Raw genomic sequence first — 70,840 nt, forward strand, 5'->3', positions numbered from 1 at the left:
AAAGTGCCTTGGGCTGCTCCTGTGCTGCTGAGCTGGGCTGGGCTCCTGGGACAGAGGGAGCTCCTGGCAAGCGGCAGCGCTGCAGAGAGACAGCTCTGCCCAGGAGCAGCTCCTCTGCACACGCAGCAGGGCTGAGGACTCTGCCTGCAGCACCGAGGGCACAGGAGCCAGGCACAGAGAGTGGAAAGGCAATGTGGTTCGTTGCTGAGCACTCAATGAGAGAAAAATCTTCACAGTTCTAACATGGTAAGTCTGTGACTATAGGACAATGAAGGTGCAGTTCCTGGAGGGATCTCCTGAAGTTGGCACATCCTGCAGTAGATAGGATCTGGCAGCATGGCACTGTCAGTTTCTTCATTGTGGAAGAATATGGGCTCCTTCTAGAGGGAGATTCCTTCTACACCGTCACAGACCCAGGACAAGACAGCTCCTTTCTCCTGGATTAGTTGCAGGTGTGTGAAGCCGGGTGAGCACTCAAGGGTGTCCAGGGCTGTCCTGCAGTGCAGGGTCCCTGCACCCCAGGGCTGTGCCAGGGCAGGGACTCTGCCGCCTGCCAGGGTCAGCGCTCAGCCTGCCCGGGGAGATCCCCACGGTGCTGTGGGGAGAAGCTGTGGGTGGAAGGAACAACCTCTTGTTGGACAGGGTCCTGCTATGGAGAGGGTGCTGCCTGGGTCTGGGCTGCTCTCAGCTCCAGATCGCTTTAGGACACGCCCAGGAGGCTTTTAATGAAGCACAACAAGACAGGGGCTCTGTGAAAGGGAAGGATCCTGTTCTATCGGTCTCATACTCTGGGTTGTCTATGTTACCAAAGGGACACAGAAACTAATGTCTCAGTTCAGCAGGAGGCACTGAAATTCCTAATCTGTTACTCTTAGAGGTGAATAAACCTGTGAGTATCAGAAATGGACACACCCTGGCTTACAGACAGCATCAGGATCACTTTTCCTGGCTCATTATTGTTAATCTGCTGTTCCCATCAGAACCACCCACACAGAGCTGCCGCTGGGCAGTACTGGCTGCTGGGAGGGGTCTGCAGGGCAGAGCAGAGCACACAGCGGGTGGGATGGGGTCTGTGACACTGACAGGAGGAGACCTGGGGACACAGACACAGCTGCAGGCAGGGACAGCTCCAGGCAGCAGAGCAGGGGGTGCTCAGCAGCTCTTTTGGTCCTTCTCTGCAGATGGTGCTGGGTGTTGTCTGCTGGGCAATGACCTGACTGTCCCTTGAGCACATCCCATCTTCAGCAGCCCTGGCTCTGCTCTGCCTGTCCTGCTGGGCTCACAAGCTGCCCCAGAAAGGCCCAGCTCTGCTGTAGGATCCCAGGAGTGCTGAGCCTTTCCTTGGGGTCCACACTCTCCTCTCAGAGTCTTTTGCTTCTCTTGGTGAGGGGTCGTGTCCTGCTGTCCCCATCACATCTCCACCTCTGGGCTGGGGCAGAGAAGAGTTTGCAGATCTGCCCTTTCAAACAGGGCTCCCCTGCTCCAGTATGAGTCCGGTTTTGTTTATGAAATTTGTTTTCAAGGCAGCACAAGTGAAAGCACAGGGCAAACGGGTAAAAGCTGCTCTCCTAACTCTGCAGTGAGCCACAGAGAGATGAGCACTTTTGCCTTCCCTGTCTCAAGACTCTTCACATTTTCAGTCCTATCTTTGAGGAATTCAACCCCTACCAAAATCCACTCATGAGATGCGATGATGGAAAATTAAAAACAGACAAAATCATAATAATGACATGCTAAGCCTCTGCTCTGCAGCCCACGCTCTTATGTGTCATGAATACTGATATTGAACTTTTCCATTAATGGTGCATAAAATCTGACACTGCTTGTGAACACCAGAGCTCTCACAAACCAGCTCCCATGGCCCCACTGCAGAAGAGCAAAGCTGGATGCTTGGCCCCAGACGGGCAGAGGTCCTGCTGCTCACAGCACACTCAGCCAGCACAGACCAGAATATGGAAATGCATTTCAGTTGGGGTTATTTATCTGAAAAATGAAGTAGCTTTCTCAGAGGAGTGTGTGCTGACTTTAGGTTGTCATTTCCTTTTTAGAAAAGAGACCCCATGGCAAGAAACAACAAATGTCCAACAGCAGCTCCATCACCCAGTTCCTGCTCCTGCCGTTCACAGACACACGGGAGCTGCAGCTCTTGCACTTCTGGCTCTTCCTGGGCATCTACCTGGCTGCCCTCCTGGGCAACGGCCGCATCATCACGACCGTAGCCTGGGACCAGCACCTCCACACCCCCTTATACTTCTTCCTGCTCAACCTCTCTCTCCTGGACCTGGGCTGCATTTCCACCATTGTCCCCAAATCCATGGCAAATTCCCTCTGGGACAACAGGGCCATTTCCTATGCAGGATGTGCTGCCCAGGTCTTCTTTGTCTTTTTTTTGTTTGGTGCAGAGTATTATCTTCTCACCATCATGTCCTACGACCGCTACGTTGCCATCTGCAAACCCCTGCACTACGGGACCCTCCTGGGCAGCAGAGCTTGTGTCCACATGGCAGCAGCTGCCTGGGCCACTGGGTTTCTCAGTGCTCTGCTGCATACGGCCAATACATTTTCACTGCCCCTGTGCAAGGGCAATGCTGTGGACCAGTTCTTCTGTGAAATCCCCCAGATCCTCAAGCTCTCATGCTCCAGCACCTACTTCAGGGAAGCTGGGCTTGTTGTGGTTAGTGTCTGTTTAGGATTTGGGTGTGTTGTGTTCATCATCGTGTCCTATGTGCAGATCTTCAGGGCCGTGCTGAGGATCCCCTCTGAGCAGGGACGGCACAAAGCCTTTTCCACCTGCCTCCCTCACCTGGCTGTGCTCTCCCTGTTTGTCAGCACTGGTATGTTTGCCTACCTGAAGCCCCCCTCCACCTCCTCCCCATCCCAGGATCTGGTGGTTTCTGTTTTGTACTCACTGGTGGCTCCAACTGTGAACCCCCTCATCTACATCATGAGGAATAAGGAACTCAGGGAGTCTATAAGGAAACTATTGACTTTTTGCTTTTCAAAAGCACTAATGAACTGACCTCCTTCTTCTGCATGTCACTTGCAATAATGTATTACTTGTTCAACCTGAGTTCTGTAGGTGGTTGGTTGTTTGTTTGGTTTTGTTTGTTTCTTTGTTTGTTTGTTATCTTTGGTGTTTGCTTTTCTTGGTTGTATTAATGCTATCCACAAGAAAAATTATTTGTCATCTTAAGGCTGTGTCCATGTCTACCTGTCTGGTGTGTCTCGTTGTCTTTGTGTAAATAAGGACCCATTCTCTCTATGTGTATAAAATGAAATAAAGGACCCCACAGTGACTTGTTTGCCCAGAATCCTCTCTCTGAGATCTCTGGAGCTGCATAAGCCATGTCTCTGTGCTGAGGGGGAGTGAGTAGGAGCCACCCTGAGCTGGGTCTTCCTCCCATCCTGACCAACATGAATCTGCGGACTCACCCCATGGCCCTGGCCACCACAGCCCACTTGCTCTGCAGTGCAGCACTGTCAGGTTGGGGCTATGTGGAGCATGGAAAGAGGGTGCAGGAACAACCAGACAGGTCAGCATAGCTCAGCTCTCTTGGCAAAGGGCTCTGTGGTGAGATGGGATGTTCCACGAGAAGCGTGTGGCACAGAATGTGTGCAGAAAAGACGTGGAAAGAGAAACCCTTTGCTGCAGGTGGCAGCTTAGGGCAGGTGGCCCTGGCACTGTGGCAACAGGACCTTCCTGAAGATCTCCGAGGCCAAATGTCTCATGCTGTCCTGGGGAGCAAGTCTGGACCTGGGTCTTCCAGCTGCCTGGGCTGGAGATCTGCTCAGCATGCTGACTGGATGAACATTCTCGGTGTCCTTCATTCTCACTGGTCCCCACTGCTGTGGCACCAGTTCCAGCATGGCTGCTCTGCTGGGCTCAACCGGCAAGAGGGCGGGGGGGCATGATTCAGGAAGGGGTGGGAGGGGTGAACTGGGAAATGCCCCAGAGAAGAAAACACCAGTGAACAGCTGAAGTGTGTGAGTGTGCAGGGCTGGCACACAGCAGTGTCCTCTCCCAGCCAGGCCTCCTGGGAGAGCCCTGAAGGACCAGCAGAGCAGGGTCTGGTGTGTGGCCATGTTCATGGGACAAACTGGGGAAGTTGCCCCAGGACAGTCATCACAGACCAGCCCCTCAAAACCACCATTTCCTTCACTGGCTCTTCTCTCCACCTGAGAGAGGTTGTTCATCTCTCAACACAAGGACACTGAATGAGTAGGTCAGAAGTCAATGTTTCCATTGTACAGATAAGGTATGAGTGGCTGGGAAGTGCCTGGAGGAAAGGGATCTGCGGGTGTTGACTGACAGTTGCTGAACATAAGCCAGAATGTTCCCAGGTGGCCAAAAAGGCCACCAGCATCCTGGCTTGTAAAAGGAATAGGGTGGCCAGCAGGACTAGAGAAGTGATTGTGCCTCAGTGATTGTGTTCTGAGTGCTAGTGAGGCTGCAGCTTGAATCCTGTGTTCAGTTTTGGGCCCCTCCCCATAAGAAGGACATCGAGGCACTAGAGAGAGCGTAGAGGAGGTGACGAAGCTGCTGAGGGGCTGGAGCACAAGTGTGATGAGGAGCATTTGAGGGAGCTGAGGCTGTTCAGCCTGGAGAACAGGAGGCTGAGGGGAGACCTTCTCATTCTCTGCAACTGCCTGAAAGGAGGTTGGAGCATGGAGGGTGTTGGTCTCTTCTCCCAAGTAGCAAGTGACCGGGCAAGAGGAAATGGCTGCAATTTGCACCAGGGGAGGTTTAGATTGGATACTAGGAAAAAATTCTTGCCGGACAGGGTTGTCTGGTGGCAGAACAGACTGCCCAGGGCAGTGCAGGAGTCACCCACCCTAGAGGGGTGTAAAAGACATTTAAATGAGGTTCTTAGGGACATGGTTTAGTGTGAGAGCTGGCTTATCGATGGACTCAATGATCCCAAGGGTCTCTTCCAGTCGAAGTATTCTATGATTCCATGATTCTACCTCACGTGAGAGTCCACAAAGCCAACTCAGTTGTGGACGCTGACAGAACCCTGACATTTCTGTGTGTGACTCTGGGAACAAACCCCACTGACCCTGTGAGATTCATCTCAACTGCCCTGGACAGGCTCATTGCAAGTGCTCCTGTCTGTTACGCCACCCTGGCCTGTGATTCTGGATTGCACTTTCAAAATGACAGTGCAGCTGAGGAGGATCTGGCATCTGTCAAACCCATCTTCAAGAAAGGCAGGAAGGAGAATTGGAAGAATCACAGGCTGGTCAGCCTGCCTCTGTCCCTGGGAAGGTGATGGGACAAGTCCTCCTGCAACCATCTGCAGGCACTTGAAGGACAAGAAAGGGACTTGTGTACCAAAATGGGCAGGGGAAAGAAAGACATGTTATGTGTATGAATTTGTGCCAGGTCTTGGACATGGTCCCCCATGGTGTCCTTATAGCCAAATTGGTGCTGTCTGGGCTGAAGAACTGGATGCTTGGTGGGAAGTTCACTGAAATATCAAGCCCAAATATAATCTGTGATGCAGTGTCCTCTGCGCAGTTACTTGTGTCATCCCTCAGTGACCAGCATTTGGGCCGAAACTGCTGAAAATCTTTATTCTCCTTTCTATGATGTGATGGAGATGACACAAAACTGAGTGGAGACCTTGAACAACCTCAGTTGGTCACCATGCTTTGAGAAAGAGAGTGAAACAAGAAGATGTTCAGGGATCTCTTCAAATCTGACCTACTCTATGATTCAATGAATCTTTCCCCTGGACAAATTTTTGAAGATGAAAAAAGAAAAAAAAAAGGCAGAGGAGGAGATGGTATCAACATAAAAACAGTAGTTACTGAAGAGAATTTTCTCCACTCAAATAGTTAGAAGGAAATATATTTGTTTAATCCGGTCAGGTCCTGTGTTATGCCTGGATTATGAGGAGGGTGATGGGTGGGTATGGTATTATGAGGTCACTTGTGTCTCAGGAACTCTTAACTGAGTTGGAAGGGTACGGCTGTGAAGGGGACAGTAGGGTCAGTTCTGTGTCTGGAGGGGACAGGCCAGCAGCAGGGACATGGCTGGGAAAGAACCTCTGTCAACATGCCCACAGGTCCTACCCAGGAAGAGGGCTTGGAGCTGGGTTCTCAAGGCTGACAAGGCTGGAAGGCACTCAAAGAACCCAGGTCTCTGTCCCCTTGGCCATGGCAGTTGTCTCTGTCACAAAGGCCCAGGAGAAGCCATGTTGTCCTCATGGCACTGGGGCCTCTCTGCCTCCTTGCAGCCCCATGGGGAAGCTGGAAGTTGTTGTACCAGTGTTGTCCTTCCCTCAGCCTTGCACTCCCAGGGTCCCAGGAAGAGCCCTGAGCCGTGTGTGCTTACATCTCATGTGTACAATGAAAACAAGAACTTTTGACCTAGTATTTCATAGAATCATAGAATGTCTTCAGTAGGAAGGGACCCACAGGATCATAGAGTCCAACTCCGTCCCTGCGCAGGACAACGACGACAGTTCACACCGTGTGTGTGAGGAGATTGTCCACTCTCTTCTTGGCCGTGGCACTCCATCGACTCCTTGCACCCCCAGAGAGTGTCACACCATTGCCCTGCACTGGGCATCGCGCTCCCCACATCCCCAGGAAGAGCCCTGAGCCACGTGTGAGGGACAGGATCTCCCTTCCTAGGGGCAGGGGCTCAAGGCTTGGCCATTGTCCTTCATCAAACAAACCAAGGGTTTTCTCAGCATCAGAACTGCTGCACTTTGCCTTTGCCTGATGCAATCACAGCCTCCAATTATCTGCTCTAACAAGTCCCTGGGGAAGCTTTGTCAGTAACAGCCCTCGGTGGGGCCCATTAATGCTTCAAGGTACTTTGGAGTTTTCTCTGACTTGGACTTCTTGAGCAGATTCTTCAGTCTGTGCTTGGTATCTGAGGTTCATGGACTCAACACCAAATACGCCGTGGGGCTCATTGAAACACAGAAAGCCCTAACGAGCTGTGTTTCTTTCAGTAATTTCATTCCAATCTTCAAGACTTGTAGAACTAACTGGAGAGGTTTCAATGGGACACTTAATGATGAAGATTTCAAAGATTTCATAAAGGAGGGTTTTTTCTTTCCAGGGTATTTTCTGTCATTTTTCAGTGTATAGAAGTGACAGCAGCATTCTACACTGGACATTGATCCAGAGGGTCTCCTGAAGACATCTGGACAGGCAGGAGAACAGTCCCTGGAGGCTGGACACTGTATGGACAACCTCGCTCCTCACCCCCCACCCCCAGTCTGCCGGTTCTCTCATTGGCCACCAGAGACTGCATCACTTTTCCTCACATCAGACTTCTCCACTGAGCTCTGCAGGAGATGCTGCAGCTCCTGTGCACCAGCTCCACCTGCTCTCCTGTGCAAACACTGCACAGTTTAATAAACAGTAAAACACTTTCCTCAGCTGTGTGTGTAAGCTGGATCTGATGAGGTCCACCATCCACAAGGGACATCCACACAAGAACTCGTTTTAGACGGAGACATAGGAAAGGATAGAAATAAACCAAATGAACGTGTTGACTGCCATGTGAATTAGAGCTCTGAAGAATGGGGCAAGTTTGTAACTCCCTGAAGCTTGAAGCAGAAACCAGACAGTTGAGAGGAACTGAATGACCAAAGAGCAAGTGGAGGAGAAACCTGAGAGCACAGGGAAGGGAAATGTCCAGACAGTCTGCTGGAAAGTTGTCCTTTGACAGGGACATTTAATCAGGAGAGGTGGAAACTCCCGAATGATGGGGGAGATGAAATAATAGAGTACTGGTAATAGAAGTACAGGGGAAGACCAGTATATCTTCTCCTATCCTTAGTACACTTCCCGGTAATTCACTTTTGTGGCTTTTCTTTTTTCCTTTGCTTGTTTTAAGAAGTAAAAAAAAAAAACAAAAACAAACAAAATAAAACAAGACAAGAAATCGCACCAAAAAAACACAGACCAAAGAAACCAAAAAACCACAGCAAACACAAAAAACACACACAGAAAAACAAACAAAGAAAGCCACACAAAAAACCCACAAAACCAAAAAACAACAACAAAGCAGTGTACCTTTCCAGGCAGACATCAGTCATCAGTTGTGTCACCATGAACAGCCAGTGCCATTTTAGGGCCCCACTGTACCTGAGGTGCTGGCCTGGGATTGGCATCTATCACAGAGGACCTGGGGAGACCAGAGCACCTTGCAATGCAGGTGGAAGTTAGGCAAGGGTTCCCAGGGCATCTACACTGGCACCAGGTGTTTGTGTCCCTGGAGCTGAAGACATTTGTGTCCTAAATCCATGCCCAGTTCTGCAAAACTCTTAGTTTTTCAAAGAAATAAATACCCCAAAATACTTAAAAAGAAAATAAATAAATGTTTAATATGTAAGAATGTAATATGTGCCATATGAAAAATCAATATGTAAAAAGCTATCCATGTAGCTGAGGACATGTGTGTCTTATATCCATTTCTAGTTGTGGAAAACACTTTCCTTTTTGAAGAAAATAACCCCCCAAAGACCTAAAAAAAAAGGAAAAGTACGTTGAAACCTTCCTTGGCTTTGAAACTTTGTCTTCAGTTCATATTTTAACTTTCATTGACATTAACTGACATCGGATGGGCCTGCAGGCATTACACCAAGATCATTTTGTGTCTTGCATAGCGCCTCATGCCCTCTAAACCTTCCCTGCCCAGGACTCCTCACACTTGGCTTAGAGCGAGTCACACTGAGGTGTTGGCTGGGTTTAGATGTTGGTTTAGATGGTTACCTACAGCACAGGTGCGTTCATGCCCCTTAATCATCTCCTCTGCTCCCATTAGAAACAGAGCCCAGCATCACAATGGGATCATAAGAGAACTGAGGTTGAAGGGACCTCAGGAGTCTGCAGTCCAACCTGTCAGAAACTGGGTCAGAACAAGGTGTTCAAGCCTTCATTCAATCAAAGATTGAAAACTCACAAGGACAGAGGCTGCTCAGCCTCTCTGGGTGACCTGCGACAGCACTTGGCTGAGCTCCCAGGGCAGGGGTGTCAAATTCATTTTCACCGGGGGTCACATCAGCCTCACGGTTGCCTTCAAAGGGCCAAATGTATAAATGTAGGCGTAGTTAAATTTATACAGTCCTAAAATCACATTCGGCCATTTGAAGGCAACCGTGAGGCTGATGTGACCCCGAATGAAAATGAATTTGACACTCACCTCCTAGGGAAAAAGCTTTTCCTTATGTCTTGGCTGAACCTCTCCTCTTTCACCTGCCACCCATTCTCTTTTGTTCTTCTGCCACACACCATGGTGAAGAGCTTGGCTGTGTGTTCTCCATGATCTCCTTGTTGGTACTGACAGGCTCTGATGAGGTCCTTGTCAGCCTTCCCTTCTCTGGGCTGGACAAGCCCGGCTCCCTCAGCCTCTCCCCACAGGCCAAGTGCTCCAGTTTCTGGCTGTCCTGAGGCCCTCTGCTCAACCCACTCCAGCTTGCCAATATCTTTCCTGAATTGGGATCTGAGATCTGGATGGACTATTCCAGAGAATCCCTTCCCTCCACCTCCTGGCCGTGCTCCTGGTGGCACAGCCCAGGGTGCTCCTGGCCTCCCTTGCACCAGGGCACACGCTGCCTCCTGTCCAGCTCCCTACCCATGCAGACCTTTCCCACAGAGCTGCTCCCAACCAGACATCCCCAGCCTGTGCCATTGCCAGGTGAGTCCCCTGCAGGGGCAGACACTGGTGTTTGTCCTGCTGGGGTTTCCTGAGGGTCCTCCAAAGACTTGCTCTCCTCCTTGAAGCCCTTCATTGAGCATAGAGGCCTGGGAGATGGTTTCAGTAAAGACCCAGGTAAAGAAGGCATTGAGTCCCTCAGTGTCAGTGTCTGCTGTTACTAAATTTCCCTCTTCACTCAGCAGCAGCTCTGTTTTCCCTTTCTTCAGCCGTGGTCTCTAACACAGCTGTTGAAGCTCTTAGTTTGCTCTTGACTTTTCTTGCAGTCGCCAACTCCAGGTGAGCTTTGCCTTTCCCGAAGCCATCCCTGCACAGTAAAGCCAATGTACATGTACTCTTGTCTTTACTGTCCTTGCTGTCACCCCTGGCAGCTGCTTTGTGGCCCCTGTCTGCACCTTGTGCTGTGACAGCCCAGCCCTGCTGCCCCACACGTGGTCCCACAGCCCCATGGTGCAGGTTCAGCACAGGACAGGGTGCATTCGGGGTGGGGAACGGTCTCCTGACTTGATAGCCAGAGCAGTCCTTGGTGCTTTGTCACCCCATGGCCTTCCTGTTGGGCAGCCTCTCCAAGCTCCTGGAGAGGCCGTGTCACCTGTGGGGTCACAGGCAGCCCTGCTCCAGGGTCTGCCAGGGTCTGGGCCAGGAGAGAGTCTGGGCAGGGCTGTCCATTCCCTGAGACAGGCCCTGAGCCCAGCAGGAGGATGGACATGGCCTCACAGGGAACCTTACCCGTAAACCTGGGGTGCGCGGCCAGTGCTAGAAATGGCCCATGAGAGATGGCCAGTGACTGGGGGGTGATGAAGGCCCTGGGCCACCTTCCTGGTCTGTCCATGTCACCAAGGGCATAGAGCAGTCTCCTCTCTCCTGCACCTGCATGTCTTTGATCCCTTCCAGAAGCCCTGGCTCTCCACCACAACCCCTGGTGTGAGTCTTCACCCTGCATGGTCATGCACCACGAGATACACGCTGATATTTTTCACTCCCAGGTACTTTCCAGCCCAGTCCAGTTCTCTCAAGGTTCTGCCACCTCCCCTGCCCTCTCTCCACCACCAGCACCCTCTCCCCAGCGAAGCCCAGTCAGGGCTGGTCCCACAGCAGTGCCCATTGCAGGTGCTCTGGGCAGTCACCCCACAGCCTCTGCCACTCTGAAGGGCAAAGCAGCTCCTGCAGCTCAGAGAGGAGTCACCCCAGAGGTGGGCGAACACACATGGCAAAAGGAAAAGGAGGCACCTGTGTCATTTGCTCTCCTCTCCAGCACATCCTGAGAGGTCTGCAGCCCCTCCATGCCATCCCCTCTCCCCAGGCCAGCAGAAAAGCCCTGGCCCTTGAGGACCTCAAGAGCTCTTACTGCTCCAGGCACAGAGCAGCCTTCCCAAAGCTGGTACAGTCAGGAAGGTGTTTTCATTTCACATTTGTTCTAACTATGCTGAGGATGGATCTCGGACTGAAAACAAACAAAAAAAGCTGTTGTAGGTTCATTTATTTCACTTAAATACAATGAGAAACTCCCCATTTACACAAAGTGCCTCAGTCACACAAAATGTGAGGATACTTAATGGGATGAATAGTGACATAACTTTGAAGATAACATCATGTGTAGAAAAGGGAAGTAGAGAAAGAAAAACAAACTTAGCCTGTCATGATGTACACTGGAGCCCACTGCAGAGAAAGTAGGCCGTCTATGGCTGCTGAAAACATCCAGTAATCAGCTTCCTCAGAGCATTCTTGAGCTCCTGGTTCCTCATGCTGTAAACGAGGGGGTTCAATGTCGGAGGTACCAGCGAGTACAGAACAGACATCAGTAGGTCCAGGAATGGAGAGGAGACAGAGTGGGGCTTCAGGTAGGCAAATGCACCAATGCTGATAAACAAGGAGACCACGGCCAGGTGAGGGAGGCAGGTGGAAAAGGCTTTGTGCCGTCCCTGCTCAGAGGGGATCCTCAGCACGGCCCTGAAGATCTGCACATAGGACACCACAATGAACACAAAACATCCCAAAACCAGAAAAACACTGAAAGCGAGAAGCCAAATTTCCCTGAGGTAGGAGTGTGAGCAGGAGAGCTTGAGGATCTGGGGGATTTCACAGAAGAACTGGTCCAGGGCATTGCCCTTGCACAGGGGCAGTGAAAATGTATTGGCCGTGTGCAGCAGAGCATAGAGAAACCCAGTGACCCAGGCAGCTGCTGCCATGTGGACACAAGCTCTGCTGCCCAGGAGGGTCCCGTAGTGCAGGGGTTTGCAGATGGCAACGTAGCGGTCGTAGGACATGATGGTGAGAAGAGAATACTCTGCTGAAAGGAAAAAGACAAAGAGAAAGAGCTGGGCAGCACATCCCATATAAGAAATGGCTGTGGTGTTCCAGAGGGAGTTTGCCATGGACTTGGGGACAATGGTGGAAATGCAGCCCAGGTCCAGGAGAGAGAGGTTGAGCAGGAAGAAGTACATGGGGGTGTGGAGGTGCTGGTCCCAGGCTATGGTGGTGATGATGAGGCCGTTGCCCAGGAGGGCAGCCAGGTAGGTGCCCAGGAAGAGCCAGAAGTGCAAGAGCTGCAGTTCCCGTGTGTCTGTGAAAGGCAGGAGGAGGAACTGGGTGATGGAGCTGCTGTTGGACATCTGCTGTTTCTGGACATGGGGCACTGACTCAAGAAGTAAAGACAGTGACAAGTTAGGGGAGACTTCTCTGGGGAAAATCAAAGCCATTTCTCACACACCCTCCCCTGCTCCAGACCCTCTTGTCCTTTTCCAGACCTTCTTCCAGCTCCGTGTCTGAGCCCTGGCTGGTGCTGGCTGGAGGTGCCGTGAGCAGAAGGGCCTGTGTCCACTGGCTGTTGGGAAGCCAGCCCTGCTCTGCAGCAGGGGTCATGGGAACGGGGCGCAGGAGACAGACCTGGGGCTCGAAGTTGTCATCTGAAACTGCTGCTGGTGCAGAAGGGCCTGTCAGCATCTGCACTCTCAGAAAGAATGACAAAGGATGGCAGAATGAAGCTTGAGACATTTGGGTCTTTTACAGCTTTCTGCATATTCCCAGGAGAGTGTTCTTATATCCCAGAAACCCTCAGCATTTCTGACTCATTCACCGTGAACAGAGCGAGACCTGTGAGACCAGAGGATGCCTGTGGGTCAGTGCAGAGTGAGGGCAGCTGCTCTGTCCCTCTGTCTTGCTCCAACTGCCCTGGGTTGGCACCTTTCTGAGATGGAGCCTGATCACACTCCCATGTTACCCTGAAAAGCCACCAGGCACTGCTGAGAGCAGAGGGATCCACCTCACACCATGACTTGTCTCAGCCTTTCCCAAGGTCTCAGCACCCCACGTTTAACCCAAGAAACACAACGCTCATTCCCCAGCCCCACAGACTGCATTGCCCACACCCCACAGGTCAGAGCAAAGCTGGGACACGTGTTCCCATGGACACACCTGCAGGAAAGGACCCGCAAGATCAGGCTGTGAATCTGCAGCTAAAACTCCCATCCCCTGAGAGCCTGAAAGCAAGAACAAGATCCCAACAGCAGTGACCCAGAGCAGGGGAGCAAGAAGGACAATGCGGTGAGGGTGGGTGTGAGAGAGGCCAGGGCAGAGGCAGCCGGGCACTCAGAGAGCGTCACCCTTCCCCAGCTGTGCAGCCACCTCCCAGACACCAACATTGCCGGGCAGCTGCTCTCAGCCCCTGTGCTCTGCAGAGGAACTGGAGCTCTGGCTGCACAGGAGCTGCTTCATGCCTTGGAGCCCCCGGCCCTGAGGGCAGAGGCTTTGCTGGGTGGGAGAGGAGGCCAGGGGGCTGCTCACAGGAGGGATCTGCACTGCAGGGGATCACGGGGACTTTTCTCTGTGCTCCCTTTCATAACAATTCCGGGTTTAGTTTCCTCTCATTTCTGATCATTTCCCTGCTGCCTGGAGATTCTCCCCCTGGGAGGTGTTTCCCTGTCCATGTCTCTTCCCTGTCAGTGCTCACAGACCCCTTCCCACCCTCTGTGCCCTCCCCCTGGCCCTACAGATCCTGCCTGTTCACAGGGCACTGCCTGGGGGCATCTTCCTGTTTGCAGGCTGGAAAACAGGACAGGTCAGACTAGGCTGAGGGGTCCAGCAAAGGTGATGCAGGTGCTGTGCACAGGCAGAGGGGTGGTGAAGGGATGTTATGAGCCTTCTGGCAGATGTACTGATCACTCAGAGTTGCGGCTCAGGAGTCTCAGTGACTTGTTTAAGCATGAGAGCTCATTTTCATTTTATCCTTTCCTGCACCCCTCACCCCTTGGGAGAGGAAACTGAAAAGACAGGCTCAGGAAAGTTCCTTATCTGTCTGGTAATCCTTGCAAGGATCTTCTCCTTGAGGCATCCCCCTGGAAAAGTCCTGGGGGTGATCTGGAGCTGTGAGCAGCACTGACTCATACAGCACCCTCTCCACAGCAGAAGCACCTTTACTGCCCTAATAGGGTTTGCTCCTTCTACCTACATCTTCTCCCCTCGGTGTTGTTGGGATCTCCCCGGGCAGGCTGAGCGCTGACCCTGGCAGGCGGCAGAGTCCCTGCCCTGGCACAGCCCTGGGGTGCAGGGACCCTGCTCTGCAGGACAGCCCTGGGCACCCCTGGGTGCTCACCCGGCTTCACAGCTGTTCAACATTGCCTGAGAGAGCCCCCTCCTTACAGATCCCACCAGCTGTGCCTGTACCAGTTTTAGGAGATGGCTCCAGGAGCTACAGCTGCATTGCCCTGCACCCAGAGACTTACCACGGCAAGGGCTGCAAAGGTTTCTCCTCCAGTGAGCTCTCAGTCATCCTCCCAGTCCTGACCACCTTTAATCTCTCTCTGCCTTGCTCGTCTCCCTGAGATCCCCAGGCAGAGCCCTCAGCCCTGCTGCGCTGTGCAGAGGAGCTGCTCCTGGGCAGAGCTGTCTCTCTGCAGCGCTGCCGCTTGCCAGGAGCTCCCTCTGTCCCAGGAGCCCAGCCCAGCTCAGCAGCACAGGAGCAGCCCAAGGCGCTTTAATGACCCCTCTGGTGGCTTTGGTGCTGAGTCCATGGACCTCAAGCCCTGGAGGAAGCTGAAGAAACCTCTCAAGAAGTCAAAGTCAGATTCAAACTCCAAAGTTTCTTGTTAAGTCAATGGATCCCATTGGGGAACACTACTGAGGAAATGTCCCCAGGGTTGGTTAGAGCAGAAAAATGGAGGTAGTGATGACTAGTCAGGAAAAGCAAAGTAAAGGTGGCTCTGATGCTGAGTAAACCTGGTTGTCTTTCATTAACCAAAGGGCCAAGCCCTGACCCCCAGCCCTGGGAAGGCAGATCCTGTCCCTCCCACATTGCCGAGGGCCCTTCCTGGACAGTGTGATGTGGGGCTGTGCAAGGCCAAGGGCAGGACTATGGTCCCACAACTCCCAGGTTCCTGGCTGGGGACAAGGAGGCCATGAGGCCCCTGTGCTGGAAGGACAAGGTGTCTCCTCACAGGCATCAGAGGTGCAGACAACAGCCATAGCTAAGGGGAGAAGGAGCTCATGTCTGGTGGGGCTTTCAGCCTCTTTACGTCCCTTGATCATCTCCACCACAGCCTGTCCTGTGCTGTGGCATCCCCTGCACCTCTTTCCCTGCAGGCTGCAGACATCCCCCCTGCTGCCCCACCTTGCTCTTGTCTGAGCATCTTCCTTCCTTTGCTGAGATCTCTCCATCCTCCCCAGCTGTTCCTTGAAGCACAAAGCCTTGGGCTGATGCTGACTCCCTCTGCTGACCTGCTCCACCACAGCACTGCCCTTCCAGTCACATTCCTTGCTGCTCATGTCCAGCCTGGACCTCCCCAGCTGCACTTTGGGCCATTATTTCTTTCTCAAACTCTTTCCCACTATGCAGAAAACCTCCACCACCTCTGAAACCACCCTTCAAGCACTCTCAGGCTACTCCTGCACTGCTGCAGCCTCCCCAGCGCTGCTGGGCCAAAGCAGCCCAGGTCCCTCAGCATCGCACACCATGTGCACAAGGTGCTGAACCTGCCTTGGCTGAGCCCTGCACTCTCCAGTTCCTCCCTGCTTCTCCAAACTGGGAAGCCGCACACTGGCACACCCCCGTGTGTGTGGGGTCACACCAGTGCTGAACCGAATGGGATGAGAACTCCAGGTGTCTGGGTCCCCACGCTCCTCCTCATGCAGCCCCGTGTGCAGCTGCCTTGTTCATGGTGAGCGTGCACCATGGGCTGGTGTGGGGACTTTGAAGTGCCCAGGCCCTTCTCCTCAGGGTCACTGCTCAGCGTGTTGGGTCTTGCTCTGTCGTGATGGATGGGGTTATTGTCCCACCCTGATACAGCACTGCTCAGTTCCTGGGATCAGCAGACTGAAGCCAGCTCAGCTGGAGCTGCGAGTGAAATGTCAAAGTTACAGAGGTCGAAGAGGGTAAAGAGAGGGGCTTCTGGTTGCATTTTCGATTTCGCTGCTCGGAAGTCCCCGGCAGCCCTTGTGGAGGCAGCTGACGTTACCACGGCGATGGTGATCACATCCCCTCCCCTTTGCCTTGAAAAAGCTTCTAGGAGGGCAGAGACGCACCAGGCACTGGGAGGTGAACCAGGTTGTGCAGCAGGTGAGCACGACCCACGCTGTGCTGCAGCAGTGACCGTGGTAGCTCGTGCAGTAGGGCGCAGAGGTTCTGTCCCTCCTTGCTGTTAGACCTCTCACCTGTTGCTGGTGACACACACTGGGGAGTGGCAGGGCCAGCAGACAGGACACAACCAGCTCTTGTAGGTCAGATTATCAGGGGTTTCGTCCGGCTGTGGTTTTTTTCCCCGGTTTAACTAAAGGCAGCAGTGGTTTCTAGAAAAGGAAAGCTGTTGCTGCTGTTAACACAAAGAGTGTGTCTACACAGACACTGCCCTCCAAGGAGGATGCAGCCACCCAGGTTTCTGGCTGTGCAGTGTCTGTGCCTGGCATTGGTACCAGAGGATGGTAAGGGAGGCACCTGTGTACGATGTGACCAGGTCAATGACTTACTGTGTCTAGTGGCAGAGCTTAAGGAAGAGGTGGAGAGACTAAGGTGCATTAGGGAGAGTGAAGAGGAAATTGACTGGTGGAGTCAAAAGGGTTTGGGTGGGCAACAGGAGATGACGAAGCCTTGTCCCTCCTGCCATAAGGCAGATAGAGCAGACCTAATTGATGGGGAGGAATGGGAATAGGTCCCTGATCGGAGAGGTAAAAGAACCCTCTCTTGAACCCCATCACCACCCCTGGTGCCCTTAACAAATAGATATGAGGCCCTGGACCCAGAAAATCAGGCAGGGAACAGCCAAGAAGATGTGCCTGGATGGACCATCCTCCTGGATGGACCTCATCTACAAAACGGATTACAACTGCAGCTGTAAGAAAAAAACAAACAAGGGTGGTTGTAGTCGGCGACTCCTCCTGAGGGGAACAGAGGGCCCTGTATGTCGCCCAGACCCATCCCACAGGGATGTCTGCTGCCTTCCTGGGGTCGGGCTGAGGGACATTAATAGAAGACTTGCGGAACTAATTCAGCCCTCAGACTATTATACCCTGTTAGCAGTCCAAGCTGGCAGCGAGGACATTAATAGAAGAAGTGCCAAGATAATTAAAAAAGACTTTAAAGCACTGGGTCGGTCAGTTCATGGAACAGGAGCACAGGCGATATTTGCCTCAGTTCCTGTGCTGTCTGGGATAGATGAGGAGATAAATAATGAGAGGAGTAGAAAAGCCCATCTCATTAACAGGTGGCCAAAGGATTGGTGTCACCATCAACATTTTGGGTTTTTTGACCATGGGGCAAACTCCATGGTATTTGGTCTCCTCATATGAGATGGGCTTCATCCTTCTAGGAAGAACAAGAGGACTATAGCCCAGAAGTTGTCGGGGCTGATCAGGAGGGCTTTAAACTGGGTTTGAAGGGGGAAGGGATTGAAACTGGGCTCTCCAAAGATCAGCCTAAGGATGGAAAGCCTGAATTAAGAGTGAAATCAGCAGCCTACTTGAAGTGCATGTACACTAATGCACGCAGTATGGGCAACAAGCAAGAGGAGCTGGAAGCCATCGTGCAGCAGGAAAGCTGTGACATAGTTCCATCACAGAAACATGGTGGGATGACTCATACGACTGCAGGGCTGCTATGTGTGGCCACCAAGCTCTTCAGAAGACACAGGCAGGGTAGGAGAGGTGGAGGGGTGGCTTTATATGTTAGAGAGTCTCTTGACTCTGTTAAACTTGAGGTCAGCAGTGACAAGGTTGAGTGTCTGTGGACCAGAATGAGGGGGAAGTCCAACAAGGCCGACATCCTTGTGAGTGTCTGTTCTAGACTGCCCAACCAGGATGATGGAGGAGGTGAATTATTCTACAAGCAGCTGTCTAAAAATCAACAGTCCTTGTTCTTATGGGTGACTTTAACCTGCTGGATATCTGCTGGGAGCTCAATATGGCACAGAAGAGGCAACCTAGGAATTTCCTAGAGTGTATAGAGGACAATTTCCCTCATTAGCTGGTAAATGAGCCGACCAGGAGTAAGGCCCCGCTAGACCTACTGTTCACAATCAGAGAAGGGTTGGTGGGTGATGTAGTGGTTGGAGGCCACCTGGGCATAGCGACCATGAAATAATAGAATTTTCAATACTCAGAGATGCAAGGAGAGCCGTTAATAAAACCTCTACACTGGACTTCCGAAGGGCGGATTTTTGCCTATTCTGAAGTCTAGTTCAGAGCATACCCTGGGAAACAATGCTGAAACCACCTTGGGGTTCACTTCTGCGGGGTCACAGCCCAGGGCTGACCCTGATTGGCAGCTCTGTCATGGGCTCTGCACTGTGGGACCAGCGTGACCCAGGCAGTTGGGAGATCTCGGGATGAAGAAATGGGCACTGGGGAGCATCATGGGATCTGTTAGAGAGTCATTTTGACTAGAAACTGCCTGTGGCAAAGCAGGAGGGAAGCGTCTCTGTCAGCAGGATTATTCCACAGGGACCACGGGCGCTGGCAGCACCACAACCTGACCCCAAGCCTGTTGTCCCTGAGACAAACCCCTTCCGCACCGCCATGTCTTTGTTCTCTGCTGCCCCTGTTAACACTCGGGAAGATTTCCTGGCACCTGGGCAGACACAAACCAGCTCCGGGCCAAACCCCCTGAGACTTTTAATAAGCACAAATATGATGTACAATGTAAAAATGGAAAACAACTGGAGGAAACTCTGGACTGTTGGTGCTGCCCATGGGCAAAGGGAGGCGGTTCCTGATGCTCACAGCTCTCCCAGCTTCAATGACAGCAGGGATGGGCTCTCCTGGCTGGGGGCTCAGGGGTTGCTGTGCACCCAGCTCTGTCACAGCCTTTGTGTGTCACAGATGTGCCAGAGACATCTCTTCAGCGTCATCGTAGCCCATGCTCCCCGGGGACAGGGACGTGGTGCCTCCTTCAGCTCCAGGGACCCCAGCACTTCTCTGGGAGCACAGGCTGCCCCCTGCAAGGAGCAATGCGGGACATTGCAGCTCACCCCATGGGGCCTGTGCATCACGTTCCCCCCTGCTCCTCACCACACTCAGCTGCTTCTCCCACCCTTCAGTCCCTCCATGGGAAACTCCTGGGGCAGGTGCCCCCTTCCCAGGAGGTTTAGGTCTCAGTGCAGCAGCAACCAGGGTGGCAGTGGGGGTGGCAGTGGGGGTGGCACCCCAGGAACCAGCAGCGCTGAGTTTCCCTCTCACCTCTGGGTGCATCGCTGGGTTCTGCTTCCTCCTCTGGCACCCTGGGCATTTCCCAAGCTCCCTGTCCAGGGGCATCGCCCTCCCCAGGGAGAGAAACCTCCCTGGCATCATCATAGCCATCCACTGGGTCACCCTCAGGCAGAACAGAAACATCTGAAAAGAGAGGGGAGCTGGTGACAACGAGAAGATCCATCGTGCAGAGCAGAGGATGGGAGGCACTGGTGTTGGCAGCAGCACAGGAGACCCTCAGGTCCTCCTCATCTCTGACGGTGACACCCAGTGACACCTCTGTCCTTCACTTGTCTGCAGGCAGATCAGCCCCTTCCTGCTTCATTACCTGGTGCTGATCCCAGACCATCCTCCTCCTCTCGGTGCCCAGGGTAGGGCTGCAGCTGGGTCAGGGACTGCTCCGAAGAGGAGCCTGGAGAGATGCGCAGTGGGTGTTATGGGATGAGACCACTGACCTGGTTTGTGGCCAGTGCTGCTGGGGAAGGGGGACCCACAGAGCTGGGGCTTCATGGGGAGGAGGGCTGGGAATTCACCCTGCTCCCCTGGGACAAGCCCTGTCTCAAAGGTGCTCCCAGAGCTGCCCCAGGACAGCTCTTCCCTCACTCGTCAAGTGGCTGTAAGGGCAGGAAGAGAGGGGCTGTCCAGCTGCGACGGGCAAAGCTGGTTGGGAGGCAGCTCCTCTCCCGGGTCCAGGGCTGGGGTGCTCTCCCCACAGACCACACAGCCCCAGCACTGCAGGGACCACGAGCTGGGGGCTTCAGGGCATCAGCCCTGGGGTGGGGTGGGGAGAAAGGGTCCTGCAGATGTGCCCACACCCACCTAAGTGACCAAACCTCGCCTGCTTCTCCCACGCTGGGCTGTGACCGATCTCCTCGTACACGGCCTCGGGGAAGAGCTCCTGGGCTGTCCTGGAGCCTGGGAACAGAGGCAGAGCTGGCATGGGGACAGGCAGAGGGGCAATGGGACCCCACTCTCCTCCCCAAACCTGTTCCTTGGCCCAGCCCAGGACTGCTCCAACAGCACAGCCCCACTGTGCTGTCCAGGAACAGCTGCCACATTCCCAGCGAGGGCCACATCACTGTGGAGATGATCTAGGGCAGCATCACCCTCACATCAGCCACTTGGAGACAGCGCTCAAGCCCCTCTGGCCCCTGGGTCATCCCCCTTGTCTGACCCCAGAGCAGCTCCCGTGCTTCCCCTCCACCTGGAGCCAACCCCTGTCTGCCCCACAAGTCCATAGCAGGGCCCCTGCCCTACCAAGGGCACGCAGGGCTGGGCAGAGGGTCAGCCTGGGGCATGAATCCATGGAGATGGGCCCTGCTGCCCTATGTTCCTCTCGTCTTCTCCTTGCCCCAGAGTGCCCTCCAGCACTACCCAGAGCACTGCCAGCCTTGACCATCTCCTCCAGGATAACATTTCCCCCAGGATAACATCTACGGGATAACATCTCCCCCAGGATAACGTCTCCTACAGGATAACATCTCCCCTGGTCCTGCTCTGCCCTGTCTCCCCTTGCTCCATCTCTTGCTCCAATCATCTCTGGGCTCTCTCCACCCCTTCCTGCTGGTGCCCTATGGCCAGACAGTCAAAGGGGTGTGTGGGACAGGTGGCAGCACACAGTCTCCTCCCCTCAGCTCTGATTGTACCCCTTACTGACCCCCCACAGCACCCCCAGCCCTTCCAGGAGGCATCACTGGGAGCTCTGTGGAAGGACCCACCTCTGCACCCAGCCCTGGCACTGAACGCTTGCCAGGCCAGCAGGGCCAGGAGCAGGCAGAGAAGGGCCCCCAGGATGATGCAGATGATGACGGGCACTGAGGTTCTCCCGCTGACAGTCGGACGGCCCCGGGTGGGATCTACACGGGCAAGAACATGGAAGAACAGCACCAGCCCTGGGAGAGATGGAGGCAGCACCAGCCCTGACCCCCATCACACAAGGCAGCAGAGAGGGGAGGACCCCAGGGGGAATGATGGAGAAGCTTCCACCCTGCTGACTGAATTTCACCCCCTCCTCAACCCCCACATAATCACCCCAGTGCCACCTCCTGGGAGTTTCACGCTCCAGCAAGAAGCCCCTTCCACCCAACTGTGGGTCAGAGCCTGGCCCTGGGATACCCAGCCCTGGGGAGGATGAGTTACCTGCTCGGGGTGGGGATGCTGCTGTCCTGGGTGCAGCTGCAGGGGAGGAAAAGGAGAGCTGGGCTGAGAGGGTGGGAGTGCATGTACCAGGGAGCCTCCCCTGTAACACACAGCGTGTGTCTGTAGGGTCCCTGACACATCCCACCCCAATTGCCCCTCCCGTAGTGCTAGAAAGGAACCCAGGACAGGGCTGGGGGCCTCTGCCCTGGGCGGCGGGCAGGGTGGCACAGGTAGCCCAGGGGATGGATGGTCCTGGAGCTGCAGGGCTCCATGGGCATTGACCCAAGGACACAGTTCCACTGAGGCTGCTCCCTGCTTGGCACCAGGCTGCTGCATCCCACAGGAACGTTCCTGCTCTCGGGAGTTCAGGGGCCATGCCAGGACCAAGCGGGTGAAAGGCCTTCCCCAGCTCCCTGCTGATACCTGAGCAAGGGGTCCCAGCCCCCCGCTCACCCAAGCAGCGCACGGCAGCGTCTTCCTTATGCCGGCAAGCACGTCCGTCCCTAGGCTGGGCCCAGCAGTCCTGCAGAGACAACTCCGTTCCCCGGCACTCCACCCGCTCCAGCCAGATGGGGCCTTGGCCCACCCCAAAAGCAGCCTCATGCAGGGCAGACACCGCGGGGCCACAGCCCAGCTGCCTGCACGCCACCTGGGCGTCCTGCATGTCCCAGGAGTCATCGCACACTGTCCCCCAGGAGCCGCGATGCCAGAGCTCCACTCTGCCTGAGCACCCGTCCTCACCTCCCACGGCACGGATCTTCTCCCTGTCTGGAGAAGGCAAAGAGCTCCCACGGCACTCAGACAGCAGAGGAGCCAGGCAAGAGGAGCACGCGGAGGAGCAGCTCCCTACCTGTGCAGCTGCTGGAGTTGGGGCACAGGGCCAAAGGCTCTGGGGGCATTTCTGGGCGTCCCCTGAAGAAGGAAACACTGTGGTGAAGGGACTTGCTCGGGGGATTGTGCAGAAGAGAACGGGGCTGAGCTCTGCTTGTGCCCTTGTGTGCCATCTTGGTTGCAGAGCAGCAGGAGGGTGGCCATGGAGGGGAGGCTCCTCTGAATCCTCTCTGGTCTCTGCTGAGACCCCACTTGCAGATGTCGCTGCCTCCCCGAGGCACTGCCGGGTGGCAACGGCTCCCAGACATGTGGGACACTGAGAACTGTGGTCACATCTGTACCACCAGCAGCAGAAGAGTCTGACATGGCAATGAAAACCCCTCCAAGCTCTTTCTCTGCATTTGGCCGTGCCCAGAGGGGAGCAGAAGCTGGGGTGACACCAGTGCCCGAGTGGCTCAGAGTTACCATTGCAGGTGATGTGGGTCTCATCTCGCAGGTCATCGCAAGACTGTGGGTCCCAGGGGGCGGATGGACACTGCCAGAAGGAGCTGGTTCCCTTCTCACATTGCATGTAATCCAGCCAGGCAGGGCCAGACACCCTGCCATAGGGCAGGCCTGTTTCCAGGGATCCTCCGTCCCCACAGCCCAGCTCCTTGCACACCAGTGACACCGTGTCAGGAGTCATCGAGCTGGAGCAAACGCTCCCCCACGTCCCGTTGTAGAAAACCTGGAGGTGCCCAGAGCAGCCATCACTGTTCCCCAGCCTCAGGTCCATGAAGTCTGGGAGGAAAGGCAGCAAGAGAACAGGCTGGTGTGGGGCTGTGGGAGCCAGGACACCCCTGCGCTCCCCAGGCCCCCAGCCAGGTAGGGCAGGGCCAGCAAGTCCCCCTTGCACCCAAGGCAGAGAGAAGTCCCTGATGGACACAGCCCCTGCTCTCCCCGCTCACCCTGGGGGACAGCTGAGCTCCCCAGGGACCCCGGCGAACTGAGGGCACCCGTGCATGGGTGTCCCTAGGCCAGGCTCAGGCAGGGGCTCAGCCAGGGACAGCCCTGCATCCCGGCCTCCGGGGAAGCATCCCGGCACAGCTCCCGGCACACACCTGAGCAGATAACACCCGCATCCTCTTTGTGCCCACAGTCGTGCTGCCCCCAGGGCCCGGCAGCGCAGTCCCAGAGAGCAGCTTCGGCCCCAGAGCAGTTCACACCGTCCAGCCAGATCTGCCCGGAGCCTTCCCCGAAGCGAGCGGAGCCAGCCGCCTCCACCGCCCCTCCACAGCCCAGCTGGTGGCAAACGACGGCGGCATCAGACAGGTCCCAGCCATCGTCACAGACGGTCCCCCAGCTGCCCTGGTAGTAGATCTCCACTCTCCCTGCGCAGCGCCCGGGTCCGTTCACCAGCCGGACCCGCAGTGGGGAGGAACCCCAGGTGTTGTCAGGGGGTGGCCGCCCCCCCACCCCATCATCTGGGGACCCGTTCAGCGCCGCTCACCCCAGCAAATGACTCCCATGTCCTCCACAACCCCTCCCAACAGGGCACTCCTGGGCAGGGAGCTGTTGCAGCGGGTCAGGCTGGCCTCGTGCCCTGCGCACCGGACCCCTCGCAGCCCCATGGGGCCCGTCCCTCGCTCAGGCTTCGGGGGGTTGTAGGCTTTTTCTGCCTCTCCACACCGCAGCTGCCGGCACACCACGCTGGCCTCCCGCACGTCCCACTGGTCGTCCAGGACTCTGCCCCACATCCTGTGCTGAAAGATCTCCACTCGCCCGTCGCACCGGCTCCCGCCGCCGACCAGTCGCAGGGACGTAGGGTCGGCTGGGCCTGGGGACAGTAGAGGAGCCACAGCCATCAGCGGCACCGGGCAGCACGGCAGCCTCCAGGGAAGAGGGCAAGGGGGGGTTGTCTGACCAAACAGGGCGAGAGTGAGCCCTGTGCTGACAAGAAGCGAGGGCAAAGCCCAGGCCCTGTCTGCAGCTCACACCCGGGTCTGCTTCTGCTGGGTGATGGGATGAGGCTCTGCAGGGCTCTCTGTGGGGATGGGATGTGTTTGTCTGCAGCTGCAGGATGGAGCAGAGCCCCACCAGCCTGTTCTGGGCTCATCATATGGAACCCGGGCCGGGCAGTGGTACCAGGGTCTAAGGCGCTGCCCTGGGGACAGGTGTCTGTCTCTGTTCAGACCTCAGCTCTCCCAGAGCAGAGCGATCAGTCTGAGCAAGGAAAGCCCCCCAGGGATCCTCCAGGGAGAAATTTAGCCTGGTGCTGCCATGGGACCCCTGCTTTGGGTGGCCATGTCTCACACAAAGGGAAACGGAGCTAATGCACTATTTTCCCAGCACTCACCTGAGCAAATGACAGCAGCGTTGTTCCCGTGGGAGCACGGGGGGGCCCCCAGGGTGACCACTGGGCACTGTCCCAGGTGGGCTTCAGTCCCGTCACAGTGGAATGAGTCTCTCCAGACAGGGCCAGTCTCTCTCCCAAAATGCTCTCCTCCAGGAATGGACTCAGCAAACCCACAGTTGAGTTGATGACACAGAACATGGGCATCCAAGAGATCCCAGTGGGAGGCACAGAGAGTTCCCCAGCTCCCCAGCATCTGGACCTCCACCCCCCCCCGCACACGCTGTGCTGCCATTCACCAGCCTGAACCCTGTGTACTCTGGGGACAGAGGAGGAGAGAATCACAGAATCACACGTTAGGGATTGGAAGGGACCTCAAAGCTCATCCAGTGCAGTCCCCCCATGGAACAGGAACACCCAGATGAGGTTACACAGGAAGGTGTCCAGGTGAGTTTGAATGTCTGCAGAGAAGGAGACTCCACAACCTCCCTGAGCAGCCTGGGCCAGGCTCTGGAACCCTTACTGCAGACTGCACTCACTCAGTTCAGCTGTGAGGATGCTGTGGGAGATGGTGTCAAATGCTTTACTGAAGTCAAGATAGATCACGTCCACTGCTCTGCCATCACCCATCCACCTCATTATGTCCTCATAAAAGTCGATGAGGTTGGTCAAGCACAACTTCCCTTTGGTGAAGCCGTGTTGACTGTCCCTAATGACCCTCTTATCCCTGATATGCCTTGAGATGGCACCAAGGAGAAGTTGTTCCATCAGTTTCCCAGGGATGGAGGTGAGGCTGACCGGTCTATAGTTACGTGGATCCTCCTTCTTGCCCTTTTTGAAGACTGGAGTGACATTTGCTTTCCTCCAGTCCTCAGGCAACTCTCCCGTTTCCCAAGACTTGGCAAAGATGATGGAGAGCAGCCCAGCAATGACCTCAGCCAGCTCCCTCAGCACCCACGGGTGCATCCCATCCGGACCCATGGATTATGGATGTCCAGATGGCCTAACTGCTCCCTAACCCAGTCCTCATCAACCCAGGCAAACTCCTCCATTGTGCTGCCTTCCTCTGGGGCCTCAGTAGTACGGGGCTCCTCAGGACAGCCCCCGGCAGAGTAGGCAGAGACAAAGAAGGCGTTCAGAAAGGGTGGGTTGGTGCTTTTGTACCCTCCGTAGCTGGTGGAAAGGCCAGAGGGACAAAGGCCTTTCTTCTTCTGCATGGTTTTCATGCTGCAGACAGTCCCATTACCCCTTCTGTCCTACACTCACCCAGCCTGGTCCTTGCTCTGTTCCCAACCCCCCACAGAGCCCCAGTGTTCAACACCCCACCCCGAGTCCTCACGTGTGCAGCTGACAGCAGCGCTGTTCATCTGGGTGCAGGCCTGGTCCCTGGAGGACCCCGTGGGGCAGGAGGACAGGAGGGACTCATTCCCCACACACTGCAGCTCTCCATCCCACACGGGACCAGCCCCTTCTCCAAAGTGACCTCCTGCAGACACAGGCAGGGCCACGCCGCACTGCAGCTCCCTGCAGACCACCTCAGCAGCCTGGGGGCCAAAGTGGGAATCACAAACACTTTTCCACTGGTCCCCGTCATGGATCTCCACACGTCCTGAGCAGTGGCTCTTCCCGTCCACCAGACGGACAAATCCTGGAGGAGGCGGGGAAAGCAAAGCAAAAGAAAACAAGAAAACAAACAAAACCACAATAAAACCTAACCAAACAAAAAAACAAAAAAGTAACCAAACATACAAATCCAACGCCACACCTGGGAGCTCCCCAGAACTCTCTGGCAGTTACATGTCCACATCCCACATCACCCCCAAGCAAGCCATGGCCAAACTGCCATTGCACATCCTAGGGGAAGCTGTTGGGGTCGTGATGATGACACAAACACATCCAGGACCCCTCCGGCCCTTCTCTACACCATCAGAGCACTCGAGGTATGTGGCTGCCATACGTCTCCCATGTCTCTGAGGGGGAACAACCCAGCATGACCAGCCATCTCATGCTCTTCCTCCAAGGTGTGGGTGCCGAACAAGTTGCCCTGTCGTGTTTCCAGCACAGGGATCCTCAGCCTTGTTTGCTGGGAACTGGCAGAATGGGTGGGGACCAGTACAGACCAGAGGACACCCTACGGCAGGATGGAGGATTTTCCTGGAGCCCAAGGCACCAGGTGAGGTGGGACTGAGACACTGAGGCAGGGTCAGGACACACTGAGGCAGGGGCAGTTCACCCTGGGGTCGGCTCCCTCTGGGCTTTCCCCAAGGACCAGTTACGCCAGCAATGACCGTCCCAGATTGGCAGGTCGACCAGCATCACTGGGCCCAGATCCAGCTCATGTTTGTTGTTCCCCGAGAACACAGCCAGGGCCTTCCCCCATCCCAGCCCCAAAGGTGGGAACAGGCTGATCCCTTACCTGAACACGTCACTCCAGTGTCAAGACTGTGATCACAGTCATGTTCACCCCATCCTGCATGTTTGCAGTCAGACAGGGCAGATTCGGTGCCATCACAGCCAACATCATCCATCCAAATGGGGCCAGATCCTGGCCCAAAGTGTCCGTACTGTGGAGCTCCAACAGCAGACCCACAGTCCAGCTGCTTACAAACCACTGCAGCATCGTTCATGTCCCAGTAGTCACCACACACTGTCCCCCACTGTCCCTGGTGTTTCACCTCCACTCTCCCAGCACAGTGCCTGCCGCCATCTGCCAGCCTCACCTCCGCAGCACCTTCAAACACTGACACAGGACCAGTCAGATCAGCATCAAGCCCCAGCACTGTGGGTGTCAGGGTGGGATCCTCCTCCCTTCCAGGCTGTCCCCAGTATGGTGCAGAGGTCCCTTCTATCCCCAAGGACCGTGCAAGCCTGGGACGAGCAGCTCCAGCCCTGCTGGGTCATTTGTAACCCCAGAGATTTCAGCACTTCCTTCTACTCTTGCAGACCCCCTTTCAACCTGCCCCTGGCCCAGACCCACCTAGAGCACCAACTCCTCCCCAGCCAGCACCCTGGGAAGAGACCTGTCCCCAGGGATCCCCAAGCACAGGCTGCTGTTTCTCCCAGGACCCCCAGCTCCCCTGGACCACAGTCTGCCCTGAGTACTTGCCACCTCATCATCTCAGGCCTTTGTGTATGCCCTGTGAAGCAACAGGTTGATCCCAGAGAGGCCTACCAGCCCATTGTTCCCTTTGTCCTGGGGCATCAGCCCAGCCCTGCCCTTGTCTGTGATCCCCAGGAGGGTCACATCTCTTTCAGCTGTGGGAACAGATGCCCCAGTTCCTTTGTCTCCACAATCCCAAACTGTCCCCTCCTCAGGCTGGGGCCACCCCAGTGTTCAACACCCCACCCCGAGTCCTCACGTGTGCAGCTGACAGCAGCGCTGTTCATCTGGGTGCAGGCCTGGTCCCTGGAGGACCCCGTGGGGCAGGAGGACAGGAGGGACTCATTCCCCACACACTGCAGCTCTTCATCCCACACGGGACCAGCCCCTTCTCCAAAGTGACCTCCTGCAGACACAGGCAGGGCCACGCCGCACTGTAGCTCCCTGCAGACCACCTCAGCAGCCTTGGGGCCAAAGTGGGAATCACAAACACTTTTCCACTGGTCCCCATCATGGATCTGCACACGTCCTGAGCAGTGGCTCTTCCCGTCCACCAGACGGACAAATCCTGGAAAACAAACAAACAAACAAAAAACAAAAAACCAAAACAAAACAAAACAATAAAAACAACTTGGGCTTTCCCAGAGCCCTCTGGCAGTTACTTGTCCATGTCCCACATCAGCTCCAAGGACTCCCTGGACAAACTGCACATTGTAAATCCCAGGGGAAGCTATTGGGTGAGTCTTCGTGCCACAAATACATCCAAGGCTCCTCCTCCCCTTCTCTACAGCACCAGAGCACTTGAGGTGTGTGTCTGCCACACACTCACAGCCACAGGTGCTGCTCAGACAAAGGGCTCCCACACAAGGTCCTCTGTGCTGCCCAGCATGCTCCCCCAGCACTGCAGCCGTGTGAGCAGTTGGGGTCCAGGAGAACTGGCCCAGATGGTGACAAAGCTGCAGCTGCTCAGCCCCTGCAGAGCTTGAACCAGGCAGGACCATCATCACCTGTGTGCAACCAGAGGCTCACTCTGATCCCAGGCTGTTCCTGCAGTGTTGGGAGGTTCCTTTTAGGTGGGAGATGTCCCAGAGCACAGAAATGCAGGAGCTGTTACCATGGCTGGTGCTTTCCAGAGCCCTCCAAGGCCTGCTTGAGGGGGATGTTCTCATCCAGGGACACGGTGCTCTGCCCAGGGGTGCACAGGTCCCAGGCCAATGGCCAGGCAGGGAACAGGAGAGTTGTATGTCCCCCTGGCCTCTCGCTGCCTCAGAGGGTGACAGCAGCACAGATGAGTCAGTCAGTGCTGGTATAGACCCCGTTTCATGGGTCATTGTGGGGAGCTGTGGGCAGGGAGGAGGGGTTGGGCAGCTGGTCATTGCTGCCTGCATGGGGTGCTGTCCCCACAGGGATGTCACAGCTCTCCCCAGGGACCAGTTACACCAGCAATGACAGTTCCAGCTCAGCAGCATGATTGATTAATTTGGCCAGATCCAGCATGTGTGTTGCTCCTTATGGCACAGCCAGGTCCCTTCCCCAGTCCCATCCCCTAAAGGTGAGAAAAAACTGACCCGTTACCTGAACATGTCACTCCAGCATCAAGACTGTGACCGCAGTTATGTTCACCCCATCCTGCATGTTTGCAGTCAGACAGGGCAGATTCGGTGCCATTACAGCTGACATCATCCATCCAAATGGGGCCAGATCCTGGCCCAAAGTGTCCGTACAGAGGAGCTCCAACAGCAGATCCACAGCCCAGCTGCTTACAAACCACTGCTGCATCGTTCATGCTCCAGTAGTGACCACACACGGTTCCCCACTGTCCCTGGTGTTTCACCTCCACTCTTCCAGCACAGCGACTGCCGCCATCTGCCAGCCTCACCTCCGCAGCACCTTCAAACACTGACACAGGACCAGTCAGATCAGCGTCAAGCCCCAGCACTGTGGGTGTCAGAGTGGGAGACCCCTCCCCTGCACGCTGTCCCCAGGGTGGTGCAGAGGTCCCTTGTTTCCCTACGGGCTGTGTAAGGCTGGGGCGACCAGCTCCAGCTCTGCTGGGTCATTTGTGACCTCAGAGCTTTCAGCTTTTCCTTCTACCCTAACAGACCCTTCAACCTGACCCTGGACCAGACTCACCTAGAGCACCCACTTCTCTCCAGCCAGCACCCTGGGAAGAGACCTGTCCCCAGGGATCCCCACGCAGACGCTGCTGCTTCTCCCAGGACCCTCAGCTCTCCTGGACCATAGTCTGCCCTGAGTACTTCCCAGCTCATCATCTCAGGCCTTTGTGCACCCCCTGTGGAGCAAGATGTTGATCCCAGGGAGTCCTACCAGCCCAGTGTTCACTTTGTCTTGGGGCATTAGCCCAGCCCTGCCCTTGTCTGTGATCCCCAGGAAGGTCAAGACTCTGCCAGTCCATGAGAACAGATGTCCCAGTTCCCTTGTTTCCACTGCACCAACTGTCCCCTCCTCAGACTGGGTTTCACCCCAGTGTTCAACACCCCACCCTGCGTCCTCACGTGTGCAGCTGACAGCAGCGCTGTTCATCTGGGTGCAGGCCTGGTCCCTGGAGGACCCCGTGGGGCAGGAGGACAGGAGGGACTCATTCCCCACACACTGAAGCTCTCCATCCCACACGGGACCAGCCCCTTCTCCAAAGTGACCTCCTGCAGACTCAGGCAGGGCCACGCCGCACTGTAGCTCCCTGCAGACCACCTCAGCAGCCTTGGGGCCAAAGTGGGAATCACAAACGCTTTTCTACTGGTCCCCATCACGGATCTGCACACGTCCTGAGCAGCGGCTCTTCCCGTCCACCAGACGGACAAATCCTGGAAAAAAACACCAAAAACCAAATCATACAAACCTGTGGTGAGGCAGGAGGGGTTGGGCAGCTGCTCAGTGCTGCTTGCATGCGTTCCTGTGCCCGCAAGGCTGTCACAGCTTTCCCAAGGACTGGTCACACCAGCAATGACAGTCCCAGCTCAGCAGACTGGTTGGCCACATTGGGAACTCCTTCAGATCATGTTTGTTGCTTCCTGAGAGGGCCAGTGCCTTCCCTCATCCCACCCTAAAGGTGGGATCAGGTTGACCCCTTACCTGAACACATCACTCCAGCATCCTCAGCATGATCACAGTCATGATCACCCCATTCGCTGTGTTCGCAGTCAGACAGGGCAGATTCCGTGCCGTTACAGCTGACATCATCCATCCAAATTGGGCCAGATCCTGGCCCAAAGTGTCTGTACTGAGGAGCTCCAACAGCAAATCCACAGTCCAGCTGCTTACAAACCACTGCTGCATCATTCATGCCCCAGTAGTCATCACACATGGTCCCCCACTGTCCCTGGTGTTTCACCTCCACTCTCCCAGCACAGCGCCTGCCGCCATCCACCAGCCTCACCTCTGCAGCACCTTCAAACACCAACACAGGATGAGTCAGGAGAGCACCAAGCCCCAGCACTGCAGCTCTGGGGGAACCTCCTGCCTGGGCAGAGTCAGGGGTACCAGGGTGGGAGCCCCCTCCCCTGCAGGTCCCCAGAGCAGTGTGAGGGTCCCTTCTGTCCCCACAACTGCACAAGGCTGGGGGTGCCCATGTCCAGACCTGCTGGGTCATTCTCCATCCCACCACACAAGGCACCTCTTCCTACCTCAACGGCCACCTGTCCCCCACCCATGCCCACCCACACACCGCCCTGCCCTGCACTGGGCACCCACTGCCCCCAGCCCAGCACTCCCTGAACAGCCCCGTGTACCTAGGGCTGCAGCTTCCCATGTAAACCACCTGCCCCAGCACCATCCAAACCCAGCCCATCCCCAGGGCTTTCCCTGTTCCCACTGAGATGATCCAGAGGATCCCACATTCCCTCCTCTCCCCTGGCATCAGCCCTGGGCCAGCCACCCAGGAAGGCCATGTCTCTACTGCAGATGTCCCTGTCCTCTCTCTCTCTGGGGGGCACAAACTGCCCTCGTGGGGTCAGGGCTCCCCTGGAACAAGGGGCAGTGAGCAGTGCACCAAGCCTCTGGGGCACCCCAGAGGTTGGCAGTGCCCTGGGGATCTCTGGGTGTTGTCATCACCAGTGAGGCACCGCTGGTCCAGAGGCAGAGCGCTGGGGACAAGGGGTCCCAAAAGGTACCCCAGGACAGGGGGTCTGTGAATCCAGCCAGGCACAGAACACTGGAGCTCTGGAAAAGGAGGTGCTCTCTCCCACCCAGACAGGCACAGGGAAAGGCACAGGCTCCGTGGAACTGAGCACCTTCTGCCCCCTGTCTCAGCAGCATCTGCAAAGAAACCCCATTCCCAAACAGATCCCCATGACCACACTGGTACCCGCTGGCCCTGGGCAGTAGGACAAGGGAGTCAGCACTTACCCCTGCACAGCTGTACCCAGAGGAGCAGCCACAGCGTCTGAGGGGACAGGGGTCCCTCTGTGCCCATCCTGAGCCTCCTGCCCTGATGGCACATCCCTCTGTGCCGCACTCCCTGCCACAGCTCCAGGGACTCGGGGGAGCAATGATGACAGGAGGGCAATACATCTCTGCAGATGTCCCCCAGTTACAGGAGGAACCAATCGAAGCAGCAGCACCTTTTTAGACATTATCAGGAGCCATCTCCCCTCCGAGACGGCCCAGTCCTCCAATGAACTTCTCCAGCACCGTTCATGACCATATATGAGGGACGGCTCTGCTTCAGGTGTCACATCACTGCAATGGTAGAACATCACAGGACAGGGCTGGCTGTAGTGGGGGAAGCAGTTTGTTCACCCCTTGAGCTCTGAGTGCGGACCAGGAGCACTGAGCATGTGCTGCAACAGGCACATCCAAGAGCCCGAGGTGAGAGTGTCCAGTCACCCCAGTGCCATAAGACCCAGGGGGCTGGGACTGCACCGGGGCTGTGTCAGGAAGGGAAGGAAACAGCACCTGTGACAGAGCCCGCTGTGTTGGGAGCAGCAGCTGGGAAAGGGCCTTAGCCCAGGGCAGAGCCCCATCCCAGGAGCGCTGGCTCACCCACCGCTCCCTGGAGAGCCCGCGGAAGGTCCCTCACAGGAGCTGGAGCTGCGACACGTCCCTGTCGTGGCAGCAGACGTGCAGCCCAGAGGCTCAGACGTGTCCCAGACTGTCAGCATGTCACCGAGGGGCCGTTATTCCCCACGGGTGGATCAGAGCTGCAGCCTGCAGGTGCACAAACCACAGCCCCCGTGCTCCCCCCGCGGTGCCCAGGCAGGAAGTCTGTGGTTTCCTCCTGGCGCCGTGCCCGGGCTCATCCCTGCGGTGCCCCTAAGACACCCCCAGCCCGACAGCTGCAGCCAGGGCTGCAGGGGCTGCTCCTTCAGCCTCGCAGGCACGGGGTCGGGCAGCTCCTGTACCTCCTGGGGACCCTGTGACAGCACATGGACGGTCGGCACCGAGCTCCATGGCCATGGGGTGACACTGGTGATGTGAGCACTGCTCCTCCTACTGCAACTGCTGTGTGCTCATTGGTTATATTGTCAGTGACCTCACACCCTCTAGTGCCACCGCTGCGTGCTCGTTGGTTACACTGACAGTGACCTCACACCCCCCAGTGCTGGCTCAGCCCACAGCACCCACTATTCCCAGCTGGTCTCCCATCCAAGCACTGACCGGGCCCGATCCTGCTTAGCTTCCCAGATCAGAAGAGATGGGGCATTCTCAGGGTGATGTGGTTGCTTAATTTATACATATATATATATATATGTATATATACATATATATTTAAGTTCCCCGAGTATATCCTGATAGTATCTGAACTAAACCCTTTTTTTAAGGGCAGAGCAGAGGGGCAGGAGAACCTCTCTGACCTACTGACTACCCCCTTCTAACCCACCCCAGGTACCATTGGCTTCCTGGCCACAAGGGCCCAGTGCTGGCTCATGGTCACCTTGTTGTCCCCAGGACCCCCAGGTCCCTTTCCCCTACGCTGCTCTCTAACAGCTCATTCCCCAACTTACACTGGAACCTGGGGCTGTTCTGCCCAGATTCAAGACTCTACTGAGACCCCAGGGACCTCACCAGCACAACCTGTTTGCTCTGTGCACATGTTGGAGTCCTCACCAGCACAACCTGTTTGCTCTGTGCACGTGTTGGGGTGACCCCATCTGGCAGCACCCACCCAATCACTTGCTCAATCCCCAGCAGTGGGATGGGGGAGGGAGCTGGAAGGGCAGAAGCAAGAAAGAAAACCTCATGGGTCAAGATAAAGACAGTTTAAGAAGTGAAGAAATAGTTACTCACAGCAGCAGATACATATGTCCAGACTGTCTCTGAGCAAAGGATGTTTTAATGTGTGGGAGATTTGAGGGATTTTCTTGAGGTTGTTGTGTGGATGGGTTTCTGTTATATGGAGATTTATTTCTGAACTATCCAGGCTCAAAGGAATTTCAAGGCCACCTCGAAAGCTGAAAGCAGGACCTGCTGTGGGAGTGAGGCAGTTCTACAATAACAGTACCTCAACAAGATGTAAATCAACAGACCTATCAGCAGTGAGACTCGGGTGCCTGGGCAGCACGTGACCATGGACAATATCCAATCAGCTAACGCATGCTTGGAGCCTGGATGCATGATCAGGAAGTAACTGCATGTATAAGGAGGCTTGTTTCTGTAATAAATGGCTTTGCTTAAATTCATATGGGATCGTGTGGAGTCCGTGAGTTTTCGCCCTCGCATATGATTGTCACTTTTCTTGTTGTGGATTGTCCTATCACCTTTTTCTCTCCAAATCCCTCTCCCTTTGCCCGGGGCTTTCATCTGCCCCAGTGTCCATGGGTAGAGAAATCTGTCTCACAGGAGCCAGGCGGGGAGAAGTATTTGACACTTGTCAGGACCAGGAGCCCAAACTGCCCTCTGCTCTCGTGCTGGTGGGTCTCTGCACCCCTCTGGTTCTTCCCCAAAGACTCCTCTGATCCTGCTGGTGGGTCTCCGCACCCCTCTGGTTCTTCCCCAAAGAATCCTCTGATCCTGCTGGTGGGTCTCCGCACCCCTCTGGTTCTTCCCCAAAGGCTCCTCTGCTGCAGGTGGCAGGCACGTTGGCTCCTGTGGGGAGCTGCTGCAGCTCAGCGCTGTTGCAAGGAGCAGAATCTGATCCCAGAGCAGGAGAGGGGAGGAGGCGGCTGTGACCGACATCCTCTCCCACTTCAGCATTGCCCAGCTCCCTCCTGGGATCTCCTCCACCCATGGTGACCCTGGGGGAACTGGGGCAGCCCAGGCTCACACGTACCAATGCTCAGCACCCTGGAGCCAAAACTGCCAACTAAGTATTCCATCCCATCCACGTCATACATCATATAAAAGGGGGAGAACACGAGGGTCTCCCCCCTCTCTTCGACTGTGGCTGACATCTGGGGAGGATCCTGCCTGCTGTCCCTGTGACCTGAGGCCTAGGAACATACCCTGCATCCTTGAATCCAGTTCCAGTTCAATGCAGAGTCCAGCCCAGGACTTCTGGGTGCCTGCACTTCAGTTACTGGAGCAGCTCTGAGCTTTGCCGGGGAATTCAGGACTTGTTTTGTATATTTTGTGTTATTTTCTCTATTTTCTTAGGAGCATTAGTAAAATATTTTTAACATTTTTTTTCCAACTTGCAAGTCTGTCTCGCTTTTCCTCCCATCATCTTTACTCTCCATCAAATGATTGGTCAAACCACTTGTCAATCATCCATGTGCTGCACTCCCACCAGCCGTGATTGGTGCAGCCAGCACAGCCCAACCCTTAGCTCTGCCCAGTTTGTTCAACTCTCGCCAACTTTCCTGCAGGCCTCAAAGCTTGATTGGCTGCTTACATATCAATCACTTGACTTGCCCCACCTCCTCAAATGTGATTGGCTGTCCTGGGCCCACTGACTCCCCATAGACTTCTGGGCGGTTGTTGCCAGGCAACGAGCTCCGCCTGAAAACGACGTCGTGTGCTCTAAACAAAGGCTGTGGGTGATAAAAGACACGTTGGGACCCTAAACATGAGGATTTGGTCCCAAGGAGGAGGCTCTGGGCACTCAAAGGACGGGCAGATGCTACAGATAGCGTTTTGGGCCTGAACACGAGGGGACCCTCTTGGTTCCCACCCAAGCTGGGTTTGGTGCCCGTGACCCCACGGAACGACACCTGTGCTGTCCGGAGTGGCCACGGAACAGACGGAGCCCAAAGACACGGCCTCCAGGAGCTCAACGGGCTGTTGTGACATTTCATGGACGTTTCACAGGGGCAGCCCATGGACTGAGGGCAACAGTCTGTGTGTGACATCAAAGGGCGGGAAGGGGAGCGGTGGTTGGTGAGGACATGTTGGATTGTGTGGGACCTGAGCCTGACGTCCATGGGGTGGAACAAGGGGTGCAGAAAGGACCGTGGTGGTGGCGACACTGCTCCTGCGTGGAGCTCCAGAGGCTGCAGGGAGATTTCTGCTCCACCAGGGACCAGCACAAGGCAATGGCCCGTTCATGTCTGTCCCTGCTCTGGGGCTGTGACCCCAGCAGCCCCTGCACAGCAGCAGTGTCCTCACTGCCAACACCGGCTCTTTGCTCCGTCTGCCCCTCTGTCCTCATCTCCTCGTGCTCTCCCCACTCCCAGGCACCTTTCCCACCTCCTCCAGGACCCACCGAGGCCTCTGTCTGTCTCTATAGAGACTGAAAGCCCCTGCTTATATCTCCCCAAAATCCTGGCGACAATTTCCCTCCCTGTTTCCCATTGGTTTGTACTTCAGGTTTACAGACTCCCTCGGCGCATACAATAACCCTTCCCCTCATCAATATGGATTCTTGGTACTTTAGCTGCACTTCCCCCAAATTAACTTGTCAATACAGGTATCAGTATATATACAGGTATCAGTATATATTCTGGGAAAGAATTGTGTTTTACATTAAGGATTCACAGTCCGATGTCTCTCGGTCCTTCCCCCGTGCTGGGCTCAGGCATCAGGTCCTCAGTGATGTAAAAACAACAATTCTTTGTTAAGTGTTCCTTAAAATAGTGCAGCTTTGGTTTCTACCAAGAGGGCGTGTTCTGTGTGCTGTTCACATTTCACACATATTATACCAATTGATTTTTTCTCCCTGTTCAGTTCTTTCTACGCATGTCTTGTTATGTCCATAGGTAACCACCCAGAATTTGTACTTAGTTTTGATATTGTTCGGTCAGCTGCTACTCCACATTATCTAATCTTTCATTTTCCAGCGCTCTCCTGTTGCAGCCTTTGGCAGACGATGTTCTTGTTACCAGGTAGATCATCCTTCCCACATGTAATTTGGATGGTCCCCAGCTGATCCACGGTGCTTCATGTGTTCTAACGTCTGCCTTCTGCATCACCTGATGATGGATCTGTCACTGTGTTTGTGTGGCAGGTGTCACATCAGCAGCATTGTCCCAGCCAGGTCACTGCATCTCTTTCTCTTCTCCCTCTGCTGTCACCATGACTGTACCAGCTGTCTGCTGTGCTTTCCGACCTCATGGACCCTCTGGTCCTGCCTCCCTCCTGCTGGTCAATCCTGTTCCTGCAAAACAAGTGACAACCAGTCAGTGTCCCCTCTGTGGCACCTGGATCTTCCAGAGCGGGATGGCTGGTGGGAACTGTCACCATGAACCAAGGATCTGTGTGAAGTCTTCTCCTGGAACAGGAACAGCTCTGGCTGTGCCTGGTGAGCACCACGCTGCCCCACGGAGAACAGCAGCAGTCGCAGAGTGGGTCTCTATGGGTCTCCATGGTCTCTGTGGGTCTCTATGAGTGTTTACGGCTCTCTGTGGCCTCTATGGGTCTCTATGGATCTCTATGAGTCTCTATAGGTCTCTATGGGTCTCTATGGTCTCTATGGGTCTCTCTGGGTCTCTATGGGTCTGAGCCAGAGTGCGGGTGCCTGAGCTGGGCTGAGCTGGAAGGGTCTGGAAAACAGCTCATCGGGAGGAGGTGATGGAAGAAGGTGGAAGAGTGTGTGTGGCACCGGGGATGAACTGACACCCTCAGTTTGGTATCTGGACCCGTGCTGGGCTTGCACATGGACTAAGGTCCAGCTCCGAGCACAAATTGCTGCTACCAGTCCTGGATGCCAAGCACTGGTCCTGCTCTCTCCTCCCTGGAGCGCCCTGAGCACATGGCTGCCCTGTGGCCTCTGTGGGTCTCTAAGGTCTCTATGGATTTCTATGGGTCTCTATGTTCCCTATGGGTCTCTATGGGTCTCTATGGTACCTATAGGTCTCTATGGCTCTCTATGGGTCTCTATGGTCTCCATGGGTCTCTATGAGTCTCTATGGTCTCTGTGGGTCTCTATGGGTCTCTATAGTCTTTATCAGTCTCTATGGTCTCCATGGTACTGTATGGGTCTCTATGGGTCTCTATGGCCTTGGGGCTTGGGGAACTCGGGTGAAAAGGAAAGACAGACTGGTGTGGGTATGGGATCTCTTAAGTATCCTGGGATTGCTTTGCTAATCACTCTGTAGCTGTTCCTGGGCTGTTATCTCGATATGTGCCCAGAGAGGCAAAAAAGTCCATGAACACACTTTCCTATTAAGGTTGCCTTCTTACAAAAAAACCACACTTCCGTTTTCTCATCGGCAACAGACTGAAAGATGGCAGCTGAAGCAGCTTCTGCCTCTTGTGAAAACAGGTAACAACAGATGGTTCCATTCAGGTGATCCTTAGTTGCTTCACCTCAAAACGGACAGATTTTGCTCTGGGGAGACTCAAAACTGACAAATTTTACTCTGGGGAGACTTGAAACCAACAAATTTCTCAATGGGGGTCAATGGGGTTCTATGGTAGTCAGTGGGGGTCAATGGGAGTTAATGGGAGTCAGTGGGAGTCAATGGGAATCAATGGGGGTCAATCGGGTCAATGGGAGTCAATGGAGGACAATGAGAGTCAGTGGGGGTCTATGGGAGTCAATGGGGGTCAATGGGGATAAGTGGGGGTCAATGGGGTCAATGGGAGTCAATGAGAGTCAATGGGGGTCTACGGGAGTCCATGGAAGTCAATGGGGATAAATGGGGGTCAATGAGAGTCAGTGGGGGTCGATGGGATAAATGGGAGTCAATGGGAGTCAATGGGGTTCTATGGTATTCAATGAGAGTCAATGGGAGTCAATGGGGTTCTATGGTATTCAATGAGAGTCAATGGGAGTCAAATGGGGATCAATGGGAATCAATGGGGGTCAATGGGGATCAATGGGGGTCAATGGGGATCAATGTGAATCCATGGGATTCAATGGGCGTCAAGGGGAGTCAATGGGGATAAATAGGAGTCAATGGGAGTCAATTAGAGTCAGTGGGGTTCAATGGAGATCAACGGGGAACCTTAAAACTGCCTTTAATCCCAATGGGAAGCTCCAAAAATGGCTTTTATCCCAATGGGCAGCCCCAATATGCCTTGTTGCTTTCTCTCAAAAGACACGGACACAGAATGGCCCCCCTGTCACTACTCACTGCCCGCACCAACAGAACCCTCAGGAAGCCCAGTATTTCTGGTCTCTAACTGACAGACCAGCAGTCGTGCATCCTACGGGATGTGGCCGCTTGTGTGCACTTGGGGTCCAGACAGTCAAGCTGATTCCAGTTTCAGCTGTGGTGCTTCTAAGCACTGAAGTTTAGCCCCAAAATGAAAGAGAATACCAGCAGTCCAGGCATCTACCACCAGGAAGTTAAAGCAGAAGAAAGGTCAGCATGGCACACGCTCAAGGACAGGGCTGCCTGTACCCTTTGGCAGGGAAGCCTCTCCCCATCCAGCCGCATTTCTCCTCCTCTCCTCCAGTTCTCCTCCCTCTGTGTCCCCGTACCTTCAGCTGGAAGGTCTGACTGGGATTCAGCGCCGCCAGGAAAGTGAACTGTCCCAGGAACGCTCCCTGCTCCTTGTCTTCTTCCTTGAAGCCCTACAGAGAGATGGGTGGAGAAAAAAAGAGCGTCTGGTGCACCATGGAAGACGGAACTTCAGTTGGTGAAGTACGGGGTTATTTCAGCTACATAGTCCAAGGATGATGAGGACAAGGAAAAGACGAGAAGCTGCAGGTGGGCAGCATGTCACATTTGCCCACTCAACAAGTTCAGGCTACCTGTCAGAAAAGGAGCAGACGCTCCCAGTGAGAGGAAGGTGACCTGAGGATCACAAATGCCACTGGGGTTGGAAGCCAAGAAGTTTTAGGACCATGCACTGTCCAGCTCCTTTTCCTTGTGGCTCCTGGAGTAGCATCTTGCCCCAGAAACTTCAAGTGGTACATTGAATAAAAGGGGAATACAATGGGAAGGAAGCAACTCCAAGGAGCCTGTTTGTTCTGAGTGACAGGAGAAAGTTCCAGGCCACCAGAATCCCTCACCCATCTTCATCACCTGCTTAGCAATGCTGTGCAACCCCCAGAGAAATCACTTACATAGACAGCAAAGTCCTTTGGAGCTCCGGAGATGCTTTCTCCATGGAACGCTGTCCCTGAGACATGGGCCATGGTGATGGCTCTGGGAACGACTGGCATGGACAGCTTGATGAACACATGCCCCTGACTTCCTGGGAAGGGCCAGCAGATGCCAGGATGATTTTCTGGCTGAAAGGACAAGAAGAAACTACATTCACATGGAGAACATTGCTCTGGTTCTCACTCCCACTATAAGCATCAGAGGATTAAGAACTTATTTGACCAATCAGCTTTGCTCTGAACCACAACCAGGGCCTTCAGTTGGACCCTGTGGGTACTGAACAGAGCAGCGGTTGTGAGAATTCATGTATCCCAAGGCCCTTTCAGCAGAGAAGCCCTTCGATGGCTTGGAGCTGGTTGCGCTACTTGTAGAAGCTCAGCGGCCTCTCCCAGTCCAGAGCCCTCACCAAGAACAACCAAGGGATGGTGGCCCCCCTGGATGAAGCGTCCCTGCCAGGGGAAGCACTTGCTCCCTCTCATCCACTCCCAGCTCCTTCCACTGGCACCAGCCGGCTCTTCAGACTGCGCAGGCAGCTCAGCAGCAGGGCCAGGACGGCTTCAGAGCCCAATGTGGGGCCCTCCAGCTGTGCAGGCTCTCAGCACCCGCTGATGCTCACTGAGAGCACATCCCAGAGCTCTGCAGGCTCCTCTGCCATTCCCGTTCTGTGCCGTGCTGACAGTTTGCACAGCGACTGGGCAGACACAGACTGCAGGAGCAGCCTGGCCTGGCAGAAGCTCCCGCAGAGAACCTGGGGCACTCTGGGAGAGGAAACAGCAGGGAGACACAGGAGGAGAGCAGGAGAAGCAGCTTCGAGGAGCAAAAATGGGGAAAGGCAACTCTGAGCAGCGTGTTCTTCATTCTCCCGACCATTGTTCTACAGCTTCTTGGTGCACCTACCTCCAGAATCAGCTCAGGAGACCTCATGTAATCCATCACCGGCAGCGAATACAAGAAGAGTTTGGCGTTGGCATTCCGCAGTGATGGAGCAGTCGTTGAATGGATGACAGCTGCCCCTGGAAATTCAAACATGAGGACAATTATCGGACAGTGTCAGGAGGAATATTGCACTGTTGACTTGGAAAAGGCTTCTCACTTGTCATCCGCGTCCTGCAGTGGGTTCCCCTCTTTCTTACTGGCACGACCCCTCTGGAACACACAGCAGGGAGTCAGCAAACTGTCATATGGGGCCATGGAAAAAGACAAGAACATGAACCAGGCTTTCTGTTCTTCCCATGGAGTCTGACAGGCTCTGTCAGCGGGTGCACTTTTAGGGCATGAGGTGACCCTTGACTTCTCGCCCCTTCTCTTCTACCCCTGGGCACGTTCCAATGCCAATCTGTTTAATCTGGACAGGAAGCGCTCTGGAACTGGTTTGTTTGTATAATGTCACGGCACCTGCTGATTTCAGGGCGTAATCAGCCATCGGGACCAGGATTTCCTCCAGCTTCTCCAGGGCTTGATTGATGATCTCCTGAACAACCTGGGAAGGAACACAAAGGAGAGCGCCTGTTGGAAGGAAAAGGACTGGGGCAAGCAGCTCCCCTGCAAGGCCAGCCAAGGTGAACGGGGACAAGGCCCATCTCAGATGGAAGGAACGCCCACATTGCCTGGAAGCGTCCCAGGTTTGCTGTGCTTCGATTGACGGGATCAGAACAGGGGGCTGCTCACTCCAGTGCTCTGAATGCTGGAACTCCGGGAAGGGGCTTTTTCTGTGGAGAGCCCCAGGCCAGGCAGCACAGACAGATAAGCCTTCTGGGCATGAGATAGGCCTGGCTTAACTCTGGACCTTTGAGACCATTCTTTCTTTCCAGTCCTCCCTTGAGGAGGACCCGAGATCTGGGCGCAGAGGAAGGTTTGCCTCAGACAGCTGTCATTCCCGTCATGCTCTCTCTTCCCCATAAGGAAGTGTGGAGTAACAGGAAAAGGAAGCGTGGCCATGGCAGCACTTGTTCCAGCAGCACCAGCCTGTTGGCTGTGGCAGGGAATGGAGCAGGATACGTGCCGAGGGAGGATAAAACCCCTGAGTAGATCCTTCTTCCTTGTGCCCTTACCCGTCCGGTAAAGCCTGGGAGCTTTGCCTTCTTCAGTCCTTCCTGCAGAGCCCACTCAACCACATCCTTTGTGCTCCAGCGCAGATGGTAAAGCTGTTCCTGGAGCTCATGGAGCTGGATGGGCAGGGAGATGGTTGCGCTGAGGTCTCCCAACTCTGGTGCGGTGCTCCAGGTTAAGGTACCGAGTTGTCCCACGTGGTAAACACCTGTCAGACACACACCAGAGCTTAGAACTCGATCTAAGGCTGTGTTATGCCTTGGGCTGCCCGTTCCCCTTTCTGTGTCTCTCCCAAGTGCCATAGTTGTGTCTCCTCTTGTTGTCTTTGACAGTGGCCATCATGGCATACGGGCTCCGCAATAGATGGACGTGCCCTGCCCTGGACTGTGCTCCTTGTCCTGCAGAAGATTCTCAGCTCCTGGGGCAGGAGAGCTCAGCCACGGCCTCTCCCTGGGCTGAAGAGAACTGGCTCAGCCCTCCTGGGGAAGGCAACTCAGCCCTTCCTCACCCACACCCGTCCTGCTGGAGCAGGGACTGGCACAGCTCTGCTGGGGACTTTCTGCTCTTAGCTGAGCTCCTCTGCTCACAGCAGGGGAAGCGGAACAGGGCAGGATGGAGCCCCGAGTACCTCCTAAAGGACCGACCTCAGGTGGGAGCTCTGCAGAGACTCACCAAAAGAGAAGAGACTGAGAAAAAGCACCAGGATCATTGTCTTCAGTGTCTTCATTATTCTCTCACCTTTCTGGAAGACTTCTTTCACTGTGTCGCCCCATACGATGATGTCATCAATATATTGCAAGTGTTCTGGAGCTTCACCTTGCTCCAGCGTGGTCTGGATCAGTCCATGGCAGATGGTAGCACTGTGTTTCCACCCCTGGGGCAAGCGATTCCATGTGTACTGGATGCCCCTCCAGGTGAAAGCAAACTGCGGCCTGCACTCTGCTGCTACAGGAATAGAGAAAAATGCATTAGCAATGTCAATTGTAGCATCGCACTTCACTGCCTTTGACTCCAGTTCAAACTGCATTTCAACACATCAGGCACAGCAGCACTCAGTGGCGGTGTAACTTCATCCAGGCCACCATAGTCTACAGTTGGTCTCCACTCATCACTAGACTGACGCACTGGCCAGATTGGGCTGTTAAAAGGTGAGCGAGTCTTACTGATCACACCCTGGCTTTCCAATTGACAGATCAGCTTCTGGATAGGAATCAAAGAGTCTCAACTGGTGCGATATTGCCGGCGATGCACCGTCGTGGTAGCAATTGGCACCTGCTGACTGTCAACCATCAGCAGTCCTACAACAGAAGGGTCATCTGAAAGACCAGGCAAATCAGACAGCTGTTCAATTTTCTCAGTGTCCACAGCTGCTGTACCAAATGCCCACCTATACCCTTTTGGGTCCTTAAAATACCCTCTCCTGAGGTGGTCTATGCCAAGGATGCACGGAGCATCTGGACCAGTCACAATGGGATGCTTTTGCCAGTTTTTTCCAGTTAAGCTCATTTCAGCCTCTACAACAGTCAGTTCCTGGGATCCCCCAGTCACTCCAACAATATTGATGGATTGCGTTCCTTTATAATTAGAAGGAATTATTGTGCACTGAGCACCAGTGTCCACTAAAGCTTTGTACTCCTGGGGTTGTGTTGTACCAGGCCATAGTATTTGTACAGTCCAATAGACTCTGTTATCCCTTTCCTCCACCTGGTTGGAGGCAGGGCACCTCTAATTCCTGTTTTGCACAGTCTCTGGGTGTGAATTAGAGGTTCCTTCAAGAGCATCAGAATCTCTTCTGCTCCTTTTGTAAACTGGAGCAGCCACCTTCCTAGGAGTTTTTCCTTTTATCTCACGTACTCGTTCCTGAAGTTCTGAGGTAGGCCTTCCATGCCACTTATTCATGTTTTCTCCCTGCTCATGTAGGAAGAACCACAGTCAACCTCTTTTTGTGGGCTGCCTCTGCCCTCTCTCTCGAGATTGGAAACGCCTTCTCCTAACAGCTGAAACATAGGTTTGTGCAGGTCGTGAACGGTACGAGTCTTCTCTGAGCTCTTTGATTTCTTGCAACAGCTTTTCAAACCGGTCATCAGATTTTTCACACAGTTTCTCCACAGCGGAGACACAAGCCCGTAGAGAACCAGCAAGGCTGTCCTCAAAGTACCGGAGCTGCTCAATCACTTCATTAATTTCTTGTGCACCTCTAGCTGACCAGACCATTCCTGCCAATGACTTAGCATATGCAGGTGGTGCACTTTGTACAAATCTGCGCCACATAGATTTTGTACAATTGATTCTATCTGGGTCTGTCCCCTCTTGGCTGTTTGGTCCTAGATAGATGATCTCTCGCGCAGCTAATTCTCTCAGGAACTGGATACCTCTCTCCATAGTATTCCATTTCCCTAACGTGGATATACAATCTTCCTTGTAGGGAAATCTGACTTTCATAGCTGCAGGAGTCGGGTCCAGAGAGTAGCGGCATTAGACTCTCTTGAAATTGCCCTATCAATGGTGGAATCTTTTGACAGAGATCCCAGCTGCCTGGCTTCACCACCTTCTAATTCAATTGTTTCTGCCCCATTGTCCCAGCATCGCAGCAGCCAGGTTAAAATATTCTCGCCTTCACGACGACTAAAGTCTTTTCGCAGATCTCTCAGCTCACCTGGAGAAAAGGACCGAGTGGTGGTCACTTCATCTCCTCCCTGTCCTGATGATGCCTCTTGGGTTGATGTTGGCCCTGTGCCATCACCTGCTGCACGGGTAGTCTTTCTAGTGACTTTCTTACAACCAGCAACTGATGCTGATATGGGTTCACCATCATCTGATTCATTTTCAGAATCTGAATGACTGTCACAGTGATTGCTGTGGTTACAGCAGCAACAGTGCCCAGTGTGTGAAAACGGGGGGGCTGCCTTGTTAGTCTTTGAGGCTGGAGAAGTAACGTTATCTGCAGCGACCTTGGCAGAGGAGAAATGCGGAGGAGCTGTAGCTTCAGCCTGCGAAGCCGCGGTTGGGGGGGCAGTGGCTGCAGCAGCAGCTTTGGCTGTTTTGCCTTTTCTCGAGCGGCTAGGAGTGCTTTTTGCTAAAGCTTCCGAAGACGCACCGCAAATCTCAGGACTAAAAAGAGACGCAAACCTCCTATTGAACCTCATTTCTCTTAACAGTAACACAAACTGACACACATTCAGCAAACCAGATAACACCATCACAGTTCTACAAAGCTCCAAGGATATTCAAAGTTCTCTAAAACATTTGCAAACTGTCCTAGCGAAAACACAAAAGTATTGTTAGTCAGCCTTTCTAAAGATTCGCTTGACCAATTAGCAAATATAGAGCCATTCTGCTCTTTAATCTCTCCTGGAGGTTTTTCAAGGTAAAGCAGAAGCGAGTAGAAATTCATTAGCGGCTGCAGTATAATGAAATAAACCAGTGCCATACCACACAGCATCATCATGACCGCTGTCCAGTTTCTTGTTGTTATATAATGAATACGTCGATTCAGAAAGAAACACCAACACAGATATGGGATCAGCGAGCACAATGTAGAAAATAACTGATACAACTTTTGCCATAACATCTTTAAATCAATGTAATTCACTTTGCCTTAATACCACTAAATAATATCCAAAGCAAACAGACGCGCGAGTATCACAATTCTATGAGTTGGCACCGTGCCAAGAAAATTGAAAGGTACGTCAGAGCAGTAGAAAAGCCAAAAATCTCGAAATTTACTCCTTTCTCTTGCCCCACGTTGGGCGCCAATTATCTGTCGAGGGTTAGGATTGCGGGGTGACAATCAAACCCTGGCAGATGTATTGTTAACCTCCTCTCCCCCCCACTTCCCCCTTTTGCCCCTCCCTCTCCCCCCTTCCTACTCAGGACAGGTGATCGGGAGGGAAAGAAGGACAGAGAGAAGAGAGTTGGAAAAGTTAAAGATGTTTTACTAATGCTACTAATAAGAATAGAGAAAATAATACAAAATATACAAAACCAATCTTGTAAGTCTCAGCAACTGCAGAGCCAGCACCCAAAGTCCTGGATTAGACTCTGTAGCCAACCGGAGCTGGATTCAGTCTCTCACTAGGCCTCAGTTCGCAGGGACGACCAGCAAGGTCCTCTCCTAATGTCAGCCATGAGGAAAAAGGGAAAAAGGGCAAAAAGGGAAAAAAGGGGCCGAGATCCTCGTGATCTCCCACTTTTATATGAAGTATTCACGTGAATGGAATGTTATACACCATTGGTCAGTCTCTCGATCATCAGTTTCTCGTTGCCCCTCTCGCGAGATGTCCATCTGTGCTTATCAATAAGTTTGCATTCCATTGCTAGGTTTAACCAAAACATGTGTTGGGTTCTCCAGGAAAATGCAGCTAATACGAAGGCTTTAGCTGACAGGCAAAAAATCACTAAAAGAGAAACTTTTTTTTTAACAAAACCAGGACAAGGAGGAACTTGGTGATGCAGGACGATCTCTATCAGCACATGTGGTGTTTTCCTCTGTTGAAGATGGATTCAGTCTCTTGGCCCTCTGAAAGATAAGTGGAGGCTGGGGGGCTGGGAAGGGGTTGGGAACTGCAGGGAGCGGGGTTCTCTTTGGGGCAAGGGTGATCCAGGAACAGTCCCTTTTGGGCAGGCGAAGGGTCCAGGGAACTTCACAGTGCGATGCCAGCGTGTCCCGGGCAGGGCAGCTCCAGCCTAGTGTCAGCGTTGTATTGCAGGTCGGGAGGCTTGCATAGTGCCTGTCAGACGGTCCCGGGGTCTCGTCGCGCTTGAGGGACCCGACAGGCATCCCGGGCGCCATCCCGGGATCCGGAACGCCGGTGCCAGTTGGCGTAGCGCCAATCGGGTCCTGGTTTTCTTGTATCAGCAACTGAAAGCGTGGATGGTTTTTGCATTTTGGATGTTTCTGCGCAGTTGTGTTTTATGGTGTAGTTCTGGGCTGCATCGGCAGCTGTGCTCTGTACCCCTCCAGTCTAAGGGACTGGCACTTCTTCCCAGCATCTTGAAGTTTTTAAGTAGCGCCACCGTCTCCTCTGTGCGTGTGTGCGCCAGTGCCGCTGTCTTATAAAGGGCCGTGACGTAGAGAGTACTGAATGCTGCTCCGTGCTACTTCTCCTCCAGTGGCAAATGCTTCACAGTCGCCCGAGGAAAGACGCTTAGCAATCGATCTCCAAGAGAAATGAAACACATGATGCCATAAGGCGAAAGAATAGCAGGGCATCTCTTCACAAGCTTGTCGCTGATCTATAGCTGAGGGCAAACACTTGTGTGCTTGTGGGAGAGCCTGTGTCTTTCCTGGAAGCGTTTGGGAGTTTTGCTCAGACGCGTGTTTCCTCAAGTTCAAGAATCAAGATCTAGGATACCTGCAGACAGGTGCCTGTTTGTGTGGAGACAGTCTGCCTGAAACTCTGTGTTCCTTAGTGCCCGCTCTTTCTCCCCGTCGCTCCACACGCCTGTGAGTCCCTTTCATTCTCTCCACAAGCACGTGTGTTGACTTCGTCGCACACGTGCATCTGCACAAGCGTTGAACTCAGCGGATGGAGTGTGTCTCTTGACACTTGCTGTGCATTGGCTGTGTCTGCCTGCTCCAGTGAAGAGAGAAACAGGAAATCATCTTGGTAGAGGCAACAAAGCAAAAGCGAGGCAGGATTGACATCTGCTCAACAGAGACGGAATCCCCGCGCTGACACAGTTCACAGTTACACGAGAAGAAATCTGAGCGGTACATGGACCGGAGACGTGTTTCCGAAGAGGTCGTTTAGCGAGTGAACAGCAGTGTGCGCGACTTTCAGGAGTGTGCCAGAATCACCAGAGCCTCTGTTCAAAAGCTGCTGCCTCTGTGACTGCATTGAGGCACGTTCCCATGTCTGCGAGTGTATAGACGGCTCTTTCGTGTTCACTCCGAGGGAAACGGTCCGCTATTGCTTCTGTGCGTACAGATGCGATTCCCTTGTCTCTTGCGAACACAGGGAACTCTGTGCATCCAAATCTACAGGCTAAGGACGCGTCTGTATATGTTTTGGTGAACAATCGAGTGTGCGTGTTCTGACAGGTGCCTCTATGCAGACGTCTCCACAGAGCCACTTCTGAATGCCCCGCAACCCAGCACTGAATGGATACACTAACAAGTGGACCGGTGTGAGCAACCACATATGAAGAAGGACGTCTTACATCTCACAGAAGCACGAACGTATTGGCGTTCAACCACATGGCAGAAAAAAGGTGTGAACAGATGAGCTGCTGCTATTTTCTCTGTTCGGCATGCTTCGTTGTAGCTCTCTTACCGGTCGCAAGAGCAACAGCTGACATAGAACCTTTGTCACAATGCCCGCTACCGTGGTGAGGATGTGGGCACTCTGTGTGCGTGATAGGGACACAGCAGGACTTGGTGTCAGCTCAGCAATTTCTCAGTTCCCCAAAGAAGCTGAATTCTGCAAATCGCTGGTGTTGCTCTTGAAATGATGTCATCAGGTGGGTGTTTTGGTGTAATACACTGAAAACCAGAGCAGAAATGCTGAAATGTTCCCATGGTATGCATGGTCTTAGGAGCAAAGCACCGTGACTCAGCCTAAGTAGATCTGCCGCTTATTCTTTTGTACTGCCAGCAGATTGTGGAAGTAGAGTATAAAAACCATCCTGATGGAGAGATCTTTGCATTTTAGGCTTAGTCTAAGTTTCTCAAGTAGCCGGGGTTTTTGATTGGGCCTAATCCATCAGGTCTGACGGCTTTCCTCCTTGTCTCCAGATGAATGTGGTAGAAAATATAAAGCAAGGAAACGTCCTTTGGCCTAGCCTTGCCTTGCCTTAATTCCTTCTCATCCTGTTCTCTGTCCCAGCCTCTCTCACTAAGCCCACGTCTGGCTGCGTGTCTCTTCTTTCCTCTCTCCTTTTCTCAAACTCTCCTGCTTCCTGGCTTTAGTCTTTCCATTCCTCCATTTCAGTCCTGCAGCCCGGCACTAGCTTTATCTCTTCCCTCCCTTTGGTTTGCTCCCTTCGCTTTCTCCCTTTGTTCCATATCCTTCTTTCCGACTTGTCTCTTGGAGACTTTTGGCCACGCTGGACCCAAGCCTGGGGATGTTTTGGAAACTTTTCAGAGGCCTCGCTGCTGACAGGGGGGACAGCAGGCAGTGACAGGCCCGGGGCTGACAGGCTCCCCCTTACCTAGGGGGCGCTCGGCTGCCACACCCAGCTGACATAGAACCTTTCTCACAATGCCCGCTACCGTGGTGAGGCTGCGGGCACTCTGCGGGTGACAGGGACCCAGCAGGACTTGGTGTCAGCTCAGCAATTTCTCAGTTCCCCAAAGAAGCTGAATTCTGCAAATCGCTGCTGTTGCTCTTGAAATGATGTCATCAGGTGGGTGTTTTGGTGTAATACACTGAAAACCAGAGCAGAAATGCTGAAATATTCCCATGGTATGCATGGTCTTAGGAGCAAAGCACCGTGACTCAGCCTAAGTAGATCTGCCGCTTATTCTTTTGTACTGCCAGCAGATTGTGGAAGTAGAGTATAAAAACCATCCTGATGGAGAGATCTTTGCATTTTAGGCTTAGTCTAAGTTTCTCAAGTAGCCGGGGTTTTTGATTGGGCCTAATCCATCAGGTCTGATGGCGTTCCTCCTCGTCTCCAGATGAATGTGGTAGAAAACATAAAGCAAGGAAATGTCCTTTGGCCTAGCCTTGCCTTGCCTTATTTCCTTCTCATCCTGTTCTCTCTCCCAGCCTCTCTCACTAACCCCTCGTCTGGCTGCATGTCTCTTCTTTCCTCTCTCCTTTTCTCCAACTCTCCTGCTTCCTGGCTTTTGTCTTTCCATTCCTCCATTTCAGTCCTGCAGCCCGGCACTAGATTTTCCTCTTCCCTCCCTTTGGCTTGCTCCCTTCGCTTTCTCCCTTTGTTCCATATCCTTCTTTCCGACTTGTCTCTTGGAGACTTTTGGCCACGCTGGACCCAAGTCTGGGGATGTTTTGGAAACTTTTCAGAGGCCTCGCTGCTGAGAAGAGGGGACAGCAGGCAGTGACAGGCCAGGGGCTGACAGGCTCCCCCTCCCCTAGGGGGCGCTCGTCTGCCACACCCAGCTGACATAGAACCTTTGTCACAATGCCCGCTACCGTGGTGAGGCTGCGGGCACTCTGCGGGTGACAGGGACACAGCAGGACTTGGTGTCAGCTCAGCAATTTCTCAGTTCCCCAAAGAAGCTGAATTCTGCAAATCGCTGCTGTTGCTCTTGAAATGATGTCATCAGGTGGGTGTTTTGGTGTAATACACTGAAAACCAGAGCAGAAATGCTGAAATATTCCCATGGTATGCATGGTCTTAGGAGCAAAGCACCGTGACTCAGCCTAAGTAGATCTGCCGCTTATTCTTTTGTACTGCCAGCAGATTGTGGAAGTAGAGTATAAAAACCATCCTGATGGAGAGATCTTTGCATTTTAGGCTTAGTCTAAGTTTCTCAAGTAGCCGGGGTTTTTGATTGGGCCTAATCCATCAGGTCTGATGGCGTTCCTCCTCGTCTCCAGATGAATGTGGTAGAAAACATAAAGCAAGGAAATGTCCTTTGGCCTAGCCTTGCCTTGCCTTATTTCCTTCTCATCCTGTTCTCTCTCCCAGCCTCTCTCACTAACCCCTCGTCTGGCTGCATGTCTCTTCTTTCCTCTCTCCTTTTCTCAAACTCTCCTGCTTCCTGGCTTTTGTCTTTCCATTCCTCCATTTCAGTCCTGCAGCCCGGGACTAGATTTTCCTCTTCCCTCCCTTTGGCTTGCTCCCTTCGCTTTCTCCCTTTGTTCCATATCCTTCTTTCCGACTTGTCTCTTGGAGACTTTTGGCCACGCTGGACCCAAGTCTGGGGATGTTTTGGAAACTTTTCAGAGGCCTCGCTGCTGACAGGGGGGACAGCAGGCAGTGACAGGCCCGGGGCTGACAGGCTCCCCCTCCCCTAGGGGGCGCTCGGCTGCCACACCCAGCTGACATAGAACCTTTCTCACAATGCCCGCTACCGTGGTGAGGATGCGGGCACTCTGCAGGTGACAGGGACACAGCAGGACTTGGTGTAGCTCAGCAATTTCTCAGTTCCCCAAAGAAGCTGAATTCTGCAAATCGCTGGTGTTGCTCTTGAAATGATGTCATCAGGTGGGTGTTTTGGTGTAATACACTGAAAACCAGAGCAGAAATGCTGAAATATTCTCATGGTATGCATGGTCTTAGGAGCAAAGCACCGTGACTCAGCCTAAGTAGATCTGCCGCTTATTCTTTTGTACTGCCAGCAGATTGTGGAAGTAGAGTATAAAAACCATCCTGATGGAGAGATCTTTGCATTTTAGGCTTAGTCTAAGTGTCTCAAGTAGCCGGGGTTTTTGATTGGGCCTAATCCATCAGGTCTGATGGCGTTCCTCCTCGTCTCCAGATGAATGTGGTAGAAAACATAAAGCAAGGAAATGTCCTTTGGCCTAGCCTTGCCTTGCCTTATTTCCTTCTCATCCTGTTCTCTCTCCCAGCCTTTCTCACTAACCCCTCGTCTGGCTGCATGTCTCTTCTTTCCTCTCTCCTTTTCTCAAACTCTCCTGCTTCCTGGCTTTTGTCTTTCCATTCCTCCATTTCAGTCCTGCAGCCCGGCACTAGATTTTCCTCTTCCCTCCCTTTGGCTTGCTCCCTTCGCTTTCTCCCTTTGTTCCATATCCTTCTTTCCGACTTGTCTCTTGGAGACTTTTGGCCACGCTGGACCCAAGTCTGGGGATGTTTTGGAAACTTTTCAGAGGCCTCGCTGCTGAGAAGAGGGGACAGCAGGCAGTGACAGGCCAGGGGCTGACAGGCTCCCCCTCCCCTAGCGGGCGCTCGGCTGCCACACCCAGCTGACATAGAACCTTTGTCACAATGCCCGCTACCGTGGTGAGGCTGCGGGCACTCTGCGGGTGACAGGGACACAGCAGGCCTTGGTGTCAGCTCAGCAATTTCTCAGTTCCCCAAAGAAGCTGAATTCTGCAAATCGCTGCTGTTGCTCTTGAAATGATGTCATCAGGTGGGTGTTTTGGTGTAATACACTGAAAACCAGAGCAGAAATGCTGAAATATTCCCATGGTATGCATGGTCTTAGGAGCAAAGCACCGTGACTCAGCCTAAGTAGATCTGCCGCTTATTCTTTTGTACTGCCAGCAGATTGTGGAAGTAGAGTATAAAAACCATCCTGATGGAGAGATCTTGGCATTTTAGGCTTAGTCTAAGTGTCTCAAGTAGCCGGGGTTTTTGATTGGGCCTAATCCATCAGGTCTGATGGCGTTCCTCCTCGTCTCCAGATGAATGTGGTAGAAAATATAAAGCAAGGAAATGTCCTTTGGCCTGGCCTAGCCTTGCCTTATTTCCTTCTCATCCTGTTCTCTGTTCCAGCCTCTCTCACTAACCCCTCGTCTGGCTGCATGTCTCTTCTTTCCTCTCTCCTTTTCTCAAACTCTCCTGCTTCCTGGCTTTTGTCTTTCCATTCCTCCATTTCAGTCCTGCAGCCCCGCACTACTTTTTCCTCTTGCCTCCCTTTGGCTTGCTCCCTTCGCTTTCTCCCTTTGTTCCATATCCTTCTTTCCGACTTGTCTCTTGGAGACTTTTGGCCATGCTGGACCCAAGTCTGGGGATGTTTTGGAAACTTTTCAGAGGCCTCGCTGCTGACAGGGGGGACAGCAGGCAGTGACAGGCACGGGGCTGACAGGCTCCCCCTCCCCTAGGGGGCGCTCGGCTGCCACACCCAGCTGACATAGAACCTTTCTCACAATGCCCGCTACCGTGGTGAGGATGCGGGCACTCTGCGGGTGACAGGGACACAGCAGGACTTGGTGTCAGCTCAGCAATTTCTCAGTTCCCCAAAGAAGCTGAATTCTGCAAATCGCTGCTGTTGCTCTTGAAATGATGTCATCAGGTGGGTGTTTTGGTGTAATACACTGAAAACCAGAGCAGAAATGCTGAAATATTCCCATGATATGCATGGTCTTAGGAGCAAAGCACCGTGACTCAGCCTAAGTAGATCTGCCGCTTATTCTTTTGTACTGCCAGCAGATTGTGGAAGTAGAGTATAAAAACCATCCTGATGGAGAGATCTTTGCATTTTAGGCTTAGTCTAAGTGTCTCAAGTAGCCGGGGTTTTTGATTGGGCCTAATCCATCAGGTCTGATGGCGTTCCTCCTCGTCTCCAGATGAATGTGGTAGAAAACATAAAGCAAGGAAATGTCCTTTGGCCTAGCCTTGCCTTGCCTTATTTCCTTCTCATCCTGTTCTCTGTGCCAGCCTCTCTCACTAACCCCTCGTCTGGCTGCATGTCTCTTCTTTCCTCTCTCCTTTTCTCAAACTCTCCTGCTTCCTGGCTTTTGTCTTTCCATTCCTCCATTTCAGTCCTGCAGCCCGGCACTAGATTTTCCTCTTCCCTCCCTTTGGCTTGCTCCGTTCGCTTTCTCCCTTTGTTCCATATCCTTCTTTCCGACTTGTCTCTTGGAGACTTTTGGCCACGCTGGACCCAAGTCTGGGGATGTTTTGGAAACTTTTCAGAGGCCTCGCTGCTGACAGGGGGGACAGCAGGCAGTGACAGGCCCGGGGCTGACAGGCTCTCCCTCCCCTAGGGGGCGCTCGGCTGCCACACCCAGCTGACATAGAACCTTTCTCACAATGCCCGCTACCGTGGTGAGGCTGCGGGCACTCTGCGGGTGACAGGGACACAGCAGGACTTGGTGTCAGCTCAGCAATTTCTCAGTTCCCCAAAGAAGCTGAATTCTGCAAATCGCTGCTGTTGCTCTTGAAATGATGTCATCAGGTGGGTGTTTTGGTGTAATACACTGAAAACCAGAGCAGAAATGCTGAAATATTCCCATGGTATGCATGGTCTTAGGAGCAAAGCACCGTGACTCAGCCTAAGTAGATCTGCCGCTTATTCTTTTGTACTGCCAGCAGATTGTGGAAGTAGAGTATAAAAACCATCCTTATGGAGAGATCTTTGCATTTTAGACTTACTCTAAGTGTCTCAAGTAGCCGGGGTTTTTGATTGGGCCTAATCCATCAGGTCTGATGGCGTTCCTCCTCGTCTCCAGATGAATGTGGTAGGAAATATAAAGCAAGGAAATGTGCTTTGGCCTAGCCTTGCCTTGCCTTATTTCCTTCTCATCCTGTTCTCTCTCCCAGCCTACCTCACTAACCCCTCGTCTGGCTGCATGTCTCTTCTTTCCTCTCTCCTTTTCTCCAACTCTCCTGCTTCCTGGCTTTTGTCTTTCCATTCCTCCATTTCAGTCCTGCAGCCCGGCACTAGATTTTCCTCTTCCCTCCCTTTGGCTTGCTCCCTTCGCTTTCTCCCTTTGTTCCATATCCTTCTTTCCGACTTGTCTCTTGGAGACTTTTGGCCACGCTGGACCCAAGTCTGGGGATGTTTTGGAAACTTTTCAGAGGCCTCGCTGCTGACAGGGGGGACAGCAGGCAGTGACAGGCCCGGGGCTGACAGGCTCCCCCTCCCCTAGGGGGCGCTCGGCTGCCACACCCAGCTGACATAGAACCTTTCTCACAATGCCCGCTACCGTGGTGAGGCTGCGGGCACTCTGCGGGTGACAGGGACACAGCAGGACTTGGTGTCAGCTCAGCAATTTCTCAGTTCCCCAAAGAAGCTGAATTCTGCAAATCGCTGCTGTTGCTCTTGAAATGATGTCATCAGGTGGGTGTTTTGGTGTAATACACTGAAAACCAGAGCAGAAATGCTGAAATATTCCCATGGTATGCATGGTCTTAGGAGCAAAGCACCGTGACTCAACCTAAGTAGATCTGCTGCTTATTCTTTTGTACTGCCAGCAGATTGTGGAAGTACAGTATAAAAACCATCCTTATGGAGAGATCTTTGCATTTTAGACTTACTCTAAGTGTCTCAAGTAGCCGGGGTTTTTGATTGGGCCTAATCCATCAGGTCTGATGGCGTTCCTCATCGTCTCCAGATGAATGTGGTAGGAAATATAAAGCAAGGAAATGTGCTTTGGCCTAGCCTTGCCTTACCTTATTTCCTTCTCATCCTGTTCTCTCTCACAGCCTACCTCACTAACCCCTCGTCTGGCTGCATGTCTCTTCTTTCCTCTCTCCTTTTCTCAAACTCTCCTGCTTCCTGGCTTTTGTCTTTCCATTCCTCTATTTCAGTCCTGCAGCCCGGCACTAGATTTTCCTCTTCCCTCCCTTTGGCTTGCTCCCTTCGCTTACTCCCTTTGTTCCATATCCTTCTTTCCGACTTGTCTCTTGGAGACTTTTGGCCACGCTGGACCCAAGTCTGGGGATGTTTTGGAAACTTTTCAGAGGCCTCGCTGCTGACAGGGGGGACAGCAGGCAGTGACAGGCCCGGGGCTGACAGGCTCCCCCTCCCTTAGCGGGCGCTCGGCTGCCACACCCAGCTGACATAGAACCTTTGTCACAATGCCCGCTACCGTGGTGAGGCTGCGGGCACTCTGCGGATGACAGGGACACAGCAGGACTTGGTGTCAGCTCAGCAATTTCTCAGTTCCCCAAAGAAGCTGAATTCTGCAAATCGCTGCTGTTGCTCTTGAAATGATGTCATCAGGTGGGTGTTTTGGTGTAATACACTGAAAACCAGAGCAGAAATGCTGAAATATTCCCATGGTATGCATGGTCTTAGGAGCAAAACACCGTGACTCAGCCTAAGTAGATCTGCCGCTTATTCTTTTGTACTGCCAGCAGATTGTGGAAGTAGAGTATAAAAACCATCCTGATGGAGAGATCTTTGCATTTTAGGCTTAGTCTAAGTGTCTCAAGTAGCCGGGGTTTTTGATTGGGCCTAATCCATCAGGTCTGATGGCGTTCCTCCTCGTCTCCAGATGAATGTGGTAGAAAATATAATGCAAGGAAATGTCCTTTGGCCTAGACTTGCCTTGCCTTATTTCCTTCTCATCCTGTTCTCGGTTCCAGCCTCTCTCACTAACCCCTCGTCTGGCTGCATGTCTCTTCTTTCCTCTCTCCTTTTCTCAAACTCTCCTGCTTCCTGGCTTTTGTCTTTCCATTCCTCCATTTCAGTCCTGCAGCCCCGCACTACTTTTTCCTCTTGCCTCCCTTTGGCTTGCTCCCTTCGCTTTCTCCCTTTGTTCCATATCCTTCTTTCCGACTTGTCTCTTGGAGACTTTTGGCCACGCTGGACCCAAGTCTGGGGATGTTTTGGAAACTTTTCAGAGGCCTCGCTGCTGACAGGGGGGACAGCAGGCAGTGACAGGCCCGGGGCTGACAGGCTCCCCCTCCCCTAGGGGGCGCTCGGCTGCCACACCCAGCTGACATAGAACCTTTGTCACAATGCCCGCTACCGTGGTGAGGCTGCGGGCACTCTGCGGGTGACAGGGACACAGCAGGCCTTGGTGTCAGCTCAGCAATTTCTCAGTTCCCCAAAGAAGCTGAATTCTGCAAATCGCTGCTGTTGCTCTTGAAATGATGTCATCAGGTGGGTGTTTTGGTGTAATACACTGAAAACCAGAGCAGAAATGCTGAAATATTCCCATGGTATGCATGGTCTTAGGAGCAAAGCACCGTGACTCAGCCTAAGTAGATCTGCCGCTTATTCTTTTGTACTGCCAGCAGATTGTGGAAGTAGAGTATAAAAACCATCCTGATGGAGAGATCTTGGCATTTTAGGCTTAGTCTAAGTGTCTCAAGTAGCCGGGGTTTTTGATTGGGCCTAATCCATCAGGTCTGATGGCGTTCCTCCTCGTCTCCAGATGAATGTGGTAGAAAATATAAAGCAAGGAAATGTCCTTTGGCCTAGCCTTGCCTTGCCTTATTTCCTTCTCATCCTGTTCTCTGTGCCAGCCTCTCTCACTAACCCCTCGTCTGGCTGCATGTCTCTTCTTTCCTCTCTCCTTTTCTCAAACTCTCCTGCTTTCTGGCTTTTGTCTTTCCATTCCTCCATTTCAGTCCTGCAGCCCGGCACTAGATTTTCCTCTTCCCTCCCTTTGGCTTGCTCCCTTCGCTTTCTCCCTTTGTTCCATATCCTTCTTTCCGACTTGTCTCTTGGAGACTTTTGGCCACGCTGGACCCAAGTCTGGGGATGTTTTGGAAACTTTTCAGAGGCCTCGCTGGTGACAGGGGGGACAGCAGGCAGTGACAGGCCCGGGGCTGACAGGCTCCCCCTCCCCTAGGGGGCGCTCGGCTGCCACACCCAGCTGACATAGAACCTTTGTCACAATGCCCGCTACCGTGGTGAGGCTGCGGGCACTCTGCGGGTGACAGGGACCCAGCAGGACTTGGTGTCAGCTCAGCAATTTCTCAGTTCCCCAAAGAAGCTGAATTCTGCAAATCGCTGCTGTTGCTCTTGAAATGATGTCATCAGGTGGGTGTTTTGGTGTAATACACTGAAAACCAGAGCAGAAATGCTGAAATATTCCCATGGTATGCATGGTCTTAGGAGCAAAGCACCGTGACTCAGCCTAAGTAGATCTGCCGCTTATTCTTTTGTACTGCCAGCAGATTGTGGAAGTAGAGTATAAAAACCATCCTGATGGAGAGATCTTTGCATTTTAGGCTTAGTCTAAGTGTCTCAGGTAGCCGGGGTTTTTGATTGGGCCTAATCTATCAGGTCTGATGGCGTTCCTCCTCGTCTCCAGATGAATGTGGTAGAAAATATAAAGCAAGGAAATGTCCTTTGGCCTAGCCTTGCCTTGCCTTATTTCCTTCTCATCCTGTTCTCTGTCCCAGCCTCTCTCACTAACCTCTCGTCTGGCTGCATGTCTCTTCTTTCCTCTCTCCTTTTCTCAAACTCTCCTGCTTCCTGGCTTTCGTCTTTCCATTCCTCCATTTCAGTCCTGCAGCCCGGGACTAGATTTTCCTCTTCCCTCCCTTTGGCTTGCTCCCTTCGCTTTCTCCCTTTGTTCCATATCCTTCTTTCCGACTTGTCTCTTGGAGACTTTTGGCCACGCTGGACCCAAGTCTGGGGATGTTTTGGAAACTTTTCAGAGGCCTCGCTGGTGACACGGGGGACAGCAGGCAGTGACAGGCCCGGGGCTGACAGTCTCACCCTCCCCTAGCGGGCGCTCGGCTGCCACACCCAGCTGACATAGAACCTTTGTCACAATGCCCGCTACCGTGGGGAGGATGCGGGCACTCTGCAGGTGACAGGGACCCAGCAGGACTTGCTGTCAGCTCAGCAATTGCTCAGTTCCCCAAAGTAGCTGAATTCTGCAAATTGCTGCTGTTGCTCTTGAAATGATGTCATCAGGTGGGTGTTTTGGTGTAATACACTGAAAACCAGAGCAGAAATGCTGAAATATTCCCATCGTATGCATGGTCTTAGGAGCAAAGCACCGTGACTCAGCCTAAGTAGATCTGCCGCTTATTCTTTTGTACTGCCAGCAGATTGTGGAAGTAGAGTATAAAAACCATCCTGATGGAGAGATCTTTGCATTTTAGGCTTAGTCTAAGTGTCTCAAGTAGCCGGGGTTTTTGATTGGGCCTAATCCATCAGGTCTGATGGCGTTCCTCCTCGTCTCCAGATGAATGTGGTAGAAAATATAAAGCAAGGAAATGTCCTTTGGCCTAGACTTGCCTTGCCTTATTTCCTTCTCATCCTGTTCTCTGTGCCAGCCTCTCTCACTAACCCCTCGTCTGGCTGCATGTCTCTTCTTTCCTCTCTCCTTTTCTCCAACTCTCCTGCTTCCTGGCTTTCGTCTTTCAATTCCTCCATTTCAGTCCTGCAGCCCCGCACTACTTTTTCCTCTTGCCTCCCTTTGGCCTGCTCCCTTGGCTTTCTCCCTCTGTTCCATATCCTTCTTCCCGACTTGTCTCTTGGAGACTTTTGGCCACTTGGGAGCCAAGTCTGGGGATGTTTTGGAAACTTTTCAGAGGCCTCGCTGGTGACAGGGGGGACAGCAGGCAGTGACAGGCCCGGGGCTGACAGGCTCCCCCTCCCCTAGCGGGCGCTCGGCTGCCACACCCAGCTGACATAGAACCTTTGTCACAATGCCCGCTACCGTGGGGAGGATGCGGGCACTGTGCAGGTGACAGGGACCCAGCAGGACTTGCTGTCAGCTCAGCAATTGCTCAGTTCCCCAAAGAAGCTGAATTCTGCAAATCGCTGCTTTTGCTCTTGAAATGATGTCATCAGGTGGGTGTTTTGGTGTAATACACTGAAAACCAGAGCAGAAATGCTGAAATATTCCCATGATATGCATGGTCTCTGCACCAAACCACCATGACTCAGCCTACGTACATCTGCTGCTTGTTCTTCTGTACTGACAGCAGATTGTGGAGGTACAGTATAAAAACCATCTTTATGGAGAGATCTTTCTGGTTTAGGCTTAGTCTAAGTGTCTCAAGTAGCCGGGGCTTTTGTTTGGGCCTAATCCATAAGGTCTGATGGCTTTCCTCCTCCTCTCAAGATGAATGTGGTAGAAAATATAAATCAAAGAAACGTCCTTTGGCCTAGCCTTGCCTTGCCTTGCCTTATTTCCTTCTCATCCTGTTCTCTGTCCCAGCCTCTCTCACTAACCCCTCGTCTGGCTGCATGTCTCTTCTTTCCTCTCTCCTTTTCTCAAACTCTCCTGCTTCCTGGCTTTCCTCTATCAATTCCTCCATTTCAGACCTGCAGCCCCGCACTACTTTTTCCTCTTGCCTCCCTCTGGCCTGCTCCCTTGGCTTTCTCCCTCTGTTCCATATCCTTCTTCCCGACTTGTCTCTTGGAGACTTTTGGCCACTTGGGAGCCAAGTCTGGGGATGTTTTGGAAACTTTTCAGAGGCCTCGCTGGTGACAGGGGGGACAGCAGGCAGTGACAGGCCCGGGGCTGACAGGCTCCCCCTCCCCTAGCGGGCGCTCGGCTGCCACACCCAGCTGACATAGAACCTTTGTCACAATGCCCGCTACCGTGGGGAGGATGCGGGCACTCTGCAGGTGACAGGGACCCAGCAGGACTTGCTGTCAGCTCAGCAATTGCTCAGTTCCCCAAAGAAGCTGAATTCTGCAAATTGCTGCTTTTGCTCTTGAAATGATGTCATCAGGTGGGTGTTTTGGTGTAATACACTGAAAACCAGAGCAGAAATGCTGAAATATTCCCATGATATGCATGGTCTCTGCACCAAACCACCATGACTCAGCCTACGTACATCTGCTGCTTGTTCTTCTGTACTGACAGCAGATTGTGGAGGTACAGTATAAAAACCATCTTTATGGAGAGATCTTTGTGGTTTAGGCTTAGTCTAAGTGTCTCAAGTAGCCGGGGCTTTTGTTTGGGCCTAATCCATAAGGTCTGATGGCTTTCCTCCTCATCTCAAGATGAATGTGGTAGAAAATATAAATCAAAGAAACGTCCTTTGGCCTAGCCTTGCCTTGCCTTGCCTTATTTCCTTCTCATCCTGTTCTCTGTCCCAGCCTCTCTCACTAACCCCTCGTCTGGCTGCATGTCTCTTCTTTCCTCTCTCCTTTTCTCAAACTCTCCTGCTTCCTGGCTTTCCTCTATCAATTCCTCCATTTCAGACCTGCAGCCCCGCACTACTTTTTCCTCTTGCCTCCCTCTGGCCTGCTCCCTTGGCTTTCTCCCTCTGTTCCATATCCTTCTTCCCGACTTGTCTCTTGGAGACTTTTGGCCACTTGGGAGCCAAGTCTGGGGATGTTTTGGAAACTTTTCAGAGGCCTCGCTGGTGACAGGGGGGACAGCAGGCAGTGACAGGCCCGGGGCTGACAGGCTCCCCCTCCCCTAGCGGGCGCTCGGCTGCCACACCCAGCTGACATAGAACCTTTGTCACAATGCCCGCTACCGTGGGGAGGATGCGGGCACTCTGCAGGTGACAGGGACCCAGCAGGACTTGCTGTCAGCTCAGCAATTGCTCAGTTCCCCAAAGTAGCTGAATTCTGCAAATTGCTGCTTTTGCTCTTGAAATGATGTCATCAGGTGGGTGTTTTGGTGTAATACACTGAAAACCAGAGCAGAAATGCTGAAATATTCCCATGATATGCATGGTCTCTGCACCAAACCACCATGACTCAGCCTAAGTACATCTGCCGCTTGTTCTTCTGTACTGACAGAAGATTGTGGAGGTACAGTATAAAAAACATCTTTATGGAGAGATCTTTGTGGTTTAGGCTTAGTCTAAGTGTCTCAAGTAGCTGGGGCTTTTGTTTGGGCCTAATCCATAAGGTCTGATGGCTTTCCTCCTCCTCTCAAGATGAATGTGGTAGAAAATATAAATCAAAGAAACGTCCTTTGGCCTAGCCTTGCCTTGCCTTATTTCCTTCTCATCCTGTTCTCTGTCCCAGCCTCTCTCACTAACCCCTCGTCTGGCTGCATGTCTCTTCTTTCCTCTCTCCTTTTCTCAAACTCTCCTGCTTCCTGGCTTTCGTCTTTCAATTCCTCCATTTCAGTCCTGCAGCCCCGCACTACTTTTTCCTCTTGCCTCCCTTTGGCCTGCTCCCTTGGCTTTCTCCCTCTGTTCCATATCCTTCTTCCCGACTTGTCTCTTGGAGACTATTGGCCACTTGGGAGCCAAGTCTGGGGATGTTTTGGAAACTTTTCAGAGGCCTCGCTGGTGACAGGGGGGACAGCAGGCAGTGACAGGCCCGGGGCTGACAGGCTCCCCCTCCCCTAGTGGGTGCTCGGCTGCCACACCCAGCTGACATAGAACCTTTGTCACAATGCCCGCTACCGTGGGGAGGATGCGGGCACTCTGCAGGTGACAGGGACCCAGCAGGACTTGCTGTCAGCTCAGCAATTGCTCAGTTCCCCAAAGAAGCTGAATTCTGCAAATTGCTGCTTTTGCTCTTGAAATGATGTCATCAGGTGGGTGTTTTGCTGTAATACACTGAAAACCAGAGCAGAAATGCTGAAATATTCCCATGATATGCATGGTCTCTGCACCAAACCACCATGACTCAGCCTAAGTACATCTGCCGCTTGTTCTTCTGTACTGACAGCAGATTGTGGAAGTACAGTATAAAAACCATCTTTATGGAGAGATCTTTGTGGTTTACGCTTAGTCTAAGTGTCTCAAGTAGCTGGGGCTTTTGTTTGGGCCTAATCCATAAGGTCTGATGGCTTTCCTCCTCATCTCAAGATGAATGTGGTAGAAAATATAAATCAAAGAAACGTCCTTTGGCCTAGCCTTGCCTTGCCTTGCCTTATTTCCTTCTCATCCTGTTCTCTGTCCCAGCCTCTCTCACTAACCCCTCGTCTGGCTGCATGTCTCTTCTTTCCTCTCTCCTTTTCTCAAACTCTCCTGCTTCCTGGCTTTCGTCTTTCAATTCCTCCATTTCAGTCCTGCAGCCCCGCACTACTTTTTCCTCTTGCCTCCCTTTGGCCTGCTCCCTTGGCTTTCTCCCTCTGTTCCATATCCTTCTTCCCGACTTGTCTCTTGGAGACTTTTGGCCACTTGGGAGCCAAGTCCGGGGATGTTTTGGAAACTTTTCAGAGGCCTCGCTGGTGACAGGGGGGACAGCAGGCAGTGACAGGCCCGGGGCTGACAGGCTCCCCCTCACCTAGCGAGCGCTCGGCTGCCACACCCAGCTGACATAGAACCTTTGTCACAATGCCCGGTACCGTGGTGAGGATGCGGGCACTCTGCAGGTGACAGGGACCCAGCAGGACTTGCTGTCAGCTCAGCAATTGCTCAGTTCCCCAAAGAAGCTGAATTCTGCAAATTGCTGCTTTTGCTCTTGAAATGATGTCATCAGGTGGGTGTTTTGGTGTAATACACTGAAAACCAGAGAACAAATGCTGAAATATTCCCATGATATGCATGGTCTCTGCACCAAACCACCATGACTCAGCCTACGTACATCTGCCGCTTGTTCTTCTGTACTGACAGAAGATTGTGGAGGTACAGTATAAAAAACATCTTTATGGAGAGATCTTTGTGGTTTAGGCTTAGTCTAAGTGTCTCAAGTAGCTGGGGCTTTTGTTTGGGCCTAATCCATAAGGTCTGATGGCTTTCCTCCTCCTCTCAAGATGAATGTGGTAGAAAATATAAATCAAAGAAACGTCCTTTGGCCTAGCCTTGCCTTGCCTTGCCTTATTTCCTTCTCATCCTGTTCTCTGTCCCAGCCTCTCTCACTAACCCCTCGTCTGGCTGCATGTCTCTTCTTTCCTCTCTCCTTTTCTCAAACTCTCCTGCTTCCTGGCTTTCGTCTTTCAATTCCTCCATTTCAGTCCTGCAGCCCCGCACTACTTTTTCCTCTTGCCTCCCTTTGGCCTGCTCCCTTGGCTTTCTCCCTCTGTTCCATATCCTTCTTCCCGACTTGTCTCTTGGAGACTTTTGGCCACTTGGGAGCCAAGTCTGGGGATGTTTTGGAAACTTTTCAGAGGCCTCGCTGGTGAAAGGGGGGACAGCAGGCAGTGACAGGCCTGGGGCTGACAGGCTCACCCTCCCCTAGCGGGCGCTCGGCTGCCACACCCAGCTGACATAGAACCTTTGTCACAATGCCCGCTACCGTGGGGAGGATGCGGGCACTCTGCAGGTGACAGGGACCCAGCAGGACTTGCTGTCAGCTCAGCAATTGCTCAGTTCCCCAAAGAAGCTGAATTCTGCAAATTGCTGCTTTTGCTCTTGAAATGATGTCATCAGGTGGGTGTTTTGGTGTAATACACTGAAAACCAGAGCAGAAATGCTGAAATATTCCCATGATATGCATGGTCTCTGCACCAAACCACCATGACTCAGCCTACGTACATCTGCTGCTTGTTCTTCTGTACTGACAGCAGATTGTGGAGGTACAGTATAAAAACCATCTTTATGGAGAGATCTTTGTGGTTTAGGCTTAGTCTAAGTGTCTCAAGTAGCCGGGGCTTTTGTTTGGGCCTAATCCATAAGGTCTGATGGCTTTCCTCCTCATCTCAAGATGAATGTGGTAGAAAATATAAATCAAAGAAACGTCCTTTGGCCTAGCCTTGCCTTGCCTTGCCTTATTTCCTTCTCATCCTGTTCTCTGTCCCAGCCTCTCTCACTAACCCCTCGTCTGGCTGCATGTCTCTTCTTTCCTCTCTCCTTTTCTCAAACTCTCCTGCTTCCTGGCTTTCCTCTATCAATTCCTCCATTTCAGACCTGCAGCCCCGCACTACTTTTTCCTCTTGCCTCCCTCTGGCCTGCTCCCTTGGCTTTCTCCCTCTGTTCCATATCCTTCTTCCCGACTTGTCTCTTGGAGACTTTTGGCCACTTGGGAGCCAAGTCTGGGGATGTTTTGGAAACTTTTCAGAGGCCTCGCTGGTGACAGGGGGGACAGCAGGCAGTGACAGGCCCGGGGCTGACAGGCTCCCCCTCCCCTAGCGGGCGCTCGGCTGCCACACCCAGCTGACATAGAACCTTTGTCACAATGCCCGCTACCGTGGGGAGGATGCGGGCACTCTGCAGGTGACAGGGACCCAGCAGGACTTGCTGTCAGCTCAGCAATTGCTCAGTTCCCCAAAGTAGCTGAATTCTGCAAATTGCTGCTTTTGCTCTTGAAATGATGTCATCAGGTGGGTGTTTTGGTGTAATACACTGAAAACCAGAGCAGAAATGCTGAAATATTCCCATGATATGCATGGTCTCTGCACCAAACCACCATGACTCAGCCTAAGTACATCTGCCGCTTGTTCTTCTGTACTGACAGAAGATTGTGGAGGTACAGTATAAAAAACATCTTTATGGAGAGATCTTTGTGGTTTAGGCTTAGTCTAAGTGTCTCAAGTAGCTGGGGCTTTTGTTTGGGCCTAATCCATAAGGTCTGATGGCTTTCCTCCTCCTCTCAAGATGAATGTGGTAGAAAATATAAATCAAAGAAACGTCCTTTGGCCTAGCCTTGCCTTGCCTTATTTCCTTCTCATCCTGTTCTCTGTCCCAGCCTCTCTCACTAACCCCTCGTCTGGCTGCATGTCTCTTCTTTCCTCTCTCCTTTTCTCAAACTCTCCTGCTTCCTGGCTTTCGTCTTTCAATTCCTCCATTTCAGTCCTGCAGCCCCGCACTACTTTTTCCTCTTGCCTCCCTTTGGCCTGCTCCCTTGGCTTTCTCCCTCTGTTCCATATCCTTCTTCCCGACTTGTCTCTTGGAGACTATTGGCCACTTGGGAGCCAAGTCTGGGGATGTTTTGGAAACTTTTCAGAGGCCTCGCTGGTGACAGGGGGGACAGCAGGCAGTGACAGGCCCGGGGCTGACAGGCTCCCCCTCCCCTAGTGGGTGCTCGGCTGCCACACCCAGCTGACATAGAACCTTTGTCACAATGCCCGCTACCGTGGGGAGGATGCGGGCACTCTGCAGGTGACAGGGACCCAGCAGGACTTGCTGTCAGCTCAGCAATTGCTCAGTTCCCCAAAGAAGCTGAATTCTGCAAATTGCTGCTTTTGCTCTTGAAATGATGTCATCAGGTGGGTGTTTTGCTGTAATACACTGAAAACCAGAGCAGAAATGCTGAAATATTCCCATGATATGCATGGTCTCTGCACCAAACCACCATGACTCAGCCTAAGTACATCTGCCGCTTGTTCTTCTGTACTGACAGCAGATTGTGGAAGTACAGTATAAAAACCATCTTTATGGAGAGATCTTTGTGGTTTACGCTTAGTCTAAGTGTCTCAAGTAGCTGGGGCTTTTGTTTGGGCCTAATCCATAAGGTCTGATGGCTTTCCTCCTCATCTCAAGATGAATGTGGTAGAAAATATAAATCAAAGAAACGTCCTTTGGCCTAGCCTTGCCTTGCCTTGCCTTATTTCCTTCTCATCCTGTTCTCTGTCCCAGCCTCTCTCACTAACCCCTCGTCTGGCTGCATGTCTCTTCTTTCCTCTCTCCTTTTCTCAAACTCTCCTGCTTCCTGGCTTTCGTCTTTCAATTCCTCCATTTCAGTCCTGCAGCCCCGCACTACTTTTTCCTCTTGCCTCCCTTTGGCCTGCTCCCTTGGCTTTCTCCCTCTGTTCCATATCCTTCTTCCCGACTTGTCTCTTGGAGACTTTTGGCCACTTGGGAGCCAAGTCCGGGGATGTTTTGGAAACTTTTCAGAGGCCTCGCTGGTGACAGGGGGGACAGCAGGCAGTGACAGGCCCGGGGCTGACAGGCTCCCCCTCACCTAGCGAGCGCTCGGCTGCCACACCCAGCTGACATAGAACCTTTGTCACAATGCCCGGTACCGTGGTGAGGATGCGGGCACTCTGCAGGTGACAGGGACCCAGCAGGACTTGCTGTCAGCTCAGCAATTGCTCAGTTCCCCAAAGAAGCTGAATTCTGCAAATTGCTGCTTTTGCTCTTGAAATGATGTCATCAGGTGGGTGTTTTGGTGTAATACACTGAAAACCAGAGAACAAATGCTGAAATATTCCCATGATATGCATGGTCTCTGCACCAAACCACCATGACTCAGCCTACGTACATCTGCCGCTTGTTCTTCTGTACTGACAGAAGATTGTGGAGGTACAGTATAAAAAACATCTTTATGGAGAGATCTTTGTGGTTTAGGCTTAGTCTAAGTGTCTCAAGTAGCTGGGGCTTTTGTTTGGGCCTAATCCATAAGGTCTGATGGCTTTCCTCCTCCTCTCAAGATGAATGTGGTAGAAAATATAAATCAAAGAAACGTCCTTTGGCCTAGCCTTGCCTTGCCTTGCCTTATTTCCTTCTCATCCTGTTCTCTGTCCCAGCCTCTCTCACTAACCCCTCGTCTGGCTGCATGTCTCTTCTTTCCTCTCTCCTTTTCTCAAACTCTCCTGCTTCCTGGCTTTCGTCTTTCAATTCCTCCATTTCAGTCCTGCAGCCCCGCACTACTTTTTCCTCTTGCCTCCCTTTGGCCTGCTCCCTTGGCTTTCTCCCTCTGTTCCATATCCTTCTTCCCGACTTGTCTCTTGGAGACTTTTGGCCACTTGGGAGCCAAGTCTGGGGATGTTTTGGAAACTTTTCAGAGGCCTCGCTGGTGAAAGGGGGGACAGCAGGCAGTGACAGGCCTGGGGCTGACAGGCTCACCCTCCCCTAGCGGGCGCTCGGCTGCCACACCCAGCTGACATAGAACCTTTGTCACAATGCCCGCTACCGTGGGGAGGATGCGGGCACTCTGCAGGTGACAGGGACCCAGCAGGACTTGCTGTCAGCTCAGCAATTGCTCAGTTCCCCAAAGAAGCTGAATTCTGCAAATTGCTGCTTTTGCTCTTGAAATGATGTCATCAGGTGGGTGTTTTGGTGTAATACACTGAAAACCAGAGCAGAAATGCTGAAATATTCCCATGATATGCATGGTCTCTGCACCAAACCACCATGACTCAGCCTACGTACATCTGCTGCTTGTTCTTCTGTACTGACAGCAGATTGTGGAGGTACAGTATAAAAACCATCTTTATGGAGAGATCTTTGTGGTTTAGGCTTAGTCTAAGTGTCTCAAGTAGCCGGGGCTTTTGTTTGGGCCTAATCCATAAGGTCTGATGGCTTTCCTCCTCATCTCAAGATGAATGTGGTAGAAAATATAAATCAAAGAAACGTCCTTTGGCCTAGCCTTGCCTTGCCTTGCCTTATTTCCTTCTCATCCTGTTCTCTGTCCCAGCCTCTCTCACTAACCCCTCGTCTGGCTGCATGTCTCTTCTTTCCTCTCTCCTTTTCTCAAACTCTCCTGCTTCCTGGCTTTCCTCTATCAATTCCTCCATTTCAGACCTGCAGCCCCGCACTACTTTTTCCTCTTGCCTCCCTCTGGCCTGCTCCCTTGGCTTTCTCCCTCTGTTCCATATCCTTCTTCCCGACTTGTCTCTTGGAGACTTTTGGCCACTTGGGAGCCAAGTCTGGGGATGTTTTGGAAACTTTTCAGAGGCCTCGCTGGTGACAGGGGGGACAGCAGGCAGTGACAGGCCCGGGGCTGACAGGCTCCCCCTCCCCTAGCGGGCGCTCGGCTGCCACACCCAGCTGACATAGAACCTTTGTCACAATGCCCGCTACCGTGGGGAGGATGCGGGCACTCTGCAGGTGACAGGGACCCAGCAGGACTTGCTGTCAGCTCAGCAATTGCTCAGTTCCCCAAAGTAGCTGAATTCTGCAAATTGCTGCTTTTGCTCTTGAAATGATGTCATCAGGTGGGTGTTTTGGTGTAATACACTGAAAACCAGAGCAGAAATGCTGAAATATTCCCATGATATGCATGGTCTCTGCACCAAACCACCATGACTCAGCCTAAGTTCATCTGCCGCTTGTTCTTCTGTACTGACAGAAGATTGTGGAGGTACAGTATAAAAAACATCTTTATGGAGAGATCTTTGTGGTTTAGGCTTAGTCTAAGTGTCTCAAGTAGCTGGGGCTTTTGTTTGGGCCTAATCCATAAGGTCTGATGGCTTTCCTCCTCCTCTCAAGATGAATGTGGTAGAAAATATAAATCAAAGAAACGTCCTTTGGCCTAGCCTTGCCTTGCCTTATTTCCTTCTCATCCTGTTCTCTGTCCCAGCCTCTCTCACTAACCCCTCGTCTGGCTGCATGTCTCTTCTTTCCTCTCTCCTTTTCTCAAACTCTCCTGCTTCCTGGCTTTCGTCTTTCAATTCCTCCATTTCAGTCCTGCAGCCCCGCACTACTTTTTCCTCTTGCCTCCCTTTGGCCTGCTCCCTTGGCTTTCTCCCTCTGTTCCATATCCTTCTTCCCGACTTGTCTCTTGGAGACTATTGGCCACTTGGGAGCCAAGTCTGGGGATGTTTTGGAAACTTTTCAGAGGCCTCGCTGGTGACAGGGGGGACAGCAGGCAGTGACAGGCCCGGGGCTGACAGGCTCCCCCTCCCCTAGTGGGTGCTCGGCTGCCACACCCAGCTGACATAGAACCTTTGTCACAATGCCCGCTACCGTGGGGAGGATGCGGGCACTCTGCAGGTGACAGGGACCCAGCAGGACTTGCTGTCAGCTCAGCAATTGCTCAGTTCCCCAAAGAAGCTGAATTCTGCAAATTGCTGCTTTTGCTCTTGAAATGATGTCATCAGGTGGGTGTTTTGCTGTAATACACTGAAAACCAGAGCAGAAATGCTGAAATATTCCCATGATATGCATGGTCTCTGCACCAAACCACCATGACTCAGCCTAAGTACATCTGCCGCTTGTTCTTCTGTACTGACAGCAGATTGTGGAAGTACAGTATAAAAACCATCTTTATGGAGAGATCTTTGTGGTTTACGCTTAGTCTAAGTGTCTCAAGTAGCTGGGGCTTTTGTTTGGGCCTAATCCATAAGGTCTGATGGCTTTCCTCCTCATCTCAAGATGAATGTGGTAGAAAATATAAATCAAAGAAACGTCCTTTGGCCTAGCCTTGCCTTGCCTTGCCTTATTTCCTTCTCATCCTGTTCTCTGTCCCAGCCTCTCTCACTAACCCCTCGTCTGGCTGCATGTCTCTTCTTTCCTCTCTCCTTTTCTCAAACTCTCCTGCTTCCTGGCTTTCGTCTTTCAATTCCTCCATTTCAGTCCTGCAGCCCCGCACTACTTTTTCCTCTTGCCTCCCTTTGGCCTGCTCCCTTGGCTTTCTCCCTCTGTTCCATATCCTTCTTCCCGACTTGTCTCTTGGAGACTTTTGGCCACTTGGGAGCCAAGTCTGGGGATGTTTTGGAAACTTTTCAGAGGCCTCGCTGGTGACAGGGGGGACAGCAGGCAGTGACAGGCCCGGGGCTGACAGGCTCCCCCTCACCTAGCGAGCGCTCGGCTGCCACACCCAGCTGACATAGAACCTTTGTCACAATGCCCGGTACCGTGGTGAGGATGCGGGCACTCTGCAGGTGACAGGGACCCAGCAGGACTTGCTGTCAGCTCAGCAATTGCTCAGTTCCCCAAAGAAGCTGAATTCTGCAAATTGCTGCTTTTGCTCTTGAAATGATGTCATCAGGTGGGTGTTTTGGTGTAATACACTGAAAACCAGAGAACAAATGCTGAAATATTCCCATGATATGCATGGTCTCTGCACCAAACCACCATGACTCAGCCTACGTACATCTGCCGCTTGTTCTTCTGTACTGACAGAAGATTGTGGAGGTACAGTATAAAAAACATCTTTATGGAGAGATCTTTGTGGTTTAGGCTTAGTCTAAGTGTCTCAAGTAGCTGGGGCTTTTGTTTGGGCCTAATCCATAAGGTCTGATGGCTTTCCTCCTCATCTCAAGATGAATGTGGTAGAAAATATAAATCAAAGAAACGTCCTTTGGCCTAGCCTTGCCTTGCCTTGCCTTATTTCCTTCTCATCCTGTTCTCTGTCCCAGCCTCTCTCACTAACCCCTCGTCTGGCTGCATGTCTCTTCTTTCCTCTCTCCTTTTCTCAAACTCTCCTGCTTCCTGGCTTTCGTCTTTCAATTCCTCCATTTCAGTCCTGCAGCCCCGCACTACTTTTTCCTCTTGCCTCCCTTTGGCCTGCTCCCTTGGCTTTCTCCCTCTGTTCCATATCCTTATTCCCGACTTGTCTCTTGGAGACTTTTGGCCACTTGGGAGCCAAGTCTGGGGATGTTTTGGAAACTTTTCAGAGGCCTCGCTGGTGAAAGGGGGGACAGCAGGCAGTGACAGGCCTGGGGCTGACAGGCTCACCCTCCCCTAGCGGGCGCTCGGCTGCCACACCCAGCTGACATAGAACCTTTGTCACAATGCCCGCTACCGTGGGGAGGATGCGGGCACTCTACAGGTGACAGGGACCCAGCAGGACTTGCTGTCAGCTCAGCAATTGCTCAGTTCCCCAAAGGAGCTGAATTCTGCAAATTGCTGATTTTGCTCTTGAAATGATGTCATCAGGTGGGTGTTTTGGT

At 53.1% G+C, this 70,840-nt stretch overlaps 1 pseudogene; it reads right to left on the reverse strand.

Moving 5' to 3' along the window:
• Positions 1-17,463: 17,463 nt before the first annotated feature.
• On the reverse strand, positions 17,464-31,658 carry LOC139826793 (scavenger receptor cysteine-rich type 1 protein M130-like; annotated as a pseudogene).
• Positions 31,659-70,840: the final 39,182 nt, after the last annotated feature.

This window comes from Patagioenas fasciata, unplaced genomic scaffold (genome assembly GCF_037038585.1).
Source record: "Patagioenas fasciata isolate bPatFas1 unplaced genomic scaffold, bPatFas1.hap1 Unplaced_2, whole genome shotgun sequence".
Classification (NCBI taxonomy): domain Eukaryota; kingdom Metazoa; phylum Chordata; class Aves; order Columbiformes; family Columbidae; genus Patagioenas; species Patagioenas fasciata.